Raw genomic sequence first — 72,089 nt, 5'->3', positions numbered from 1 at the left:
ATTTTTAATAATTCATGAAAACCCAGACCCATAAATATGAATAGGAATTAGAATCCTGAAAAGTTAAAGTGCAATTGGGAAATCAAACTCATAATTATTTCATTAACTGATCTGTTTCTTTCCTATTCAGGTAACTGAAGATGAGTCCCTTCCAAAATCAATGAATGAGACAAATCATTCTCGGGTGACAGAATTTGTGTTGCTGGGACTCTCTAGTTCAAAGGAGTTCCAACCTTTCTTATTTCTTATATTTTCACTACTTTATCTAGCAATTCTACTGGGAAACTTTCTCATCATTCTCACTGTAATCTCAGATTCCCGCCTTCATACCCCCATGTACTTTCTACTTGCAAACCTCTTGTTTATAGATGTATGTGTTGCCTCTTTTGCTACCCCCAAAATGATTGCAGACTTTCTGATTGGACACAAGACTATTTCTTTTGATGCCTGCCTGGCCCAGATTTTCTTTGTTCACCTCTTCACTGGCAGTGAAATGGTGCTCCCAGTATCTATGGCCTATGACCGTTACGTTGCTATCTGCAGACCTCCCCACTACATGACCATCATGAGCCGTCGTGTATGTGTTGTTCTCGTTCTCATCTCTTGGTGTGTGGGCTTCATCCATACTACTAGCCAGTTGGCATTTACTGTTAACCTGCCTTTCTGTGGTCCAAATCAGGTAGATAGTTTTTTCTGTGACCTTCTCTAGTGACCAAGTTAGCCTGTATAGACACTTACATTGTGAGCCTACTAATAGTTGCAGACAGTGGTTTTCTCTCTATGAGTTCTTTCCTTCTCTTGGTTATCTCCTACACTGTAATACTTATTACAGTTAGAAATAGGTCCTCTGCTAGCATGGCAAAGGCTCGCTCCACATTAACTGCTCACATTACTGTGGTCACAATATTTTTTGGACCATGTATTTTCATCTGTGTGGCCCTTCAGCAGTTATTCAATTGACAAAGTCCTTGCTGTGTTCTATACCATCTTCACTCCCATTTTAAACCCAGTTATCTACACACTAAGGAACAAAGAAGTGAAGGCAGTTATGTCAAAACTGAGGAGTCGGTATCTGAAGCCTGGCCAGGTTTCTGCAGCCATATGAAATGTTCTTTTCCCGGAAACAAAGTAAATGCATGAGAGTTACCACTCTAGCTCTGTCTCTAGACACTGATGAATGGATTAACTGTAATATCAAGACAAATTATTTTGATCAGCAGGAAAAGCTGATTGAGCAATGAATTAAACAGTAAGGATTATAATAAAAACTCATAAAATAAACCTTAGTGATTTTAATATTCTCTTTCTAATTTTTTTTCTATTTATATATCTTATGTTGTAGTCTTTATTTTAAAATTTTGATGACCTTGGGTAAATAACACTTACTCATACATAGTAAATAAACTATATCTTTCCAACTGAAAACAGCACTGCTCAGATGCTAATTTTGGAGTAAAAATAGGTGTATATCTCTATGCCACAGAGATAGTTCTATTAACACGTATAAATATGATATGTAATATGCCATATATGATATACCTAGATTAGAATGCATGTTATACTGTATTAATAGCTGATTGCACATGAAGATACTTCTATAATTGGTATTAATAATACAGCAAAATGTCATGGCTATTCTAATAGAAGACATTTGCATTCAACACTTTTAAAAATACTTCTTCAAAGTAGTTGCTTAATATAGATATTATTCATGGAAAACAACACTCTCAACAAACTTATTCACTACTCTGTTTTGTATTTGGCTATGTTAATTTCTGTTTAATACTGATAATATTATCTGGGAAATCAGAAATGAGTTATAATTCCCTACCACTTACCTTTATGATAACAGGAGTCTGAATCTTAATATAAAATATTTTCTCTCTCTAGGCTTTCATGATCTATCTTTTCAAATAAAGTATTTTTAAACATCAATGGTTGTTATATAGATTTGTAATTCAGTTCACATTTAATTTTTCTTTCTTCTTTAAAAATTGTGAAATTTTAATTTTTGTAGAGATGGAGTCACACTATGTTGCCCTGGCTGGTCTTGAACTCCTGGGCTCAAGTGATCCTCCTTCTTCAGCCTTCCAAAGTACTGGGATTACAGGCACAAGCCACTGCACCTGGCCAACAATTTATTTTTCGAACATCTAATGCAAGCTCAGAAAGTTACAGACAGTGGCTATTTCAAAGCCTTAGGGACAATCATAAACTTACTCTTCTATGATCACTTATAAGACCAAGATATTATGGGATTCCCTACTACAAGTTACTTTAGGCTTTTCTTCTTTTATTGCATTCAAAGCTATTCCTATATCTTTATACTGGATTCTGGTTTCACAATCTGGTGTAATGTTAACAGACTGATTTCTAAACTCCAATTTTTGCAGTCTCCTAAAGCGATTTTGTAGTTCTTGTTAGTGAAAGAAAAAAGTTATTGAGCCAAAGTGTTCCAGGTTATTCAAGATAACAAGATGGAAATAAAAACGAATGTGCATGTACATCTCTCTGTGTACTCAAACTTTTTACAATAATATAACACTTCCAAAATTTTACATTATTTTTACACACTGTTCTAATTTTATGCATAAAACAAATGATCTATTGTGGTACTACTACTTACTACAACTGAATTAACATTGTACAACAGGAAATATAAGAATTTTACAACAGTTTTAAGATTTAAAATATCTCTATGAGATCTACTCTGCTCATTTTATACATGGCAAAATAAGCTTAAGAAGGGTTAAGGAGATTATGTAAGTTTACACAGCAGAATAGATTTCCTATTCAGGTTTTCGTTGTGTTTTGGTTTTTGGTTTTTTTGTTGACCCACGTGGCATACACCTCAAGTTTCTTGCAAATTTACTTACATAGTAGTAATTGATAATTACACCATCACCCTGTGCATCAATTATTACACTGATGACACTTATATAGCACCAAATATGTATCAGGCACTGTTCTACCTTCTGTTCTGTTAATCTTCTAGATATGAAGTAGTTTGATTAACTTCACTTTTGCAAAGAAGTAGATTAAAGCACATAAAGATGGGACAGGTTGCCAAAGGTCACACAGATAATGGTGGCAGGGGTAGAATTTGAACTCAGGCAGTCTGGTTACAATAATGTTCTCTTCACCACATTCATCTCTGCCTCTATATTTGGTAGTTTGAGTCTGAAAATGTAAGAAACTATTTTGGTACAGTCCTAACACTCTCCTTCATGAAAATAACTTTTATCAGGAGAAGACCACTGGGAACATGACAATAAGTTTTATTTTTTCTACCTTGATAAGAGTTTGTTTTTTTCCTAGAAAGAGATAAATCTGAACTTGTGTGCTCATCAACATATACCTTTTGTATTTTCAAGCAATACAATCTTGGAGTAAAGTTTCTCTTGTACCTCACTCTCAATCATTACACTCATGTACACACAAAGACATAAAGATATACAAACAAACGTTTAAACAATTTCATGTCATGGGGTACAATTTGATGTTTTGATACATATTTATGGTATATGATAATCCAATCAGTGTACTCAGCATATCCATCACCTTATCTATTAATCATTTCTTGGTGGTGAGACCACTCAAAAATCTCTCTTCTAGCTCTTTTGTAATATACAGGCTGCTATATACATTTTATATATATAAATATATTTCTATATTCTATATAAATAGATTAGATTATAATTGAATAAATTATAATTGATCATATAGAGTAAGGATTGGCAAACTTTTTCTGTAACAGGCCAGATATTAAATATTTCAACTTTATGAGGAGCATATAGTCTCTATTGCATATTCTTCCTTATGTTTTGTTTTGCAATTTTTACATGCCTTTAAACATATAAAAACCCTTCCTTAGCTTGTGAGTCACACACAGACAGACTTATGAATGAGATTTGCCCATGAGACCATAGTTTGTCAACCCCTGACATAGATCATAAATTCTATTGGGAGACACAGAAAGCAAGTAAATAAACAACACATAAATGTTACGCTAACAAGAAAGCATAACTACCTATAACATAAATCACCCTCAAGAGATTCCTTGTAATGCTATGATGTGTCTCCTTTCCCTCCCCTACCCAGGCAACCACTGATCTACTTTTGGTCACTTTAGACTACTTTGAATTTTGTAGAGTTTTATGTAAATGGAATAATAAGCAATTATTATCTTTTGTATATGTCCCATGTCTAATTTTCTCAATTTATATATGTTGCTACATCTATCAATACTTTATTCTTTTTATTGCTGAGTGGAATTCTATTGTGAGTTAATTTTATCTTGCTGCCGTAATAAAATTACCATAACCTTTACTTAAATAATGTACATTTATTATCTTTCAAGTCTGTAAGAAGTTCAATGTAGATTTTACCAGCAAAAGTCAAGGTAACGAAAAGGCTGTTTTTTTTTTTTTTCTGAGACTTTCCAAGAGAATCTGTTTCCTTACTTTTTTCAGATTTTAGATGCCACCTGCATTTGTTGACTCATGACTCAGTTCTCCATCTTTGAAGACAGCAACAGCATATCTCTGCTGTTTCCTCAGTCAGCACACTACTCTCTTTTACTGCATATTGGAAAGGTTTTATATTTATAAAAATATCTATGATTAGATTGGGTCCACCAGGATAAATTCCCCACTTCAAGTTCTATATTCTTTGTTTTTAATAATTTTTACTTTATTTTTAATTAACACATAATAATTGCACCTATTTACGAGGTACAATGTTATATTTTGTTACATGTATACATTGTATAATGATAAAAATCAGAACAATTAGCAAATAAATCACCTCAAATACTTATTATTTCTTTGTGGTGGGAACACTCAGAACAAGTTCTGTATTCTTATTCACAACTGCAAAATTCCTTTTGCCATTAACTAAACATATTCACAGATTTTGGAATTAGAATGTGTCTTTTGCACTGGAAGATAGGTCACTAACTGCCTATCATGTATTGATGATTATGTCTGTATCACAATTTGTTTATCTACACACCTATTGATAGTCATTTGTTTTGTTTCCAATTTTTGTCTACTGCATATAGATCTTCTATCAACATTTGTGTACAAGTTTGTATAAATATACTTTCATTTATCTTGGAAAAATATTTAGAAGTAGAATATATAGATCACACAGTATTTGTTTAACTTATGGAGAAATTGGCACACTGTTTTACAAAGTATTTGAACTAATTTACATTTCCATCAACTACATCCCCAACACTGGTGGGGTCACACTTTTGAATTTGAATCATTTTGGGAGGTGTATAGTATATAGTTATAATTTGCATTTCCTTAATGACTAATGATGTTGAGGATTTTTTATATGCTTATTTACATATTTATATATCTTCGGTGAAGTAACTCTTCAAGTCTCTTGCTAATTTTTTAATTGATTGATTTTTTTCCTAATGATTGAGGTTTGTGAGTTTTTTATTTATTTTGTTTCAAGTTCTTTATTACATATATGTTTTAAAATTATTGTCTGCCAGTTTTTGACCTATTTTTCATTGTCTTGGCTGTGATCATTTAAGATTAGAAGTTTTTTAAAGTTTTGAGTTTAATTTATGATCTTTTTTTAAGATACATGGTTGAGGACATGTGTCATATGTAAGAAAACATTGCCTAATCCAAGTAAACAAAGATTCTGTCCGTTTTCTTCTAAAAGTTTTATAGTTTTAGATTTTACAAATAGGTCTGTGATCCATTTAGAGTTAACTTTTTTACTGTGTGAGGTATGGGTCAAAGTTTTGGATCTTTTTGTTTGTTTCATTTCTATCATTGCTTTCTATTATTGTTCTAACACCATTTGTTGGAAAGACTACTCTTTCTCTATTAACTTGTCTTTCTGCATTGGTAAAGACTAAACTGACTATATTTATTTGGTTCTACTTCTAGACTCTATTCTGTTTTGTGGATCTATGGAATTTGTTTATACTTACACTAATACCCCATTATTTTGATTACTGAATATTTATAATAAATTTTAAAATCAGATAGCTTTTGTCTATACATTTTGTACTTTTTAAAAAGTTATTTTCTTCTAATTCCTTTATATGTGGACATGAATTTTAGAATCAAATTGCCAATTTTTAAAATAAAATAGGATGAGATTTTGATTGGTGTTATACTGAGTCTATAGATCTATATGGGGAAGAAATCTTAACAATATTGAACATTCAAATCCAGGAAAAAGACATAGCTCTCCATTTATTTGGAACTTCTTGCATCTCTAAATATTTTCATTATATTTATATATATTCATACATATTTCATCCCAATATTATTTTGTACTTTTAATGCATAGGCCTTTCAAAACTTTTGTCAGATTTCTCTTCAAATATTTAGCATTATTAAAGAGTATTATTAGAAATCTCAAAATTTTATTGCTAGTATATTGACATTATTGTTGCTAGTATTTAACATATATAATTATTTTGTGTTTAATGATCTTGTAACTGGTCACCTTGCTAAACTCAGTTATCATTTCTAGTAACTCTTTTGCAAATTTCTTCAGATTTTCTATATAGACAAGCAAGTTATCTACAAATAGAGTTTTATGATTTCTTTTCCTATCTGGATGCCTTTTATTTCTTTTTCTTATGTAATTGAACTGCCAGAATCTCCAGTACAATATTGAATACAAGTGTCAGAATAGACTCCCTTCTCTTGTTTCTGGTCTTTGGGGTTAAATATTCAGTCTTTCCCCATTAAGTATAATGGTATAGGTGTTTTTGTAATTTCTCTTTATTAGAGTGAGGAAGTCCCTTTCAATTCCTAAATTACTGAGTTTTTATCAGGAGTGAAAGTTGGATTTTGTAAGATGCCTTGTCTGCTTAGAGGGGGTATTGAAATATCTGATTATAATGGTGAGTTGGTTTATTTACCCTTGCAGTTCTAGAACTTTCTGCCTTCTGTGTTTCAAAACTCTGCTTTTAGGTGTGTAAATGTTAAGAATTCTTATGTTCTCTTGATGATTTTATGTTTTCATTCAAATCCTTGTGCATTTTGGCAATCTTTTTTTGAAGACTGTCTGCCAATTCCATAATCTCTATCTTTTCTCTGTCTACTTCATTGACTCATTTTCCCTTTGTTTGTAAGTCTCATTTTCCTACTTGCCCACATGTCTAGAAATCTTTGTTAGATGCTGCATATTGTGATTACATGTGGATTATCTCTAAATAGTAATCTTGCTATGAATAGTGTTTAGGTATTTATATGTTTTCTCTGCTCTTATAATTTTTTCATTCAAATGGCTAAGATGCAGTGATATTATTTCAGAAAAGTCTGCAAAATAGTTAAACAAATTCTCAATATCTTCTATTTTTATCTATTCTTAATGCTATTCATTTTGTTGTCTTTCACAGTTAGCTAACAAACAGAGTTAGACTATTGAGTCTTACACAAACGAATAATATTCCCTACTATAAACTTTTACTAAATAAGGTATAAACTATGGGTGATTAAGGGGTTCAGGAGAAACGGTTTGGGGGACATTAAATTGTTTTCCATGTACCTTTGTGAGAAACAAACTCTTCTGACCCAAACTTAGATAACTTTCTCTGGTCCCAAGCAAATTAGGTTTCTTTCTATTATTATTATTATTATTATTATATTTTAACAATCTGGGGTACAATTCAGTGTTACATATATAAATGTTCAGTATGCAGGTACCCTTGTTGATGAGGTGTACCTCCCCATCCCCCAGCAAATTCCCGCTACTGACAATTCCGCCATATCTCCGGCAGTTTCCCACTACTGCCAGTTCTTTTCTTACAGTATTATGATAATTGATCAAGGTCTGCTTATGCATGAAAACATGTGATAATCAGTTCTTTATTTCTGTGATAGATCACTCAATATTATAGTCTCTGAATCCATCCAAGTTGCTGTGACATTCACAATTTTGTCCTTCTTTATGGCTGTGTAATATTCCATTGTGTATATGTACCACATTTTAAAAATCCCATCTTCTTTTGAAAGACAGCACAGTTGGTTCCATGTTTTTGCTGTTGTGAACAATGCTGCAATAAGCATGTGTGTGCAGGTATTTTTTTCATAGAGCTATTTGAGTTCTTCAGATATAATCCCAGTAGGGGAATTGTGAGGTTGTATGGGAGGCTGAATTTTAGATCTTTTAGGAATTGCCACACTGTTTTCCACAGAGGCTATACTAGTTTACACTCCCATCAACAGTGTAGAAGTTTTTCCTTTACCCCGCATCCTCTCCAGCATCTGTTGTTTTTTGAGTTATTGATGATGGCCATCCTGACTGGAGTTAGGTGGTATCTCTGTGTGGTTTTAATTTGCATTTCTTTGATGACTAGTGAGACTGAGATATTTTTCATATATCTGTTGGTTGCTTTTATGTCTTCTTTTGAGAAGGGTTTATTCTTTTCTTTTGTCCACTTTTTAATGGGCCTTTTTGTTTTTTTCTATTTGGCATGTTTGAGTTCCTTATGGATCCTAGATGTTAGGCTGTTGGCAGATATACCGTTGGCAAATATTTTTTCCTAGTCTGTGGGCTGTTTCCCTGCTCTCTCAATGGTTACTTTGGCTTTGTAGAAACTCGACTGTTTGATGAGGTCCCACTTGTCTGTTTTATCTCTCATGGCATGTGCACTTGGGGTTTTGATCAGGGATTGGTTGCCAGTTACAATTTCTGTAATGGTGTCTCCTTTATTTTCTAAGGTTTTATGAGATTTGAGGTTTTATATTTAGGCCTTTGATCCACTTAGAGTTGGTTTTTATGCATAGTGATAGGTAGGGGTCTTGTTTTAATCTTCTGCATGTGTTCAGCCAGTTTTCCCAGCACCATTTACTGAACAGGGTCTCCTCTCCCCAGTGGTTGATGCAGGAGGCTTTGTCAAAGATGAGTTGGTTGGAAACTGATGTTTTGATTTTGAAATCTCTATCCTGTTCCATTGGTCTATATGTCTGTTCTTGTACCAATACCCAGCTGTTTTAATTATTGTAGCTTTATAATAAAGCTTAAAGTCTGGGAGCGTGATGCCTCCAGCTTTGGGTTTTTTTTAATGTTTGTTTTTTGTTTTTTGCTTAGGATTGTTTTAGTGATTCATGTTCGTTTATGTTTCTATCAGAATTCCTGTATTGTCGCTTCCAAGTCTGAGAAGAATGTTGCTGTAATTTAATGGGTATTGTGTTAAAACTGTAGATTGCCTTGGGTAGGATGGACATCTTAACAATATTGAATCTTCCAATCCATGAGCATAGTATATTTTTCCATTTGTTTGTGTCATCTTTGATTTCTTTGAGCAGTGTTTTGTAGTTTTTGTTGTAAAGCTCTTTGACTTCTCTGGTAAGGCAGATGCCAAGATATTTCATTTTTTTGGTGGCTATTGTGAATGGGATTGTGCTTTTTATTTGGGTTTCTGTTTGTTTTTTGTTGGTGTATAGGAATGCAAACGACTTTTGAACATTTATTTTATATTCTGAGACTTTTTATAAAGTCCTTTATCCACACAAGGAGGTTTTTGACAATTTTTCTTGGGTTTCCGTGGTATGAAATCTTGTCATCTGCAAAGATAGATAACTTGATTTCCTCTTTTCTTATTCGGATACCACTGATTTTCTTCTCTTGTCTGATTGCTTTAGCTAGGACTCCAATACTGTGTTGAACAGGAGGGGTGAGAGTGGGCAGCCTTGTCTTATTCCAGTTTTCAGGGGAAATGCTTCCATTTTCTGTCCATTTAGCAATATGTTATTTATTGGTTTATCGTGGATACTATTTTGAGGTATGTTCCTTTTATACCTAGTGTTTGAGGGTTTTTATCAGGAAGAGATGCTGGATTTTATCAAAAGCTTTTTCCACATCTTATGATATAATCATTTGTTTTTTGTGTTTACACCTGTTGATGCATTTATTTACATTTATGGCCTTGTGGATGTTGAGTCAGCCCTGCATCCTGGGGATGAACCCCACTTTAGTCATTGTGGATAATTTTTGAGATGTGTTATTGGATCCAGATTGCTACAATCTTGTTGGTAATTTTTGCATCTGTGTTCATTAAGGATACTGGCCTGTAGTTCACTTTTTTTGTTGAATCTTTACCTGGTTTGGATATCAATATGATGTTAGCTTCATAAAATGATTTGGAGAGAGTTCCATCTTTCTCAATTACCTGGAATACTTTCAATAGGATTGGTATCAGTTCCTACTTGTATGTTTTGTAGAATTCTGCTGAAAAGCCATCTGGTCCAGGACTTTTTTTTGTAGGTAGTTTTCTTATGACATAGTTGATCTCCTGGGTTGTTAGAGGTTTATTTAGAGTCTTGATTTCTTCTTGTGTCAAACTGGGGAGGTTGTGTGATGTCAGAAAATCCTCCATGTCATTTGAATTTTCGAGTTTGTTTCCATACAAGTGTACATAGTAATCTCTGAAAATGTTTTGTATTTCTTCAGGTTCAGTTGTGACTTGATCTTTTGCATTTCTGGTTGTGTTTATTTGGGCTTTTTCTCTTTTTTTCTTGGTCGGTCTTGCTAGGGATCCATCTTTTTTATGCTTTCAGAAAAACCAGGTTTTGTTTTCACTGGGTTTTTTTTGTGTCATATTTTTGTCTTCTATGTCCTCTATTTGGACTTTTATTTTGATGATCTAATTCTTCTGCTGAAGTTAGAGTTTTGATGGTCTTTCTTTTCAAGCTTCCTTAGGCAATTTGTTAGGCTGTTAAATATGATCTTTCCATTTTCTTCATGTGTGTTCATAGACATAGGAATTCTCCTCTTAGAATTGCTTTCATGGCATCCCAGAGATTTTGGTAAGATGTTTCTTTATTTTCATTTGTTTCCAGGTATCTTTTATTCTCTCTTTTGATTTCCATATTGACCCAGGAGTTGTTTAGCATCGTGTAGTTGAGTGTCCAAGTCTTTGTGGGTTTGGGGGGAACTTTGTTTGTGTTGATATTTATTTTATTCCACTGTGGTCTGAGAAGGTGTATGGCAGAATTTCAATCTTATGGAATTTATTTATGCTTGATTTATGGTCAAGGATGTGGTCAATATTAGAGTATGTTCCATGTGGTGATGAGTAGAAAGTATATTCTATGGTTGTTGGGGGGAGTGTTCCATAGGTATCAATTAAGTTCATTTGGTCAAGTTTCACATTGAGGTTCTGGACCTCCTTGTTGACTTTTTGTCTTGATGATCTGTCTAGGTGTGTTAATAGTGTGTTTAACTCCCCAACTATGATAGTGTCAGAGTCAATTTTTTTTTTAGTGTTCCTAGAAGCTGCTTTATGAAATTTGTTGCTCCTATGTTGGGTACATATATGTTTAGGATGGATGTATCTTGTTGATGGATTGAACCTTTTATCATTTTCTAGTGACCTTCTGTATCTTTTTAAATTTTTAATTGCTTAAAGAGTATTTTGTCTAATATTAAGGTTATGACTCCTGCTTTCTTTTGTGTTCTGTTTGCTTGAAACTTTGTTTTCCATCCACTTACTTTGAGTCTGTGTTTGTCCTTTCTGGTGAGATGAATCTCTTGGAGACAATATATTATAGCCTCATGATATTTTATGCAATTTTCCATTTTATGTCTTTTCAGTGGTACATTTAGTCCATTCACCTTCAGGCTAACCATTGAGATGTGAGAGTTTATCCCTGTATTAGGTTCTTATAGAGTTTGTTGTTGTTGCTGCAATCTATTTGTTTGTTGAATTTCTTTTGATTTTGGGTTTTATTCATGTGTATTTTCAATCTTTTTCCTGCATTCTTGGGTAGGGTATTGTCATTCTTTTTTTACTTTCTTCTGTGTTTAATATTTTCTTAGGAGCTGGTCTGCAGGCTGCATAAACTCTTAGGGATTGGATGTCTGGGAAGGATTTTAATTCTTTGTCACTGATGAAACAACTTAGCTGGGTAGGTAAATCTTGGCTGAAATTGCTTATCTTTGAGATCTCTGATGCTTGAACTCCAAGCTCTCCTAAACTGAAGTGTTTCTATAGATAAGCCTGCTGCTCTTCTAATTGATCTTCCCCAGTAGGTAGTCTAATATTTCTCTCTTGCTGCCTTTAGAATTTTTATTTTATACCTACTTTGTGTAGGCAAATTACTGTGTGGCTAGGAGTTGATCTTCTCATTTGTTGTCTTGCAGAGGTTCTTGATTCTACTCAGAGAACCCCTGTAAGATAGAGGTTTGAATGGTTGTATCACTGATGGTATGAGGGATGTTTTCTTGGATAATTTCATGGAATGTTTGTTTCAGGGTGTTTTCTGTCTCCCTATCCTCCTCAGGGATTCCAAATAATCTTAGGTTTGGCCTCTTGAAATAATCTGTCATCTCTTGAAGGTTTTGTTCTGTCTTTTAAAGCTTCTTTTCTATGTTTGTTTGTTTTTTTTAAGTGAGAAAGCAGGATTCATTGAGAGGACAGAAAAGCTCCCACAGTGGGAGGGGACCCAAGGGGTTGCCCCTTTTCTATGTTTTTAACTGTTTGGGTTAGTTCCATATTTTGGTCCTCAAACTCTGAGATTCTTTCTTCTACTTGGGTAATTCTACTTTCCATGACTAACAGTTTGTTGTTTATTTTTTATTCACTGTATTCTTTATTATTGTTACCTCAATTATCAACTCCTTTATTCTTTCCTCTTGTTTCTCCTCATTTCTATTTATTCTATTAATATTTTGATATCTGTGTTTCTGGTTTTACACCAGTCATTCTTGAGGCACTTCATTGTTTGAGTTCTGGAGTCTGTATTCTCAGTGGCTGACCTTCCAGGGGTCTGTATGAGACTCATATTCTTCCTTTGGTTTTTCTTCATTTGTGTAGGTTTTCCTCCCCCCCCCCTTTTTAAACTCTTCTTCAATTCTGTTTTTCAGTGATAGGAGGGATAGCTTTTATTTCTGTTTGCTCAATCTCCTATTCTTCCTTATGTAGACCCTCTGGTTTTGTTCAATTCTGAGACTGGACTAGGGGTGGGGGCCTGTGATTTTTTGCAGTTTTGAGATTTTATTAAGAAGGGAGCTGTGATTCAGAAGCTATCTGCAGATTTGAGTATCTGCTAACAGGTGTGTGGGCCCCCAGAACCCACTTTCCTCTGCCTTACAATCTGTCCATGCTGTGGGTGTGTCCATTTGCCCCTGAAAGCAGAGTGAGCTAAGAAAAGGGAAAAGAATGGAAAAAGGAAAAATGAAGATTAAAGGGAGGTGGAGAGAGAGTAGAAGAGAGAAAACAGACAGGTGTACTAATTAATGAATAGACAGAGAGACAAAGACAGAAAAAACAAAAAAGGCAAAACCATACAGACAATCATATAAACAATCCCCATTTGTATACTCTCCCTCAAAAATACTCATACATAAACAGAATTTTTTTAAAAAAAATTAAAATAACAGAAACAGAGGAAGTACAAAAATGTAAACAAAAACTGAAAGAAAGAGAAAAAACAAAGAAAAATAAAAACAAAAAATTTTGCTCTCTGGCCATTTCTGTGACTCCAGTCTCCTTTCAGACTTCCATCTTAGGGAGTGGCTCTAGTCTCCAACCCCTGTCCTCCACTCTCAGCACAGGTTGGTTGGGTTGCTCTCAGTATGGGTCAAATGCCTCACAGACTACTGTGGGAGGGAGATGGATCAGATCCGAACTCACCCTACTTGCTGCTGCTGCTGTCAAGTCTCCCACTCAGATCTGATGTGCCTGTACCTGTTTCAGCATGGGGGAAGAGTGTCTGTCTTTCTGAATCTGATGAGAAGATAGCCTCTGGGTCCCAAGTTGAGGACCAGGTGGAGCTGGGTGGGGAAATGCAAGTCTCTCCCTAGTCCTGGACTGAGAAAATGGCACCTGTTGGCATCTCATCACCAGTGTTGGAACCTCATTCTATATTTCCACAACCTGCCTTCTCCACAGATACTTCTGCTTAAGCCTGGTCTGCTACTGCAGGAGATGGCATGGGCCAGGTGCCAGGTGGTGAAAGGTGGCTGTTCTCTGCTGCCTCCTCTGAAGAGAGCCCCAAGAATGCAGATAATACTGTGTGCCTGGATGTCCAATCTCAGGGGGACATTGGGTTGCAGTTACTTCCAGAGGAGAGTCCTGGGTGTATGAACCCAAATCTCCCCCTCAGACAGACTTTCACTCACCTACAGGCACACACTCACTCATGCAGAGAGTCTTTTTTTTTTTTTTTTGAGTTGGAGTCTCACTCTGTCGCCCAGACTGGATTGCAGTGGACACTCCCAGCCACCGCAGCCTCGACCTGCTGGGCTCTGGCAATCCTTCCTCCTCAGGCTTTCAAGTAGCCAGAATTACAGGCATGCGTTACCGTGCCTAGCTGGTCTTTTGATTTATTGTAGAGCAGAGAGTCTTTATGGACACTCACTTTTGTAGAGACTCACAATCCAACCTATTCCATAGCCATCTTATAAATTGGGTTTCTAATTGATTTTCTTAAAATTTCTCAAAAAATTAGAAGCATTTAAGTTGGTAAAACATTTCCATTGTATATATTCAGGAGTGGTATAACTTACATAAAAATTTCCAGGGAGCCAAACCTCATAGATTTTGGATTCTACTTACTATGGGTAATTATTAGCCAACAGATTCTGCTAAATAACTTTAAAATATAAGGTATCTTTCTTTCTTTTTTTTAATCAATATTTTTTATTATGATATTGTGGGGTACAGTTAAGGGTTAGGTATAAAAATATGCTTCATTCAGGCACCCTTGTTGACAAGGGATGTCTTCCTATCCCCAGACAGATATTTACTACCATTAATCCCATCTCCCTTCCACTCCCCCCATAGATTCCAACCACTGTCAGTCATTTTCTTATAATATTACATTGGATGTTCAAGGTCCACTATATGAGTGAGAACATGTGATACTCAGATCTTTGTTTCTGTGAGAGATCACTCAGGATTATAGACTCTAGTTCCATCAAGGTTGCTGCAAAATTCATGATTTTTTTTATGGCTGCGTAGTATTCCATCATGTATATGTGCCACATTTCTTTAATCCAATCCTCTTTTGATGGACAGCATGGTTGCTTCCAGGTTCTTGCTATTGTGAACAATGCTGCGATAAACATACATGTGCAGATAACTTTTCTATAGAGTGATTTGAGTTCTTCAGGGTATATGCCCAGTAGGGGGATTGTGGGGTCATATGGGAGGTCAATATTTAGAGCTTTTAGGAATCGCCAAACTGTTTTCCACAGAGGTTGCACTAGTTTGCATTCCCACCAAAAGTGTAGAAGTGTTCCCTTTTCACCACACCCTTCACAGCAACTGTTATTTTTTGAGTTATAGACAATTGCCATTCTGACTGGAGTTAGGTGGTATCTCAGTGTGGTTTTGATTTGCATCTCCCTGATGATTAGTGAAGTTGAACATTTCTTCATGTGTCTGTTGGCTGCTCGGATGTCTTCCTTTGAGAAGTATCTGTTCATATCTTTTGCCCATTTTATAATGGGGTTGTTTGTTTTTTCTTTTTCAGCACGCTTCAGTTCCTTGTAGATCCAAAATGTTAAGCCTTTGTCAGACCTGGAGTGGGAAAATACTTTTTCCCAGTCTGTAGGCTGTCTCCCTGCTCTCTTGATGGTTTCTTTGGCTTGCAGAAGCTGTCAGTTTAATGAGGTCCCACTTGTCTATCTATCTCTTATGGCCTGTGGGTTTCGGGTTTTGTTCAGGAATTGGATGCCAATTCCAATTTCCATGAGAGTATGTCCTTCATTTTCTAAGGTTCTTATGGTTTGAGGTTTTACATTTAGGTCTCTGATCTATTTAGAGTTAAGTTTTGTGTATGGGGATAGATACACAATTTTTTCAATCTTCTGCATGTGGTCAACCAGTTTTCCCAGCACCATTTACTGAATAGGTTCTCCTCTCCCCAGTGGTAGGTGGTGGAGGCTTTGTCAAACATGAGTTGGTTGAGAAATTGAGGTTTTGCTTCTGGAATCTCAATTGTATTCCATTGGTCTATATGCCTGTCCCTGTACCAATACCAAGTTGTTTTGATTATTGTAGCTTTATAGTAAAGTTTGAAGTCTGGTAATGTGATAACACCTGCTTTGTTTTTTTTGTTGAGGATTGTTCTGGCTATTCTTGGTCGTTTGTGTTTCCATATGAATTCCTGTGTTGCTTTTCTAGGTCTGAGAAGAATGTTGCTGGTAATTTGATGGGTATTGCATTAAATCTGTAGATTGCCCTAGGAAGGATAGACATTTTCACAATATTGATTCTTCCAATCCATGAGCATGGGATATTTTTCCACTTGTTTGTGTCATCTTTGATTTCTTTGGGCAGTGTTTTGTAGTTTTCATTGTAAAGGTCTTTCACATTTCTGGTTAGGAAGATGCCAAGGTATTTCATTTTTTTGTGGCTATTGTGAATGGAATTTTGCTTTTTACTTGGGTTACTGTTTGTTTATTATTGGTGTAAAGAAATGCGATTGTCTTTTGCACATCTATTTTATATCCTGAGACTTTGCCAAAGGCCTTTATCAGTGTAAGGAGGTTTTTGACAGATTCTCTTGGGTTTTCAAGGTACACGATAATGTCATCTGGAAAGAGCGATAGTTTGACTTCCTCTTTTCCTCTTTGAATACCCCGATAGCCTTCTCTTCTCTGATTGCTCTAGCCAGGACTTCCAATACTATATTAAACAGGAGGGGTGAGAGTGGGCATCCTTGTCTTGTTCCATTTTTCAGGAAAAATGGTTCCAGTTTTTGTCTCTTTAGGAGTATACTGGCTGTGGGTTTCTTGTAGATGGGTTTTACTATTTTGAGGTATGTTGCCCGTATGCCTAGATGTTCGAGGGTTTTTATCAAGAAGGGGTGCTGGATTTTATCTAAAGCTTTTTCTGTATCTAATGATATAATCATATGGTTTTTGTTTTGACATCTGTTGATGTATTTAATTAGATTTATGGTTTTACGAATGTTGAACCAGTCTTGTATCCCAGGGATGAAGCCTACTTGGTCATGATGGATGATTTTTGAGATGTGTTGCTGAATCTGGTTTGCTAGGATCTTGTTGAGGATTTTAGCATCTATGTTCATCAAAAATATTGGCCTGTAGTTCTCTTTCTTTGTTGGGTCTTTACCTGGCTTGGGTATCAATGTGATGTTAGCATCATAAAATGATTTGGGGAGAGTTCCATCTTTCTCAATCGCCTGGAATACCCTCAGTAGGATTGATATAAGCTCCTCCTTAAATGTCTTGTAGAATTCTGCTGGAAAACCATCTGGTCCAGGGCTTTTTGTTGTAGGTAGTTTTCTTATTATGTAGTCAATTTCCTTGATTGTTATTGGTCTATTTAGGGTCTCAATTTCTTCTTGGTTCAACCTAGGCAGGTTGTGTGATGACAGAAAGTCCTCCATTTCCAAATGGTTTTCAAGTTTGTTTCCATACAAGTGTACATAGTAGTCTCTAATGATCTTTTGTATTTCTTCAGGATCAGATGTGACTTCATCTTTTGTGTTTCTGATTGTGTTTATTCGGGCTTTTTCTCTCTTTTTCTTGGTCAGTCTAGCTAGGGGACCATCGATCTTGTTTATCCTTTCAAAGAACCAGCTTTTTGTTTCACTGATTTTTTGTATTATATTTTTGTCCACTATGTCCTGGATTTGGGCTTTTATTTTGGCGATCTGGATTCTTCTGCTGAAATTAGGGTTTTTGTGGTTTTGCCTTCCAGCTTTTTTAGGTGGCTTGTTACGCTGCTAATTTGTGATCCGTCCATTTTCTTCATGTGCATTTCTAGGGATATAAATTCCCCTCTTACTACTGCTTCTATGGCATCTCAGAGATTTTGGTAGGATGTTTCTTCATTTTCATTTGTTTCCAGGTATGTTTTAATCTCTGTTGTGATTTCATCCTTGACCCAGGAGTTGTTTAGCATCATGCTGTTCAGTGTCCATGTCTTTGTGGGTTTTGAGGGGACCTTGTTGGTGTTAATGTTTATTTTCATTCCACTGTGGTTCGAGAAGGTACATGGTAAAATTCCAGTCCTTTTAACTTTGTTTATGCTTGATTTGTGGCCAAGTATGTGGTCGATCTTAGAGAATGTTCCATGTGGGGATGAGTAAAATGTGTATTCTGTGGTCTTTGGATGGAGGGTTCTGAAAGTATCAATTAAGTCCATTTGATCAAGAGTCACATTGAGGTTTCAGATCTCATTGCTGATTTTTTTCCTGATGATCTGTCTAGGTTTGTGAGTGGGGTATTAAAGTCCCCAGCTATGATGGTATTAGAGTCGATATCTTTTTTTAGTTTACCTAGGAGCTGCTTTATGAAAGTTGGTGCTCCTATGTTCAATGCATATATGTTTAGGATGGATATTTCTTGTTGATGGATTGAACCTTATATCATTATGTAGTAGCCTTCTGTATCTTTTTTATTTTTGAGAGCTTAAATGGTATTTTGCCCCCAACCTACAGTCTAGCTTCAGAATTGAACAAAGCAAGAGGATTAACACAAGGAAGAATAGGAGATTGAGCAAACAGAAGTGAAAGCAACCTGGCAACCCAGGAATGACAGAGCAAAAGAAGATGGAGAATAAAGAAAAAAGTGGAGAGGAAAATCTACACAAATGAAGAAAAACAAAAAGAAGACTATAAGTCTCACACAGACCTTGTGAGGTCAGACACTGAGAAAATAGACTTTGGAATGCAAACAATGAAGAGCCCCCAGAATGACTGGTCACATACTATAAACCCAGACATCAAGACATTAATAGAGAAAATAAAAAGAATCGAGGAGAGAAAAGGGAAAAATGGGAAGGAGTTGATAACTGAGATGATGGCAGTAAAGAATACAATGACTGAAATAAATAACAAACCAATAAGCATGGAAAGCAAAATTAGCCAGGCAGAAGAAAGACTCTCAGAGTCTGAAGACCAAAATATAGAACTAAATGAAACTGTCAAAAACATAGAAAAGAAGCTTAAAAAGACAGAACCAAATGTTCAAGAGATGAACAATTACTTCAAGAGACCAAACCTAAGAGTAATTGGACTTCCTGAAGCAGAAAGAGAGAGAGACAGACCACCCTGGAACAAACATTCCATGAAATTATTCAAGAAAACTTCCCTCAGCTCATCAGTGATGTGAAAATTCAAACACAAGAGATTCAGAAAACTCCTGTAAGACAATAAATGAGAAGTCCAACTCCCAGACACATAATACACCTGAAAAAAGTGGGTATAAAGAAAAATTCCTAAAAACAGTAAGAGAAAAAGATCAGACTACCTACCAGGGAAGACCAATTAGAATAGCAGCAGATTTATCTATAGAAACACTTCAGGCTAGGAGTGCTTGGAGCACAATAGTCAAAATTCTCAAAGATAAATAATTTCAACCAAGAATAACCTACCCAGTCAAGCTAAGCTTCATCAGTGAGGGAGAATTAAAATCTTTCCCAGACATCCAATCCCTAAAAACTTATGCTGCCTTCAGACCACCTCTACAAGATACAGTTAAGAAAGTATTAAACACAGAAGAGAAGGAAAAAAAGAATTACAATGTTCTTCACAAGAATACAGGAAAAAGATTGAAAACAGACATGAAACAACCCACCCCAAAAAAACAAAAACAAAAGAAAGACAATGAACAAACGAGTACAACAACAACTCTATAAGAACCTCATGACAGGGATAAACCCTCACATTTCAATAATTAGCCTGAATATGAATGGGCTAAATGTACCACCGAAAAGACATAGAATGGTAAAATGGATAAAATATCATGAGGCAACCATATATTGTCTCCAAGAGGCTCATCTCACCAGAAAGGACACTCACAGACTCAAAGTAAGAGGATGGGAAGTAAACTTTCAGAAGAATGGAACACAAAAGAAAGCTGGAGTTGCAATCTGACTCTCAGACAAAATAACCTTTAAGCTATCAAAAATTTAAAAGATGAAGAATATAACAATAAAAGTTTTAATCTATCAATAAGAAATATCCATCCTAAACATTTATGAATCCAACATAGGAGCACCAATGTTTGTAAGGCAGCTTCTAGACAAACTTAAAAAAGAAATTGACTCTAACACTATCATAGCTGGGGGCTAAAATATCCCACTCACTACTTTGGAAGATCATCAAGACAAAAAACCAGCAAGGAGATCCAGAACCTCAGTAAGACTCTTGAACAAATGGACCTAATTGACTACAGAATATATATTCTGCTTATCACCACATGGAACATACTCCAAGATTGACCACATCATTGGTCATAAATCAAACATAAACAAATTTCATAAGATTGAAATTTTGTCTTGTATCTTCTTGGGACACAGTGGAATAAAAATAAATATCAACATAGCTCCCCCAAAACCAACAATGACATGGACACTTAATAGTATGATGCTAAGCAACTGCTGGGTCTATGATGAAATCAAAACAGAGATTAAAAGGTACCTGGAAACAAATGAAAATGAAGAAACAACTTACCAAAACCTCTGGGATGCCATGAAAACAGTAGTAAGAGGGAAATTAATATCTTTGCAAACACAAGTGAACAAAATGGAAAGATCACAAATTAACAGCCTAACAAGTCACCTAAGGAAGCTGGAAAAGCAAGACCACCAAAACCTTAACTTCAGAAGAAGAATCCAGATCACCAAAATGAAAGCCCAAATCCAGGATATTGAAGACAAAAAGATAATACAAAAAATCAATGAAACAAAAGGCTGGTTCTTTGAAAGGATAAATAAGATAGATGGTCCTTTAGCTGGATTGATCAAGAAAAACAGAAAAAGCCCAAATAAACTCAATTGGAAACACAAAAGATGAAGTCACAACTGACACTGAAGAAATACAAAAGATTATCAGAGACTATTATGTACACTTGTATGGAAACAAACTTGAAAATCTAAAGGAAATGGAGGAGTTTCTGACATCACACAACCTGACTAGGTTGAAACAAGAAGAATTTGAGACCCTAAATAGACCAATAACAATCCAGGAAATTGACCATGTCATAAGAAACTACCTACAAAAAGAGTCCAGGACCAGATGACTTTCCAGCAGAATTCTACAAAACATACAAGGAAGAACTAATACCAATCCTATTGAAAGTATTATAAGCGATTGAAAGATGGAACTCTTTCCAAATCATTTTATGAAGCTAGCATTACACTGCTACCCAACAAAGAAAGAGAGCTACAGGCCAATATCTTTTGATGAACATAGATGCTAATATTCAACAAGATCCTAGGAAACTGGATACAACACACATCTCAAAAGTCATCCATCATGATCAAGTAAGCTTCATCTTCAAGTTGAAAGGCTGGTCCAACATTCATAAGACCATAAAGTTAATTAAATACATCAACAGACATAAAAACAAAAACTACATGATTATATCATTAGATGCAGAAAAAGCTTTCAATAAAATCTAGCACCCCTTCTTGATAAAAATCCTCGAACATCTAGGCATAGGTGGAGCATACCTCAAAATAATAAAAGCTATCTGCGAGAAACTCACAGTCTGCATACTCCTAAACAGAAAAAATTGGAACCATTTCCCCTGAAACCTGAGCAAGACAAGGATGTCTACTCTCACCCCTCCTGTTCAACATAGTTTTGGAAGTTCTGGCTAGAGCAATCAGAGAAAAGAAGGTGATCAGGGGTATCCAGATAGAAAAAGAGGAAATCAAGTTATCTCCTTGCAGATGACATGATTGTATTCCTTGAAAACCCAAGAGAATCTACCAAAAACCTCCTGGCACTGATAAAGGACTTTGGCAAAGTCTCAGAGTATAAAATAAATGTACAAAATACAATCGTATTTCTATACCCCAGTAATAAATAAACAGAAACTCAAATAAAAAGCACAATTCTATTTACAATAGCCACAAAAACATGAAATAGCTTGGCATTTTCCTAACCAGAGATATAAAAGATCTTTAAAATGAAAACTACAAAACGCTGCTCAAAGAAATCAAAGATGACACTAACAAGTGGAAAAATATTCCATGCTCATGGATTGGAAGAATCAACATTGTTAAAATGTCCATTTTACCTAAGGCAACCTACAGATTTAATGCAATACCCATCGAATTACGAGCAACATTCTTCTCAGACTTAGAAAAAACAATACAGGAATTCATATGGAAACATAAGCAACCAAGAATAACCAAAACATTCTCAAGAAAAAAAAAAGAACAAAGCAGGAGATATCATACTCCCAGACTTTAAATATACTATAAAGCTACAATAATCAAATCATCCTGGTATTGGTACAAGAACAGGCTTATAGACCAATGGAATAGAACTGAGATTCCAGAAGCAAAACCTCAATTTCTCAACCAACTCATCTTCAAAAGCCTCCACCACCCACTACTGGGGAGAGGAGAACCTACTGAGTAAATGGTGCTGGGAAAACTGACTGACCACATGCAGAAGATTGAAACAGGACCCCTACCTATCCCCATACACAAAAATTAACTCTAAATGGGTCACAGACCTAAATGTAAAACCTCAAACTGTAAGAACCTTAAAAAATGCAGGAGACTCTCTTATGGAAGTTGGAACTGACAACCAATTCCTGATCAAAACTCAAAGTGCTTAGGCCATAAGAAATAAGATAGACAAGTGGGACCTCATCAAACTGACAAGTTTCTGCAAAGCCAAAGAAACCATCAAGAGAGCAGGAAGACAGCCCACAGACTCTGAAAAAATATTTGCCAACTCCATGTCTGACAAAGGCCTAACATCAAGGATCTATGAGAAACTTAAACTTGCTGAAAAGGAAAAAACAAACAGCCCCATTACAAAGTGGGCAAAAGATATGAATAGACACTTCTCAAAGAAGACATACGAGTAGCCAACTACGATATATGAAAAAATGTTTAGCCTCACTAGTCATCAAGGAGATGCAAATTAAAACTACATTGAGATACCACCTAACTCCAGTCAGAATGGCCATCATCAATAAAATAACAGATGCTCTAGAGGATGTGGTGAAAAGGGAACATTTCTACACTGTGGGTGGGAGTATAAACTAGTAAAACCTCTGTGGAAATCAGTGTGGCGATTCCTAAAAGTTCTAAAAATTGACCCTCCGTATGATCCTTCAATCCTCCTACTGGGAATATACCTGGAAGCACTCAGGTCACTCTATAAAAAAGATACCTGCACATGTTTGTTTATCGCAGCATTGTTCACAATAGCAAGAACATGGAACCAACCGTGCTGCCCATCAAAAGAGGACTGGATAAAAAAATGTAGTACATATACATAATGGAATATTATGGAGTCATAAAGAAGAATAAAATCATGAACTTTACAGCAACCTGGGATGGAATTAGAGCTTATAATACTGAGTGATCTCTCACAGAAACAAAGAGCTGAGTGTCACATGTTCTCAGTCATAAGTGGACCTTGAACAACTACCATATTCCTATAGGAAAGGGATGAAAGTAGTGGGAAACTGTGGGGTGGGGAGCAGGGAGTGTGGAACTGGAATTGACAATAGTCAATATCTGCCTGGGAAAGGGAGGACCCACCTCATCAGTAAGGGTACCTGCATAATGAACATTTGTATAACTAACCCTGAATTGTATCCCGCAATTTCAAAATAAAAATTAAAAGAGAGAGAAAAAAGAAAAGCAATAAGTTCATTTTTGATAAAAATAAGCTATAGATTCTACTTATACAAATAAAATTATAATTGATTAAGCATTTTTGAAGCACTTGCAGGTTTTATAAGTTGAACAGCAAATAAAATCCCAAATATTTGCCTTAATCAAAAAAATAAAAAAGAAAATGCTATATGTCAATATTTTAAAATAAGTTCTCTGCTTTGTAGTACTTGAGATCCTGCATAGAAAGTTAAAGTGATCTTGATCTATGAATTTGTATCATTCAAGATAGCACAGGAACATAAATTATATCTCTTATTCGTAGTGCTATAGGAGGAAATGCTACCATTTTCACTTCAGGTCTAATGGTAAGTATTGTCTAACAGTATTTTGTCTAAATTGGCTCTCTATCATTGTAATTCAAATTATTTGAAATAATAGTGCAAAACTTTCATCATTAATAAGTCCTTTAAATAAATCAGTACAAGTATTTGAATAGTTAATTTAGTAAAGTTCATAATACATGATTAGTATAGAGTAAGTCTTCAACTCTCATTAGTATTTTTGTGAAATGATCAAGTATTTAAAGCTAATATTCTATAACAGTGGTTCCCAAAGTGTGGTTCAGGGACTTCTGTTAGTCTTTGATGATTGTTCAGGGTGTTGAAGTCAAATCATTTTCATAATAATATTAAGATACCATATCTTTTTACAATCTTACTTTACTTGATTTTTAGGCAAAGTTCTCCAGGCTACATGAGGTGTGATATAAAAACCAAGTGATTGAAAAAGTGGATGCAAAAATCCAACAGTCTTCTATTAAGGCAAACATTAAGGAGAATTGTAAAACAATGCAAACAATTCAATTATTTTCACTAATTTTTGCTGTTTGTACTAAAATAGTTATTCCTTATAAACAAGGTGTTTATGTTAAAATAATTTATGATAATTTTATGATTGTTACATTAAATGAATCTATACATAAACATTGTTTTCCCTGTTTTAATTTATACAAAATAAATATAAATAACTTTTTAAAAATGATAATACTATAAGAAAGGGACTGAAAGTTGTGAGAAACTGCCCGGGGGGGGGCGGGGTGGATTGGCAGTTGAGGAAAACTCCTAGGGGAGGAAGGAGCACACCTTATCAACAAGGGTACCTGCATAATCAACATTTATATACCTAACCCTGAATTGTACCCTACATCTTTAAAATAATATATATAAATAGCTATAATCACATAAACAAAAGGTCTTTGAATTTCTTGATACATTTTTAAGATTATAAAGGAACACTGAAATCAGTAAGTTTGAAAGCCACTGTTCTAGACAGATTTTGCTTTCTGTACAAAAGTTATGTCCATTTCCTAGCCATTCAGGCAAAACTGTAGCTTAGAAAAAAGGTTTATTTAGTATCTAACTTTTTTCCATTTCTTCAATTGGTATATTGTATTGTTGATACTTTCTCTAAACATTGTTATTATAAGACTCCACATATGAAAACAGAAGTTTGATTTTGGAAAAAAAATAACCCTTAGGAAAAACTACACTTGCCAATTTTAGTTTCAAGCATATAGACATTATAATATGATGATGTCTTGGCTTGAAAAATCAATCGACCTTCCATATGTCCCACAATGCCCCTAGTGGGAATATCCTGGAAGAACTCAAATTATGCTATCAAAAAGATACCTGCACATGTATGTTTATGGCAGCATTGTTCACAGTAGCAAGAACATGGAACCAACTGTGCTGCCCATCAAAAGTGGACTCGATTAAAAAATGTGGTACATATACACAATGGAATATTATGTTGCCATGAAGAAGAACAAAATCATGAACTTCACTTGGATGAACTTAGAGTCTATAATATTGAGCGATCTATCACAGAAACAAAGAACTGAGTATCACATGTCCTCATTCATAAGTGGACCTTGAACAATTATCATAACACTATAAGAAATGGATTGGCAGAAGCGGAAAACTGCTGGGAGGCGAGTGGGGAAACGGGATTGGCAGTAGTGGGAATCTGCCTAAGGTAGGTGGGGGCACAGCTCATCAACTAGGGTACCTGCATGATGAACATTTGTATACCTAACCCTGAATTATACCCCACATCTTTAAAATAAAAAAAGAAACAAAAGAAATGCTGCACCAAAATAAAAATTAAATTTATAGTTTGAAATAGAAAATAAAAAATCATATAGTAGAATATTAATATTTCCACTTACAAAATAAATTTAAACAGAAAATAAAAAAACAAACAAATCTAAAATATATTTCAAAATTTTAGAAAGCATTTCTGAAAACCACACTGAGCAAAACAAAATAATGGAAAAAGAAATGCTGTAAATTATTCCAAATAAAGAAATAGCATTCCGAATATCCAAAGAAGCACCACAAGTCAATATGTAAAAGACATAGACCATATTAGAAAGATAGGTTACATTAATGTCTCTGAATATAAAAAGAGTGACTGATCACCTGATATATTTTCTTAAGAAACTTAAAGAGGCCCGGTTTGGTGACTCAGCCTGTAATCCCATCACTTTGGGAGGCCGAGGCAAGTGGACTGCCTGAATCCACGGGTTCAAGACCAGCCTAGGCAACTTGGCAGGACCTCATCCCTACAATAAATAAAAAATTAGCCAGGCATGGTAGCACAAGCCTGTTGTTCAGGCTACTTGGAAGGGTGAGGTGGAAGGATCGCTGGAGCCCAGCAGGTCGATGTTGGGGTGGCTGTGAGTGTGCCACTGCACTCCAGCCTGGGCAACAGAGTGAGACTCCAACTCAAAACAAAAACAAAGAAACAAAGAAACTTAAAGAACTAAACTCTATAATAATATTGTCTTTCATACAACTGATAAACTACATATGTTACTCTTCATTAATAGTATAGCTGTCATAAAATAATTTAATAGAAATTAAAGTCAAATATGTATCATTTATAAAAAATTATGGCTATGTTCGTTATGCTCACAAAGGCTTTTCTCAAATTTTGCAGTCGAAGTATGAATACAATGTCCTTGCTTCTTTCTACTTAAAATTAACAGAAAATGACAGGAAATATGCACTATATCATTTGCAATTTGTTGAAAGAACACATTTTTAAAAAATTATTTTATTTTTGAAATGTGGAGTACAAATGAGAGGTAGGTACACACGTGGTCATCATACAGGTAAAGTGTGAGTACCCTTATGATGTGCCCCCCCCAGCAGTGTCCCACTATCTCACTACAGTCAATCCTTTTCGTTGGCATTATGATAAATGTTCAAGGTCCACTTATGAGTGAGTACATATGGCACTCAGATCTTTGTTTCTGTGATAGATCACTGAGTATTATAGACTCTAATTCCATCCAGGTTGCTGCAAAGTTCATAATTTTGTTTTTCTTTGTGGCTGCATAATATTCCATCATGTAAATGTACCACCTTTTTTTGATCTAGTCCACTTTTGATGAGCAGCACAGTTGGTTCCATGTTTTTGCTATTGTGAATAATGCTGCAATAAACATGCGTGTGCAAGTATCATAGAAATCTGCATGGTTGAATGTCATCTTTTATATAAGAATGCAAACTCCAGTCTCAGATCTCAGATGAATCAAATATAATAGTGCTCCATTGTTTTCATGGGAACTTGTACAAACCGCTGAGGAGGCTTTCATGGACAATGTTTGGGTTCACCTCCTGTATTTCTCTTGCTTCAGATTCATATGAATTTTCTTTTCTGAATCAATGATTTATCATTTGGAATACTGAGAAGAAACAGAATCAAGTGAAATGATTTAGCTAGGCATAAGTTTGCAGTTTTAACTATGATTGAAAGTAATCTGTTCTCTAAAGATAAAGGGGAAGTTCTGATTTTGGTAAGGAAACTTGGTTTTAAGCTTGGAGAAAAGTCTCTGGAATATAGGTAACATGGAATATTGTTGCCAGTATACTTAACCTTCATGAAGACTCATCTCTAGGTGTTTGAGAGTAATTTACAATTTTAACTCTACCTTGTGTTTCCCACCCTAAGCTCACAACCACCATAGCAAGAAAGACATTTGTAAAAATTTCTTGGGCATGTAATCATTTTAACAACATATTTTAATGGCTTTATACTCTAGAATTAGCATTATTTGGATATATAATAATTTATGTTACAATTTCCTAATTGTTAAGCTCTTAGGTATAATAGCCAGAACTACTAAGATGCTAAATATATGAACTCACACTCTATAATAGAATATTTCCAAATAACAGATTATGATCAGAGTTTTTTTTTTAATTTGAGCTGCCCATTATGTAATTTATTAATAAAATATATGAATATAATTTATCATATTCAATAACTAATAACCAAGAGTCTAAGGATGTCAATATACAGATAAATAACACTTGGTAAATTTAAATACTGATTCTTGATAAAACTCATAATAAATCAGAAGGAAATGTCTTAATTTCTTAAAAAAAACCTCCTTACCAGAAATAAGTGGCAAAATTATATTTGCATATTATATATACATAATTTTAAAAAATACTTCTGAAAATTATTATAAAATTATTATAAAATAAAGAAAAAAGAAGCACAAAAAAGGCATTTCAATTAAAATCAAGAACAAACAAGACTAGCTACTGTGGTAAACAGTATTTTTGTTGCAAGTAATTTATTATCCTTCTTATAAAATGCTCTATTTTTATGCCAAACAGACTTTAGACTAGGCAATGTGACTTGGTTTGCCTCCAAAAACTAAGACAAATTTAAATATGCCACTTATAAAGAAATCTTTAAAGACTCTTTTGAAGACACACTATAGTTTTTTCCTTTGAAATAAAAAAGATAGTTATATTTTTGCCCTGGAGGTAAGAATGATAAATACAGAGGTAACCCAGAGCCAACAAGCAATACGTAAAACAAAATTTCTATAAAGACTATATTGTTGTAAATCACTTATATTTACAGGTAATTTTTATGTCAACATAATTTGGAAAAACTAAGTAATACAGTCATCAATATTTGTATCCACACCATTGAAATAAGATAAAAATTACAGTTTATGGGTACAGATATTAGAAAGATACAGGAAAATTTTTATTACTGTCTAATGAAATCATTATCTATTAAGAACAAGAGAATCTCGGCATAAGTCCTAAATGTAACTAAACCACTACTTGGAGAGAAATTTAGTTTTAAATTCATATGCTAGAAAAAGTAAGGTTGAAAATAAATCATATAAAATTAAAGTCAGTATGCTAAAAATGAATAGCAAATTAAATCCTAAGAAAATAAAGGATGGAAATTAAATAAGAGTGTGTGTATGTATATATATATACAAATATATATATGCATATACACACACAAATTAGAAAAGAGATATGTAATATGGTTTTTTAAAAATTATCAAATAATTAAATAGTTAATTTAAATTTATAAATCCTAATAAGACTAAAAAGAAAAAAAGGAAAATATTATTAATAATTGTAAAAATTTTAAGAGTACCACTAAAAATCTTGAACATTAAGTAGAATATTATGACCTAGTTTATGCCAGTAAACTTTAAATTTTAGATAAAATACTTGAAATACAAAGGTCATCAAATTGCAACCATTAAATATAAACATTTTACTAGTGTCATATCTATTAATACAATTGAATCCGTAATTTAAAAATCAGGCCAAGTGCAATGGCTCATGTCTCTAAACCTAGCATTTAGGAGGCTGAGGAGTGCATGAAGCCAGGAGCTGAAGGCCAACATGGGCAACATAGCAAGATTTCATCTCAACAAAATAAAAAATAAAAAAAATCATGCCACAGTAATTCCTGACTCAAGTGGATTCATTGTTGAATGTTTTCAATATACAAAATAATCAAGAAAAAACATCAATCTTACCTATAGAGATGAGAAAATACTTTCTTACTTGCTGTATGAAATCCACACAGTCATGATTACAAACCTGACCAAGATATTACTAAGAAAGAAAATCGTAGGTCAATATCTCCCAAATATAATGTAAAAGAAAAAGTTGTATTCAGTACTTGCTAAAACGTCAAGACAGATTTTATTTGAGCTAATGTAGTAAGTGAAAAAGACTTCAGAACAGAACTGAGATCAATTTCAATCACAATAAATAACTAGGGACTTATACAGCAAGGCGATAATAAAGTCAGTGGATAAAAAATTATTAAGACAATATCAGCAGTAAGGGGATTGTAACCTGACTTACCAGGATTCTTGCTAATGGCAGGCCATGGAACTAGATATTAAGGATTGGTAATAAAAAACCTGATTCAGTTTTGTTTTTGTTTTTGTTTTTGAGTTGGAGTCTCACTGTCGCCCAGACCGGAGTGAAGTGGCCGCTCCTGGCCATTGCAGCCTCGACCTGCTGGGCTCCGGCGATCCTTCCGCCTCAGCCTTCCGAGTAGCCGGAATTACAGGCATGCGCTACCACGCCCGGCTGATTTTTGATTTGTAGTAGAGATGAGGTCTCGCTGCCCAGGCGGGTCTCGAACCCGCGGGCTCAAGCAATTCTCTCACCTCAGCCTCCCAAAGGCGCGGGATTACAGGCTGAGCCACGGAGCCCGGCTCTGATTCAGTTTTAAGGGTGAGGGGATTTTCACCAAACAACTTAACAGGATTTTTTTTGCTAAAACTAAACTGGGTCAGTCAAGGGTAAGATAGCAACAAGGTTGTGACCTAGTAAAGAAAAGTTCAGTGTAGCCTGAGTAAAGTTTGGATTTTAAAAAAAAGAAAGAGCCTTTATCAATATTAACAAGTGTAATCCAGCCATGTATATAAAAGGTTTTAGCTCTGTTTGGAAATGTAGAAAGCTGGGTGGTCAATGCCATTCTTAAAGAAAAATACAGGGCCAGGTGTGGTGGTTCAAGTCTATAATCCCAGCACTTTGGGAGGCCAAGGCAAGAGGATTGTCTGAGCACACAGGTTCAAGACCAGCCTGGGCAACATGGTGAGACCTCATCTCTACAATAAATCATAAAATTAGTCTGGCGTGATAGTTTGTGTCTATAGTTCCAGCTACTTGGAAAGCTGAGGCGGAAAAATCGCTGGAGCCCAGCAGGTTGACACTGGGGTGGCTGTGAGTGTGCCACTGCATTCCAGCCTGGGCTACAGAGCGAGACTCCAACTAAAAAAAAAAAAAAAAAGTAAAATGCAAATACAAAATAACTTTCAATTTATGATTTTTTAAAAGAAAATATGAGAGCTGAAGTCACAGAGAAATCATCTGATATAGTTTGAAGTGAGAGAGTTTCTGAAGTGACACAGCATTTACTTACCTGAGTTAGATACAACCAAACATGGATAAGAAAATAGTTGAAAAACTAGTGAAATCTGAGTGTAAATTGATGGAACAGTTTGAAACTTTTGGAAGCTATAGAAGTTGAGGGACTCCATACCCTCTGCAGGCTGGTTAAGAAGCAGAGTTTTTGTTTCTTGCTAGGTTTTAAAATTTTTATTATTTTTAATCAACAGAAATTGTATACATGGGATGCCAAAAATATATACACATTTAAAGTGATGCTATCTATCTATTACTTTTTGAAGTTAGCAGCACAGTCAAAGAAAATGGCAGAAGCACAGTTGTTGTTTGACAAGCGCAAGACCATTTTGAAGTGGTATTTGAAATTCGAGAACGTTGTGAAAGTACGACAATGGAGGCATGAGTATGCAACAGAACCTTTAACATGCCTAACAGTAGAACGCATTCTTGATAAGTTTGATACCCATGGTATTGTGTATAATGTGCATAAGGAAAGATCTGGGAGATCTCGCACAACTACAAGTCCTGCAGTAGTTTGCCAAAATCAGAAGTGTCTGCACACTGATGGTAACCACATTGAGCACCTCTTGTAATTGCAGAAGTCAAATGTGACTTGTATTTATCTTTTGTTACTGGCATATGCTGAGTATTACAATTTTAAAGCAGATTTTTCCTTCCTTAAAATGTGTATACCTTTTTTGGTACATTTTGTATATTTATGTTGCACAACATTATATTTTTGATATATGTATACATTGTGGAATGGCTAAATCAAGCTAATTAGCATATGTGTTACCTTACATATTTATCATTTTGTGTGTGTGTGTGTAGTGAGAACACTTAAAATATGCTCTCAGTAATTTTCAAGTGTATAATAAATTGTTATTAATGGTTGTTATTGCACTGTACAATAGCCATCTTAAACCTATTAAACTATCTAACTCAAATTTTGTATTCTTTGAAAAAAATCTCCCAACTCCTGATTCAGCCTCTGAGAATCATTATTCTACTCTCTGAGGAGCAGAGTTTTGTAAGTTATTAAAGCTAAACCAATACAAATTTAAATCAGTGTTATAACTTTGGGATGCTAAACATAAGCCCTATGGAAACCACAAAGAAAATATAAATGAGAAAGATATTTAAACACTTCAATACAAAAAATAATGAAACACAAAGTAAAATAGTAATGTAGAAACGGTGACAAAAAAACTACAAGACATATAAAAAACAAATAGAAAAATGACAGAGGCATGTGTCTCCATATCGTAATTATTTTAAATATAAATGGATTAAATTCGACAATCAAAAGACAGATTGGTAGAACATATTTTAACAAAAACATGATACAACTCTATGCTGTCTACAAAAGACTCATTTTAGACCCAAAGACACAAATAGATTTAAAGTGAAAGGACAGTAAAAGATATATCACACAAAAAATAACTAACAGAACAAGGGTGGCTATTCTAATACAGACAAATTAGACTCTAAATCAAAAAAATTTGCAAGAGACATAGAAGAACAACATACATTAATAAAAGATTAAATACAGCAAGAAGACATAATAATCATAAACATTAAAAAACCCAATAAGCAAAAACTGACATGATTGAAGGAAGAGGTATAGACAATTCTACAATAATAGTTAGGTACTTGTTATTCTACTCTCAGTTAGATACAACAAGAAGATTGAAGATAAGTAAGAAAAATAGAGGACTTCAACAACAAAATTAACCAACTCTAAAATATACAGAATACATCCTTAACATGTATGTAATAGCATACATATTTTTTCAAGTGCATATGAGACATTTTCTAAGCCAGATCATGTGCTAGATCACAATTTAAGTCTCAATAGATTTAAAAGACAGATACCACACAAAATTCCTTCTCAAACTAGAATAGAATGAAGTTATAAATCAATAATAGAAGTAAAAGTTAAAATTAGCAAAATTGTGGAAATTAAATAACACACAATCTTAAAAATTAATGGATTAAAAAAAAAAAAACAAAGAAAATTGGAAAATATTTAGAGGCTAATGAAAATGATCACACAACACACCAAAACATATGGAAACAATAACAGTGCTAAGTAGGAAATTTAACTCCAAATGTTTACATGCAGAAAAAGAAAGCTTTCAAATCAACAATGTAACTTTACAATTTAAAGAACTTGGAAAAAAATACCTAAAACCAAAGCTAGTGGAAAGAAGAAAATAATAAAAATTAGAGAAGATAATCACACACAGAAGACTGAAACTGGATCCCTACCTATCACCATGTACAAAAATTAACTCAAAATGGACCAAGGACTTAAATGTGATACCCCAAACTAAAAGAATCTTAGAAGAAAATATAGAGAACACTCTCCTGAACACTGGAGTAGGCGAGGAATTCATGGTCAATCTTCAAAACAAATGCAGCAAAATCTAAAATTGACAGGTGGACTTTGTCAAACTAAAAAGATTTTGCGCCGTAAAAGAAAACATCAAAAGAGTAAAGAGACAGCCCACAGAATGTGAAAATTTTTTTCCAAGCTATGCATCTGACAAAGGCCTAACATTCAGTATCACCAAGGAACTCAAACAGATAGATAGAAAACAAACAACTCCATTAAAAAATAGGCAAAGGATATGAACAAACAATTCTCAAACGAAGACATTCAAGTAACCAACAAATACGTGAAAAAATATTCAGCCTCACTAATCATCAGATAACTGTGAATTAAAACTACAATGAGATAGCAGCTAACACCAGTAAGATCGGCTATCATTAAAAAAATAAAAAAGCAACAGGTGCTGTCATGGCTGCTGAGAAAAGGGAATGCTTCTATACTGTTGGTGGGGTTGTAAGTTAGTTTGGCCAAATAGCAGTACAAGCAAAATTGTACTCGTAGAAGAAGTGCAGGGCACCTGCAGCTAAATTTTTCTTTCTTATTTTTTTGACTCTATGAAACAATTTAATTTACATTTAAAGGTGAACTAACCTGGAAGACAATTTTTTAAAAAGATGTGGGGTACAAATCAGGATTAGGTGTACAAGTGGATATCATACAGGTAAAATTTGGGTCTACTTTTGGTCTTCACTTTGCCTGGTTTGAGATCATGTACCCTTATTGATGTTATGTCTCCTACATCACCAACCCGGGCAGTATCCTGCTACTGCCAATCCCTTTCTTATAGTATTATAATTGTTCAAGGTCCACTTATGAGTGAGAACATATGGTACTCAGTTCTTTGTTTCTGTGATAGATCACTGATTATGATCGACTCCAAATCCATCCAAGTTGCTGCGAAGTTCATATGTTTGTCTTTCTTTATGGCAATTTCTAAAAGAACTATAAATTGACGTCATATGGCCCAGCAATCTCCCTACTGGGAATATATCCAGAGGAACTCAAATCATTCTATAGAAAAGATACCTGCACATGCAGGTTTATTGCAGCTCTATTCACAATAGCAATAACGTGTAACCAGCCATGCTGCCCATCAAAACTGGGCAGTTTTTTGATGGCTGCCCATCAAAACTTGTCTTCCAGGTTAGTCCATAGAGGCTGAACTAGTTTGCATTCACACTGACAGTGTGGAAGCATTCCCTTTTCTCTGCATCCTTGCCAGCACCTGTTGTTGTTTTATTTTATTCTTTTATTGATATATATATATTTTTTATTATAAAGATGTGGGATACAATTCACATCTTAGGTTGATTATGCAGGTACCCTTGTTGATGAGGTATGCCCCTCCCCCCCCAGCAGTTTCCCTCTACTGCCAATCCCACCCCCTCCCCTGACAGTTTCCCACTACCACCAATCCCTTTCTTATAGTATTATAATTGTTCAAGGTCCACTTATGAGTGAGAACATATGGTACTCTGTTCTTTGTTTCTGTGATAGATCACTGAGTATGATTGACTCCAAATCCATCCAAGTTGATGATGGTCATTCTTATTGGAGTTAGGTGATATCTCAATGTGGTTTTGACTTGCATTTCTCTGAAGCTTAGTGAGACTGAGCACTTTTTCATGTGTCTGTTGGCTGCCCATAAATCTTCTTTTGAGAATTTTCTTTTCATTTCTTTTGCCCACTTTTCAAAGGGGCCGTTTGTTTTTTTTCCTTTCAGCACGTTCCACTATCCTCATCATCCTCAGTACTGTGGACCAGAGGAAACTTACCTCTCAATTAAATCTGACAATATTACAACTGTCCTATCTTTTTTTTCCTATTCATTACTTTTTTCTCTCAATCCCACACACCATCGTGTGCATATTTTTGTGTTCCATAATTTTTGGCAAAAGTTTGTAATTAAGCATTTTTAATGATTTCCTTTGTGGTTTGACTGCAAGTACCTGTGGCCCTAAATCCCTAAACATCAAAATTTCCTAATGGTGTCCATGTAACCTGGGGTTTACATCCTAATTTACAGATATTTAATACTGTAATTTATCTTCTTGGTTCTATAACATCTAGCATAGTTCTATAGTGTGTCAGAGATCTGTGACTGCAGGACCTAAGAATTTACTCTCTGCCAATAGAAAGTATGTAATTTGATGTAAAACCTGCTACATATACTGAAAGTCTTTCTTCATGCACCTGTCATAAGTATCCAGGATTAGTATAAAAAATTAATTGTGGTCTTTTTCAGTAGCATATCGATATTTCTGCATTATTATATTAGTTATGTATATCAAATAATGCATTTAAAAAATATTTCAAGAACATATGACTAGTTAAATTAACAGCGTTTGCCATTTGGTGCTGGGAATTGTTGTTTTTTTATGTTTCTAAAATTTGCCAATTAAGCATTAATAATTTTGGTAATCAGAAAAAATTAGATATGAAACATTACTTAGTAAGATATTTATTGAAAACAAATTTATTGTTAAAAACTTGTTTTTTAATAAATTCTGAAATTATTTGATGTTATAGCTAGACAGCAATCATTACTCTAAAACAAGTTGCCTGAGTTGTAATTAAGTGAAATTGTTACAGTTTATTTTAGGTAAACTGTTAAGTAATAATTAATTTGCAGAGACAGAAATACAGATTTTCAAATTTTTCATGTAAAAATAATGTCATAAATATCTTAATATGTATAATCATATAAATTCATTAAAAATTTATTTTATTAATATAATTAAGTTAATTGTAGAAAATTAGAAACTCAATAAGGAAAAACAAAATTTTAATTGTCAGTCAGTTTTTGTAAACATTTTGATATCTTTACACGTAGTTTAATTTTTTATATAGTTTCATTTTCTGTGTAAATAGATTGTATCATATTTTAAATATAGTTTATATTTTTCTTTTATTATGAAACCATTTTCTCAGATTAGTAAGTCTTTTTTTAAACATCATGTTAACAAAATGATATTTAAATTTGAGAGTTTTACTTTGTATAGTTTCTTGATATTTTAAATAGTTAGGGAACATATTTAGTATAATACTTATTTACATAATTGCTTTAATTAAGAAGTATGTAAATTTTGTTTGTAAACATAATCTAATTTTTATTTAGTTCAAAATTAATTTTCTTTTATAATACTTTTATTCTCGCTAATTTGTCTAATGAAAGTACAAAGTTCATAAATTTAGAGGTGCATAAACCTATCATAAGATTAAGAAAATTTAATGTCTCACCTTTCAATTACTATATCTTATTATTATGTTTTAATTTTTCAAAATGTTCAATGTATGGCAGAACTGGACTCTGGAATTTAAGTTAACAGAGCTATCATGAGTTCCTACATTTCTCAGTGGACTATCACCCATTTCATGCCATGTAGTAGTACCTTCTCAGCCATTGCTCACATGAATGGGTATAATACACACACCCCGATCTGTGATTTTTTTTCAACCCAGAGAGTTTATTTTTACCAAATTTGATAGAAATAGTTATTTGAATATGTAAGTTCAATAATTCTATTTAAATCATTATCAAAATGATGTGTGCCCATATGCTCATAGGTATAATTTAAGATGAGAAAAATATTGCAGACAATAATAAACTGGACAGAAATGTATTATAGAATACAAGAAGCTGAAAAGGCATTCAGGAAACACAGACAGATCAATGAACTAGCAATAAGCCCAAAGTGGAATGTGATCTTTCTTCCAGATATTTGCACAGGTTAGATTCCTACAATAGTAGTCTTGAAGTCAAAAGGCAGAGGCATTTCCTTTGCCAAATGTAGATTCTACAGACCTAATGTTCATTCACTGGAATCTTTAAATTCTATCATTAAGTTTTATTTTTTCCAAAATATTTTTACTAAAAATTAATATCTCAGAGAAATATAACATATTTCTTGATACTGAATGTGGAAAAGAAGAGAGAAGTATTTTACTGATAGATGAGAAATCAATCTCATTGACTTTAAAGGCCCAGGGCCAGGTGACTTCATGTTCTAATAAATCTTGGCCACTTCATCATTGTCTCAAGCTTCCAGGTGGTGAAAGAGTATCTATTTATGTCAAGCAAAGAGAATTTTTTTTCCAGCTAATCAAACAGTGTATTTCAGAGTTTTATATTTGATATAAAATATCTCATTCTTTTTTTTTTTTTTTTTGAGTTGGAGTCTCACTCTGTCACCCAGACTGGAGTGCAGTGGTCGCTCCCGGCCACCGCAGCCTCGACCTGCTGGGCTCTGGCGATCCTTCTGCCTCCAAGTAGCCGGAATTACAGGCACGTGCTACCACACCCGGCTGATTTTTTGATTTATTGTAGAGATGAGGTCTCGCTGCCCAGGCGGGTCTCAAACCCGCGGGCTCAGGCAGTCCACTCACCTCAGCCTCCCAAAGGCATGGGATTACAGGCTGAGCCACCGAGCCCCGCTCATTCATTTTTAATGTTATTAATGCAACATTGTTTAATTTCTTTTATTTAGGTAGTACCAGATCAAATGGATAAAAACCAAACAGAAGTGGTGAGAGAATTTGTCCTGGCAGGCTTCTCACAGACCTCATCTATTGAGGCAGGGCTATTTGTATTATTTCTTTTCTTCTATGTGTCCACTTGGGTAGGTAATGTCCTCATCATGGTCACTGTAGCCTCTGACAACCACCTGAATTCATCACCCATGTATTTTCTTCTTGGAAACCTCTCATTTCTAGACCTATGTTATTCAACAGTAACTACCCCTAAACTTCTGGCCAACTTCCTTGATAATGAAAATCTCATTTCCTATGACCAATGCATTGTGCAGCTTTTCTTCCTGCATTTTGTAGGGGCAGCTGAAATGTTCCTGCTCACAGTGATGGCCTATGATCGGTATGTTGCAATCTGTCGGCCCCTGCACTACACCACTGTCATGAGTCGAGGATTATGCTGTGTGTTGGTCGCTGCCTCCTGGATGGGAGGATTTGTGCACTCCACTGTTCAGACTATTCTCACTATCCGTCTGCCCTTTTGTGGGCCAAATCAGGTGGACAACTTCTTTTGTGATGTACCCCCTGTCATCAAACTTGCCTGTGCAGACACTTTTGTCATCGAATTGCTTATGGTATCGAACAGCGGGTTGATCTCCACCAGCTCCTTTGTGGTGCTGATTTCTTCCTACACCACTATCCTGCTCAAGATTCGCTCCAAGAAGGGAAGGCAAAAGGCGCTCTCCACATGTGCCTCTCACCTTATGGTAGTAACACTCTTTTTTGGACCCTGTATTTTCATCTATGCTCGTCCCTTCTCTACTTTTTCTGTGGACAAGATGGTCTCCGTACTTTACAATGTTATTACCCCCATGCTCAACCCCCTCATCTACACACTGCGGAACAAAGAAGTCAAGTCAGCCATACAGAAGCTTTGGGACAGAACTGGACTTACATAAAAAAGCGGGAGACATGAGACAGTGAAGCAAGAGCAGAGAATTTGAGGTTAAAATAATTCTTGTTGAATAATAAATGAGGAGGTCGTGGCCTAGATATTTTGTTTATTTCATTGAATCATAGTAACCCTATTACTGTATTTATCATTAAATTTTGTACCATAACAGAAAATTTATTTTATATTCAATTGTTCTATCATCTGCTTTCTTATTGATTCAAATCTCTCTGTTTTTGTGTTATGATTGTGTTCTTCCATTTTATCTATTCATCCGATGAAATTTTATTCTAGCCACTATTTCCATTCAGCTTGTCATTAAAAGCTGGAACAAACTGCTCTTTCAAAGCTCTCAGCACCTTCTTCTCCACTTTGCTGCAGGTTTTATTTTCTTTTAAATTGTAAATTATTCTAACTGCAGATGGTCCCTGACTTATGATGTTCAATTCATGAAATTTTTTTTTTTACTTTAAGATGGTACACAAACTATATTTGATTATCTATATAACCATTCTGCTTTTTGCTTGCTGTTCATTAAATTATTTGAGATATTCAACCCTTTATTTTGAAATATACTTGTTAGATGATTTTGCCCAACTGTATGCTAATGTAAGTGTTCTAAGCACATTTAAGGGAGACTAGGCTAAGCTATAATACTAAATAGCTAAGATGTATTAAATGCATTGACTTACAATATTTCCAACTTACAATGGATTTATCCAGACATAACCCCATTGTATACTGAGGAGTATCTGTAGATGTTTGCAGTCAATTCAATACAAAATTTATATATTTTTTCTTTTTATAAATACAAAAAAGAATATAAATTAGATGTATCAGAATGACATATTTATATGAAGGTATGGCAATAAACTAGTAAGATATATGTCAGCTTCATCACATCATCTTGTCACTACCATCTAGTAGTATAATTAAGAGAACAATTGCCTAATAGTGTGGATTAAAATATCCCTTTCTGAAAGCAAGCCATGTGAATCTGAACACATTTTTTAAAGTATCTGAGCCCTAATTTTCCTGTCTATAACATGCAAAAAATGATGTCTACCTCTCAGGGCTGACTGAAGATGAAAGAAGACTATAGATATAAATGTGTCCACTTTGGTGCTTGCTTCATAACATAGTTCAAAAAGCATTTTCTCATTAAAGTTATTTTTTTTAATGACATAAAGGTATAAATGGTGAAATTTTAAGCTGGCTGATTTACCTTAATGCAACAAGAGTTTCATCTCTTATCACCAGTTCGTAGAGGATATTAGAAAGTGTACAGAAATGAGTTCAAGACATTCTCACCTTTGTCAATTATTGGAAAATTTATTTTATTTTACTGTCATCATCATAATCAAATAATCTCTCATGGACACTTGTTGTATCCTTAGAGTTATATTAAGACCAATACATAAGCCTGTCTGTTTTTTGAATCTTTATAAAATACGTTTAAAAATTGACATTCAAGTTTAGAAAAACTAGATATAAAACATAATTCTAAAATAAAAATGAACTGTGAAATATTTTTATTTTTTCAACTTTTCAGTCAGTGGATTATAGCAACAATTTCAGTAACAAATCTAAGTAACAGAGACAGAAGCCAAAAACGTTTGGTAAATTTATTGAAGACTGAGGTTTTGTCTTTATAATCTCTATATCCTTGAAACTTATTAAAATACCTAGAATAAAATAAATTAGGAACTCAAAAGTGTGTTGAATAAATACAGGAAGCTTCCACATCTTCTCTGATCAATGTGGCATTGGCTATGGAAGAAATATTTTAGACCTATTTTCTTTTTCCATATTTGGTAGGATAACATGTATATTTTTCATTGAGACATGAAAAATATTTTAGAGATGTTACAGAAGCAAGAATTGATAAACTCTTAAAAAACTCAAACTCAATAACAGATACAAGGCACTTATGGATATTGCACCACTAGTGTCAGATAAGTCAGATAGATCTCTTAATATCGAACATATAATTAAATAGTCTAATTCATAATAGAAGTAACAATAAATAGTGTGACTGCACTTGTAGAAAGGACTATAGAATCAGAAGTTTATATTTGAATTCAGTTAGTAATTTAATTACTGTACTACCATCAGAGAGGTAATTGATCCTCAATTACCTCTCTGATGGTAGTACAGTAATTAAAACAATCATAAAGACATAATCCAGTTGATTCATAATACAGTTGAAACAATCAATCATAAAGACATAATCCAGCTGATTTTCACTAAAGATTACTATAGCAAAGCTGTCTATTGCTGCTAGCCATTTCTCACTAATCAGATATATGGAAAAAGTGATATTTAAGAATTAAAGAACTATTCAGCATTTTGGAGTAGGATGGGATAAAAAGTAAAGATAAAAATCATGATTAGGAAATACATAGTATACATTATTTATATCTTGATTATTAGCAAATATAAAATATAATGTGTAAAGAAACAAGCATAACTATAAATACAGGATGTGTTAGAATAGGTGTCTAAATATAAATATAAATAAAGTACTCTGAAAATTCTCAAGAAAATAAATTTTTTAAAAAGATTGCATCTTTGTATATTAAAAAACTCAGAAATTATTCATTATACAACAATTTAAGTTACTTTAAAAATCCTTTTTGAAGACTACTTTTATTTAAAATGTAAGATTAAATGCTATTTTAAAAAAGAGGCAGTTTATATTAACAATACTGAGGCACAAAGTTAAGGAATTTATCTATAGCAACACATCTAATGATTGCTAAACCTAAATCTAAAATCAAATATATAAACTTCCTGTTCAAATAAGGCATAAAGGCTCAGTTTTTTAGACTTACAATTTTTGACAGTATTAGCCAGTTTATAATGAAATCCTAAATTAGTCCTAAAATTGCATTAACTTAACAAATATTTATTTTCTGTTTATACTACAATACTAATGTGGGGTATATGCCACCAGTTCATCTCTACTTTTTGTAGTCACTAACAAATTCATGCTGAAGATGACTTGACCTCAGTAGGAGATTCTATTATTGTTGGAGTCGGGAAAAAGATATGTGGTGAATCTCACTCTGATTTTTGAACTTCTTATATATTGAACTGACCAAACAAATTATAGCAATAAGTTAATTATCTTAAAAAAAGAAAAACTTCTTTGAAAAATATAATTACTCAAGGCAGTCAGCAGAAGGTTTTAAAAATCTGTGTTGGCTGGGAATTATTAAATAGGTTAAATTTATTCTTAAGATCCTTCCTTAAAGAAAATTTACATTAGTTAATTCTTGAAATATATAAGAAAAATAGCACCAGTTTTGTACAAACTCTTCCTATGAGTAAAAAATGGCAAATAATTTTTATTTCTTTTTGCCCCCATCATGCTGTTAATTTCAAAATCTCACAAAGATGTCATAAGAATGGAAAAATAATTATAGATTAATTTTACCTATGAGCAAAAATGTAGTAATCCTTAAAAAATTAGGAAATGGGACCTATTGATATATAAAAAGACAATACAACTTGAATAACTTGTATTATTCCAGGCTTGTAAGGTCAGTTGAAATTCAAAAATCAACCAATGTAGTTAACTATGCTTACATATTGATAGATGCAGGCAAACATTTGATAAAATTTAATATCAATCTATTTAAGAATATATCAGCTTTGAAAACCACCAGTACCAAGGAATCTTATACTAGGGAATACTTAACCTGATAAAAAGTATCTATAAAAAAATCTTAAGGTGAAGGTAGTGCCTTTGCCCTTTCTAATGCCAGAAAAACCTCAAACTCAATCTGCTTCTCAAGGGCCACGGTCTCTGGCCTTACATAGGCCTGCTGTGCCTTACTCTGTTAGGCCTGGTTCTACTTAGTTTAACCTCTTGTAATCAATCAATCCCGACCAACTCCTACTAACAAATATTTGATTGGTCCACCCAGACCAGCTCAGCCTATTTCAACCAATGCAACCTGACCAAGTTTCAAAGATTTTGCCCAGTCTACTAACCCTTGGTCTGCTGCTTTTAGACCTGCACCCTACAAAACATCATCTTACAGTTCTCTCCACAATAAGCCTGTTTCCCCTGTGAGACCAGGCTCCAGTCACCACTGAAGCCTCAAAACCAATATCCACTCCAAGACTTCAGCCATCAACCAATTCCATGGAGGAAAACCAATGTTCCTGAACCAGTAATGTCAACATCCATTACAGAAGAGCAGAGGCCAGAGTGTGAGGCCATGAAGGAGCAGGCTCAAGAAGAGTATGAGAATGCTGCTAAATATACCTCTTTGGGGAAAGTGCAGTTTTCATTGAGAGGGAAAGGAACTAGAAATTGCTCAGTACTATGGCTATACAATATTAGAACTGCCAAGATTGTTGGTATCACCTTGGGTACCAGTTGGTTTCCACATATACAATGACAGATACAAGTTTCTCTATTTATTTGGATATACTATAAAACTAAATAAAGAATGTAATATAATTGGTCAACAAAAAAATCAAAAATCTTAAACAAGTATTATGCTCACTGTTGGAATATTAAAAACTTTCACCTTGAGACCAAGAAACAAACAAGACTGTCTGATATTACCATTGTAATTCAACATTGTTTTGAATGCTCAAATAGTATGAGACAAGAAAAAATATGTAATGGTATAAGGATTGGAAAGAAATTAATGAAATACTCATTATTCACAAATGACACAATGTGTATATATGGATAATTTAAATGAATGTACAAAAGGTCATTAACAAATGAATTTAGCATTATGACTGTACAAAAAGTCAATATTCTAAAAATCAATTGTAGATAATCAGTTCTGAGACAAGATAGAATAGATGTACTTTCTGCATTCCTGCTCCTATGTCAGCTAAAAACCCTGGACATTATATATAATGCAAACATTAAAAAAAAAGACTTCTGAAAAATAGAAAGAAGCAGACCAGTTAGAGACTTCTAGAACCAAGGAATGGCATGATGGTAATTTTCCTTTTTTGCCTTTTATATTTATTTTCTTTTTATCTCAAATATGTCCAATTGGATGTTGGCACAGACAGTAACCCAGAAACATCAACAGGTACAGTCAGAAATAGCTTCCAGAAAAGCCAGCTCTCTTTAGCCAAAGAAAAATAAAAGGAGAAACCAGGCAAGATAGAAAACTTGTAAATAGTAACTGTCTTCCATCAACAAAGCACCACAAATAAACTGCAACTTGCAGTTAACATTTCAAGTAATAATAACCCTCTCCCTATGGTGTCATTAAAAATCATGTAAAAAGCCTGTAACTCCACTAAATCCAAATGAAATATGTTTCTTCCTCCTTACCAAGGTGGTGTCAAAGATGCCTGAGTTGGTAGCCAGGCCTTCAACATCTTTCAGCAGTAAGAATTCTCCTTTGCCATAGTGTCAGTAAGGGTTATGTAGGGAGCAATAAGGAGATGACCTTCTGCTACAGTGAAATCAGCGGAGACTTAATGAGGAGCTTGGACTCCCACCCCTAACCAGCTGTAATGAAAGCACCCAGATGAACCTTCTCTAAAGAATCAAAAGAGGCCAACAGGAGAATCTGTATATCTACCACCATCTGGCAGATGATACAGTATCAGATGAGACCTGTTGAAACAAATGATTTAAATAACATCAGAGTCTCAAAACATTACATTGAAATGTCTAGGATCCAATTTAAAAAAACTCTCCGCATGCCTGTAATTCCGGCTACTCGGAAGGCTGAGGTGGAAGGATCACCGAAGCCCAGCAGGTCGAGGCTGCAGTGGCCAGGAGTGGTCACTGCACTCCAGTCTGGGCGACAGAGTGAGACTCCAACTCAAAAAAAAAAAAAAACAACTCTCATCATACAAAGAACAAGAAAAATCTGAACTTGAGTGGAAAACCAGTGAACAGATGCCAATTATAAGAAGAAGCATATTAAAATTATCTGACAAGGATTTTAAAGCAGTTATTGTAAACATGCTTCAATGAGAAGTTATAAGCATGCTTGAAAACATGTGAAATGGAAAGTCTCAGCAAAGAAATAGAAGACATAAAAAAGAAACAATTGAAAGTGGAAGTTTAGAATTAAAGAATACCACTTCTGAAAAAAAGAAAGGGGAGAGAGAGAGAGAGAGAGAGAAAGGAAACTTAATGGGTGAAATCAAAAGCATACTGAAGAGGACAGACAGAAAAATCAGTATACTTAATGATAAAACAATAACCATTTTAAAAAAAAGGAAGAATCTTGGAATATTAGGCAGAAAGGAATAACAATAGAAAGAATAAAACTGTATGCATACAATTTACTTTTTCTCTTGAATTATCTAAATTGCTTTTGACAATTAAAGCAAACATTCAGTATGGTGTGGGCAGGTGTGCTGTCATGGTAGAAAAACCAGTCACCTGTTTGCCACACTCAAGGCATTTATTCCGCAAATCGTCTCTCACAACAACACTAACTGGTACACTGATGCAGATAGGTTCCTAGAACACTTGCCTTGTGGGGGAAACCTGTATAAGAAGATCCCCTGCCAAGAGTGTCCCCCCCCATATTTTAAAATAAAAAGCTTTTAAAGGTAAACTATATCTCCGTATTTGGGGAAATGAAAATTGAAATGCAATGAAAGAAAAGCACTAAAACCATGAGACATGGAGTTAGCATAAAAAGAATAAATCAAAACTATATAAACGCAGTTATTTTTTCAATTCAATAAATGCAAAATATTTATCGGATGAAATTTATCATCGGATAAAATGATACAGCACTCTAGCAAACCAAGAATAGACAGAAATTTTCTGATTTTATAAAAGGTAGCAACAAAGATCTATTGCAAGCATCATACTTCATGTGAGTTTTTAAGAACTTTTCCCATGAGATGAGACTGAGCCAAGAATTCTACTGTTGTCATTTCTATTCAATTCAACATTTTGCTAGATTTCCTATCCAAGCAACAAGGCAAAAAAATAAAAATAAAAGAAGAGGAGGAAGAGGAGGAGAAGGAAGAAGGAAGAGGAGGAGGAGAAGGAGGAGGAGGAGGAAGAAGAAGAAGAAGAAGAAGAGAAAGAGGAAGAAAGAAAGAAAGAGGAAGAAAGAAAGAAAGAAAAGAAAGAAAAGAAAGAAAGAAAGAAAGAAAGAAAGAAAGAAAGAAAGAAAGAAAGAAAGAAAGAAAGAAAGAAAGAAAGAAAGAAAAAGAGAAAAAGAAAACAAGCTAAATAAAAGATAAATGCTATAAATGCTGGAAACAAAGAGACAAAATTGTCATGTACGGATGGTTATGGCACAAAAACACATACACATTTCATTTAAATATGTTCAAAAAAAGAAAGAATAATGTATGCATTAAAAGTCATGATAGTGGTTACCCTTAGGGGGCAGATATTAAAGGGGGAGTGAAGGAACTTCTGATATACTGGTAATGTATCTCAATCTGAATGCTAGTTGTAAGGGTGTGTTTACTTTGTAAAATTGTATTGAGTTAGGTAATTAATTGTGTACTTCAAACATATGTGATTCTTCAGTTAAAATTTTTACATGTAAATGGTAGAAATAATAAAATATTATGTATTTGAATAATAAGCTTTGGCAAGGTTGAAAAAAAAATAAGGCAAGACAAATTTTATTTTTGTAGCAATACTTTCTCTCACTTAATCTCTGCCAAAATCTACCAGGTTTTTTTTGTTGTTGTTGTTGTTTTTGAGTTGGAGTTTCACTCCGTCGCCCAGACTGGAGTGCGGCAACGAGACCTCATCTCTACAATAAATCAAAAATCAGCCAGGCGCGGTAGTGCGCGCCTGTACTCAGAAGATTGAGGCGGAAGGATCCACCAGGTTTTAAAAGTTTGTAAACAGCCGGGCTAGGTGGCTCAGCCTGTAATCCCGCGCTTTGGGAGGCTGAGGTGAGTGGATTGCCTGAGTCCGGGGGTTCGAGACCCACCTGGGCAACTGGTGAGACCTTATCACTACAATAAATAAAAAAAAATCAGCCGGGTGTGGCGGCGCATGCCTGTAATTCCGGCTACTCAGAAGGCTGAGGCGGAAGGATCGCCGGAGCCCAGCAGGTCGAGGCTAAGGTGGCCGGGAGCGGCCACTGCACTCCGTTCTGGGCGACAGAGTGAGATTACAACTCAAAAAATAAAAATAAAAAATAAAAGTTTGTAAGCAATCATGCCAAATTTTCTGAAAATAAATTTCTTCCCCTATATAAAAGTGTGACAGAATAAAAGAAAAAAGAGTCTTAAATTTATTATATAGAGCTAAGAAAGCTTTATATCAAAAGATAACCAGAATAATATAATAAAATGATAAGACAATCTCACTAATGAAGATACAAAAGTAATATTTTTTACAAAATCAAGCCAATATTATATTAAAATATTTCTTGACCAAATGAAATTGATTTTAGAATGATTTATCAGAGGAAGGCTTAATTTCAGAAAATACCATGTTAATAAATTTAAAAAAATACATTATCATCTTAATGCATGCAGAAAAAATCATTTATAAGATGTAGAGTGATTATTATTCTGCTTACATGTCTTGGGATTTAGCAGTGAAACTATTCTTTACTGCCCAGAGTCAATGATTTCAACTTGTCATTCAGCAAAATTGTGAAATTCATTAGGCTAACTTTGAATTTTCATGTTCTTCTTTCAACCCTTTTATGATGAATCTTTTATTTTCACTCAAACCTCTACTAGCATCACTATAATCTTGTTTCTTCATATCAAAACTTACACTCAGAAAAGAAAATGTTATATCCATCACACAGACCATAACTTCTTCTGCCTAAAATGGAATAAGAGACACTGAACCTACTCTTTCATGTGAAATGACATAAAAACCACAGCATCAGGCAATGTAGGACAACAATTATTCTGAGAGGTAGGAAATGAAGTGAGCCTAACAACTGGCCAGTCTTTTGTTTTGAGAGTTTCCAGGCTATAGCACAGAGAAGGGAATTTCAGGCAGAAGCTTATGAACTCCCAAAATTTAGAAAATGGAGCTAAGAATCTGGTGAGACCAAGGCTGCGCCTTGACAGGACAGCACATATGAGCGGGAAAAACTGCATGAAGAACTGTTTTAAAATCTTTAATTTTCAAAATGTCTTGATCTGAAAAGTCTCGATGTGACTTCAGAGATAAGGAGGGAAATTTAAGATTCCTTAGACTTCACAGAAACTTCTAACTGACCTGGTCTTCTAACCACAAACAATGTATTCTAGGAGGTTGCAATTTTTAAATTAGTAGGGCCAAGTAACATATTTCCTAGATTAATCCTGGCCCATTAATAAAGACTTCTTCCATGAGAAAACACTCCCAACCATTTCTTAATAGCAGTTACTCCTGCAGAGAGATAAAATCAGCAATTAATCAGTGGTTCTCAGTAATAATAGTGAATAAGAATAATCTGAGAAAACTTCCAGTAAAAATAAATTTTCTGGGATTGGTTTCTAAAATTCAAATATAGCAGCTTAATTATTGAACCATATTATTTGCATTCTTAAGGCATTAACTGTTTTATGTATTTAACTTACCCCATTGAAAATCAGTTTTATAAATGTTTCCTTAAAATTCAAGGAGGTGCCTCTGATGTGGAATACGTGGTTTTCTATGAACTGACGGTGAAAAGTTCTCTGTAAAATCACATCGTTGCTGGTGGCTTATCTCATCAAAACAGTCCTCAAACAACCATGTTTATATTGAGTCCAGACAATTAATTTAACCCCAAGAATTTCTGCACCTGGACTGTCTATCTACAAGGATCTGACCAAAGATAGACTGAGCAGATATTAGGAATGGAGCATGAGCCAATGCATAGTACTAAATCAGAAACACCTTATATATTCTGGCATATATATGGGCATTTATTATATGACTGGTCTTATGCTACACACACACTGTGTGTGTATATACATATATTATATGTACATATAATATATATACCATATATTCTATATAGATGTGTGTATTGTGTAAAACATAATACTATATCATATAACATATAATTTAATATGTAACTACAGCTTATTTAGTGAGACAATTATTTATGAGAACAGTGGAAAGAATAAGGAAAGTCTTTTTTTAACAATCAGGCCTAAGTTAGAGTTTCCTTTCATGTGTTCTCAGAGAATGACATATACTGTTTATTCTTTTCATAGTTCTCACTTTGCATCATATTTTTTATTTTACTAAACTGGAAGACCTGTAAGCCTCAAAATATGTGTTTTTAAATACTCTATCTTCACTGCTAGATTAGTGCCTGGAATTGGAAATGTAGTGGGTACTTAAAAAGCATTTATTAATGGACTAAATAAATATAAAGGTAGTATTTTTCATGATCTTGATTAAAAATGGCTCTATGGAAGGTCTATAACAAGTTAATAACCAATATTACATCAGTGACAACAAAGAAAATCACTCCTAAGGCAGATGTTGATTTCCCTTTAAGTTATTTTAATGTACAAATATATGATGTAATTGATTATAAAATTGACTGCATTCAAAGTCTATAAAGTAAAATAAAAACAGTATTATCACAATAGCAGGCAAGGGGATTTTATCTTAAGGTACAAGTGATTTTCTTCTATGTTATTTTATCTTTATGAAAATATATATAGGATTGTGATCATAGAGTAAGTCAGAAGTATGCTTCCCCTGATTGAAGAAGACAATATCCAAAATTATTGGAAGTTTCATTCATTTATTTAAGTAACACAATCGTTATCCAATCCTTTCCTTTGGTTTGATGTTTCAGAGTCAGCCTAGAAGAAAATTGCTTGAATTTTCTGAACACAAATCTAGTAAACTTCAAATTTAGTTCTTGTTTAAGATCCAGGGACATTTAAAAACTCAGCCTAAGATCTGAATTTGTGCTATTCAAACACACATTTCCTAATAAATGACTCCCAAAGAGACAGAATCAATTCAGAAAGAATTGTGCTTAAAAAGAATGTATGTTCTTATTAAGTAGATATTCTGCTTATGTTAGATTGAGTTGGTTTATTGTGTTGTTAAAGTCCTCCATTTTTCTCACTTGTCAGTATGCTTGCTGTATCTATGTTAAAGTAGAATACTGAGACTCCAACTGTGAGAGCAGGATTGTCTATCTCTTCTTTCAATTATGTTAGTTTTCCTTATTAAATGCTTTAATGTTTATCATTGTTATATCTTCTTGCTGCAGTTAATCTTTTATTTTATTATATTAACTTTGAGTGAATATTTATTAATTTAATTATTCAACACATTAAATGTAACACTATGTTATATATGAAATAGTCATAAAATATGAATTTCCTCATGTTAAAAAGAACCTCAGTTTTGTAATCATTTTTAAGTAGAGGGTTTTCCACTCACAAGGAAAAACATAATTACAAATTAATAATATGTTAAATTGATGCTTTATTTTTTTTCCTCTTTAGCTTCTGGGGATTAGGCTAAATATTCACAGGGTATTATTTAATCCTAGGCTGTCCTTCCTGAGACAAATATCTCATATTTGAAGTGTTGAACTACGATTAGAAAACGAACATTTATTTTTATACCAAATTTTTAGGCAAAATAAACTAGTAAAATAAATCTTGTTTAAAAAAAGAAAAAATTCCAGAGTCCATTTTGTACACATATGAGAAAATGATATAGATTGCATATAATACATATTGTTGCAAATATAAAATAAAATTATATATATAATTTTTGTTGAAATCAGCCACTTTTTTGTAATACAACACATTACAAATACAATGCCTGAAGGAAATCTTTGGGCAGAATCACATTGAACAAATAATATTCTCAGAATGATGGGAACATGTAGCACTATAGAAAGCTGGAATTCAGTGAAAAGTCACTTGCCGTTTTCGTAGTTTCTTCATAGATGCTTTCATCTCCTTATTTCTCAAAGTGTAGATAAGGGGGTTCAAGAGTGGAGTAAAAATGGTATAAAACACAGACAGGAGCTTGTCCACAGAGAATCTACTGAAGGGCCACACATAAATGAAAATGCAAGGCCCGAAGAACAGTGTGACTACCATGATATGTGCTGAGCATGTAGAGAGTGCTTTGGATGCTCCACCAGCAGCATGCCGCTGTCGTACAGTGAGGAGGATAACAATGTAGGAGATCATGAGGAGCAGAAAACAGCTCATGGAAAGCAGCCCACTGTCTGAGATCATAAGTATACCTAAGATGTAGGTGTCCATGCAGGCAAGTTTGATCACCAGAGGGAGGTCACAGAAGAAGCTGTCTACTTCATTGGGGCCACAGTAAGGTAAATTCACAGTAAAAGCCACTTGACTAATTGAGTGCACAAATCCAATAACCCACGAAACCAACACCAGCTTGATACAAGTCTGCCGACTCATCATAGTCATGTAATGCAAAGGTTTGCATATGGCCACATACCTGTCATAGGCCATGGAAACCAGCAGCACCATCTCAGCCCCACCAGTAAAGTGCAAAAAGAATATCTGAGCCATACATCCTCCAAATGAGATGAGTTTTTGATCCCTAAGGAAATCCCTGATCATCTTGGGGGTGGCGAATGAGGCCAGCCACATGTCCAGGAATGATAGGTTTCCCAGCAGGAAGTACATAGGGGAGGAAAGCAAGTGGGGGTCAGAAATTACAGTGACCACAACAAGGAGGTTGCCCAGCATACTGGCCACATAGATCCCAGAGAAAAATATAAAGAAAAAGTTTTGGAGTTGTTGTGAAGTGCAGAGGCCGTGCAACACAAATTCTGACACCAAGGAATAATTCTGCAGGTCCATTGTTTCAGGTTTCAGATTTTGTTCTGAATCTTAATAAGGAAAATAAAGTCTTGTCATTTGCAACAACATGGATAAACCAGAAGGACATCATGTTAAGTGGAATAAGCCAGACACAAAAATACAGATATTGAATGATCTCACTTACACGTGCAACCAAAAAAAGTCAAACTTTTAGAGGAAAATGGTGATTACCAGAGGCTGGGGACTGAGAGTATCGGGGAGAAGTTAGTCAAAGAACAAAGTTTCAGTTAGACAGGAGAAGCAAATTCAAGAGATGCATTGTATTTCATGGTGGTTATAGCTAATAATAATACATTGCATACTTGAAAACTGGTATGAGACTAGATTTTGTGCTTTCACCACAAAAATGATAAGTACATGAGGTAATGAATGTGTTAAATAGCTTGATTTAGTCATTTCACAATGTATACATATATCAAAATATCATGTAGTATACTATAAATGTATATTATTTTTGTCAGTTAGAAAGAAAGAAAGAGGGGGAGGGAGGAAGGAATGAAAGGAAGGAAAAGAAGAAAGGAGAAAAGGAAAGAAGGAAGGAAGGAAGGAAGGAGGAAGGGAGGGAGAGAAGGGCAGAGGGAGGGAGGCAAGGAAGGAAGAAAGAAAGAAAGGAGGGAGGAAGGGAGGGAGGGAGGAAGGAAGGAAGGAGGTAAGGAAGGAAGGAAGGAAAAAAGGAAGGAAGGAAGGAGGTAGAGAAGAGTGACTGTCAATGGTCAGGTATGTGGAAGTGATCAGCTGTTGTCTCAGTTAAATTTTTAACTTGTAAAAGACCATCTAAAGGATACAAGATTATATACAAGTCTATACCAACATGTATACTCACCTTTTTCAGACTTCAGTGTTTCCTTAGAGGCAGTTGGACTTTCTGGAGGACTTCAGCACAGGTTAAAGTTGTCAAAATATTTTTTCTCCTTTCTATGGCCTTTGTCCATGTAAAAACATGAAATCAATCAAGTGCAAAATGTGAACCAAAAATCCTTAGGAGGATTGAGAATGTGAAGATATTTTGAGGAGTGTTCTCCCCATCTGTGTCAATATCATTGTCCGTTAATTTATTTTCAAGCATCGGACCTAAAAATGTCAATTAAAGCTTCATTTAAAAGACAATGTCACCATATAAAACACAGAAAACTGCATATACATTATCAAATTTCTCCTCCTCCTCCTCTCTTTTCATTTACCCACAAAAGCATAAAATGAAATCTAGCAAAGTCATATTTGAGAGTGGCTGTATCTATGTATATAAACACCAACCAACATATCTCTCTCCTGAAGCCAGGATCTGAAGCAAATTTTGTTTCTTAATGACAAAACTTAAAGGAGAAAGATTGTTTTCAGTTAAAAGAAGCAAGATCTAGATATGAAGACCTATTGGGTACATGTGTAAATACAGGATGACTTCCAAATCATGTACCCAAGATGTATATGTTGCATAGTCATTTTATGAGAGTCGCATTATTGTGTTATATGTGATTGTGTTATATGTTCCCCAAATTATTTTCTGTTAATGTAGGCTTTTGCTAATGGGTTCATGCCAATGACAAATATCTAGGAACATTTGGTTCAATAATCATCACATTTACTACTATTCACATGACTTTCACTTCCATATTAGATATGGATAGATATTAGCACAATCAAATTTGAAATTAAACCACCAAGACAGCATCTGAGTGTGGTATCCTTCATGTGAGCTTTTTTTATGCTTCCCCTTTATAAAATTGAGGACTATAATATTAAAAAATAGCTTTATAAGGCTTCTACTGGGAAATAAAGTAACATATTTCAGAGATGAGATTCTCTAATAATGTGAACTTGATATAGTGATAGAATTTCAAAATCTAGATAAATCAATGGTCATTATATCTGTTTTAGTCCACTCAAATAGCATACATGTCAACCAAGCTTTTGTGAAGATAATGAGAACTCAAAATTCCTTTTGTTCCTCTTGAAGCTTTATAAAAGCATTATATTAAAATATTTAATTGCAATACTTTTTGGCAATTAGATGCCACCCACCTTTAGACTAAGATTTTAAATTTGAAGCATAAAGCCCTGGTGGTCACAATAGACATATCACAAATCAATAACTCTATAAGTTTAGATTACCCTGACACCCATTCTACCATTCATATAACAGGTCATAGAGCTGTACTTTTATTGGCATTATTTTTATTGATGTGTACATCAAAAATTTCACTTGAAAATCTAAAATATGATTGCATTTAATTTAATATTTTGTAAAGATTAAGTGAATGGAAATTTGCAATAATTGGAAAACTCAGAAAACAAATATAAAGGAACTCTTTACTTGCTATTGAGTCATAGTTGTTATAAAGTTAGATACTGGTGATGGTTGCACAACTCTACATATATACTAAAAACCATTGAATTGTATACTTAAAGTAAGTGAACTTTATGGTATGTAAAGTATGCTCTTTTAAAAATAGATATTAAGGCCGGGCTTGGTGACTCAGCCTGTAATCCCGCGTCTTGGGAGGCTGAGGTGAACGAATTGCCTGAGCCTGCGGGTTTGAGACCTGCCCAGGCAATTTGGCGAGATCTCGTCTCTACAATAAATAAAAAATTAGCCAGGCGTGGAAGCGTGCACCTGTAGTTCCGGCTACTTGGAAGGCTGAGGTGGAAGGATCATCGAGGCTGTGGTGGCCGGGAACATGCCACTGCACTCTAGTCTGGGCGATGATATGAGACTCCAACTCAAAAAAAAAAAAAAATTTTAAAAGAAATGTAATAAAAATAGACTCAAAAAAGTTCTATTTTCAGAGGACTCTTTATGATTTTCATAGTATTTTGGAAATTGTTAAATTCCTGTTAAATTTATAATCAGAAAAAATGAGATTGGTTTGTATACAAACTAATGCTTTTTTTAAAAACAAAATATAAGTACAACCAACAATGACAAAACAATTTTAACTGAAAAGTTATTATGATGAACTCCAATGATTTAATGTACAAGATAATAGAAGACATTGGTCTCTGTTCTATTTATATTTTAAGGTACATGTTCATATATATATATCAAAGGCTCATTACTAACCTGGAGTTAAGATGCTCGTGCTGACACTGCAGATCACCTAATTAATATTTCACATCTACTACATTTGATGGAACTTTTGAAAACACACAAATCTATTCCAGAGATGATTAATTATCATTTTACTGCCTCTCTAAAAATAATTCAGGAAAAGCATTATTTTAAGAGCTTAGAGTACTTTAGATTTGAGCCTTCCTTGGAGTTAAGATATGAATACCTATATCCTGTCTCCCATCGAGAATTAGAAATCCCTTAATGATGGTCCATTCATGAACAACTATCACAATGGAGGCTGGGGAATAAACCATCTGATGGTATAAATTTGCAATAATGAATCATGTTTATGTATCCAGGTGACAAAAATGAAAAAATGTAAAGATCTGCCAGATTATATAAACATAGCTGCTGCAATTATTTTAATAATTCAAGCAGAATAATATATACCATTATTCAGTTAATAGAGTATAAAATGTGTTTTTCTTATAATCAAATTAACAAATTGCATTCTAAAATATATTGAAAATTTGTCAACTATGCACATTATTTTATGTAATTTTTTCAAGCATAGCACTTTGGAGAAGACTTATACCTACTAGAGAGGCATCGAATGTATGTGACAAAATGTTGACCTTCTCTATAGTTGTATAGTCAGGGATGTTGAAATCTCCTGGTGTCTAAGTTACTTTGTACATCATTTATCATAGATAGCCTCCCTACTGCCCCAATTCATTACAAGTTAATGCAGGCTTCTGCTAATGGTTTCATGACAAATATCTCAGAACACTATGATAAATAATCACCACATTTGCCACTATTCACATGGCATTCACTTCCATATTAGATGTACAATTGCAACCAAATTTGGAATTTCATCACCATGACAGCATTTGAGTGTAGTAAAAAGTGTCAGGTTCTGTGCTGGCATCAGACAATTATGTTTCACTTAGAATGAGTCACAAAGTCTAAATTCTATTTCTTTATTTAAAACACAGATAATAATTACTAAAATAGTTTGCAGAAGGAGGCTACCAAGTTAAGTGGTATTTGTTTCTGAGATGCAGTTTTATGTGAATACAGATGCAATCATTAGGTGAATATATAAAATAAAGAATTATAAGGAAGTTTTTGATAATTAACTGAAGTAAATACTTAATTTGGAGGCAGGGAGAGATTTACTAAATGTGACAGTTAATTTTATGTGTCAACATGGATAATATTTGGGATCCCATCAACAATTAAAATGGTGAATCTTGAGTCATGTGAACTGCTCTCCATAATATGGGTGGACAATATCCCATTAGTTGAAGGCATACATAAAACAAAAGGACCGGTTTTCTCAAGCAAAAAGGAAATATCTTCAGCAGATTGCCCTCACACCATATGCCATCAGTTCAGACTACCAGGTTTTCCTAGGATCCTTTCACCCAGTAAAGCTACTTTTACTGCATATTCTATTAACTAGTATACTTAATACTAGATGAGGACCTGTGGAAGAGGCGCTCAAAATGGAATTTTGAAATTGAATCACTCACAGGTCCAATAAAACAGGCCCTATTGCTGGTAATAAGTGAGATCATGATAGTCTCTGGAATACTGTAATATCACAATTACCAAGAATCTCATCTGTGATTATGTAAGTTGAACTAAAGATCTGGAATTTGAGATATGTGAAACCATGGTTCTTTATAAGGATAGGGAGTTGGCTAGTTATTTTTAACTGACATCAAAGTGCCCTGTGACAGTGTATGAAGAGATCTCACATGTCATATGGTAAGACTGTGCCGAAAATCAGGACAAATACCAATTGTAAGAGTAGTGTAGTTACAGGTAAGTTCAAACTCACAACTCTGGAGATTCTTTTATGCTTAAGCAAGGGCTCTAGTAAGAAAAAAAGTTCAGATCTGATATCTGATGTGAGAATATCTTACTTTGAAACTTTTGGGCCAGCAGAATTGGCTTCCTCTTTCTTGCTGGAATATAGCACCCTCACCCACACAAAGGCCTCTAGTGAAATGAATGCCTTGCAAAATAATACATGTTCATCTTAAGATCTGTCCCATCTCTTCTTATGAATTCTAGACAGATAATGAGAGTGTAGTCACAATGTTAGAGTGGAGTCACAATGTTAGAGTGGGGAAATATTGAATCTACTCTAAGATAAAAGGGAAACATCATCAAATTAGCTTCATGAACTGGCTAATATATATGGATAGAAATTAAGAAAATGTGCTTAGGAATGAATGTTGAAGTTCTGAACAATGCATGGGGCAGGATACAAGGATAGATAAGGGAGAGTTTGTTGATATAAAAGCACTTTCCAGTGAATTGAAATTTTATACTCTTGAAACCTAGAAAATGACATCCCAGAGTAAATGAGATATAAATGCTGGAACTGCTTTAGCAGATTTTAAATGAAGGGCTCAAAAGTCTAAGAAATCTAGGTACAATAAAAGGGATTTAGTTTATAAAACCCATGAACCTTCCAACTAACAATGCTACGAGGGAAGGTCCAGGGGCTATTTCTTTCACTAAAGCTTTTTAAAATGACTAATTATTAATCACAACAATAGGAGTCTGTAATATAAAAAGCTGGGTGACTGTGTTTAACCATCAGGGTCAACCTTCATAATTTTGACAGTGTGCAACAAGACTGTAGCAACAAACAGAGACCTTGACTTGCAGAGAGGGGAGAAAGGGAAGGAAGGAGTGCAGGAGGGAAAGAAGGGGAAATGAAGGAAGGGAGGGAAGGAAAGGATGGAGGGAGGGAGGGAAGAGAGAAAGAAAAAGAAAAATTATGACAAAATTCAGTGGAGTAAGGTAAACATAGCCAACTGGTAGTTCCAGTTGCAGCAACTGAGCTGAATATGGTAACTTTACTAGGATTCACTGATATAGACTCTGATAATTACATAGTCATTAATCTGACAAATGTGTTTTTCTCAATTCTTATCAAGAAAATCTGAAGTAGTTGGCAGTTACTTGAAAATGACAGCAATTTACACCATGGTTTTATCCAATATTGATTCTCTTGTCTTAATAGTATCTGACGAGATTTTGATCATCTGGATATCTCACCAAATAGCAAACTTGTATACTGTATTGATGACCTATTGCTAGTACCTGGGGAATAGTAAGTTGTTAGTTACCACTGATTATTAGAACTAGTGCTTTCTGATAAGACACCTAAAGCATGCAGTGTTCTTAGGCATCCATCTGTCTGACTTTTCCAAGACATCCTGTACTAGGGGTAAAGGACAAGTTATTGTACTTTGAAACTTCTGCTACGAAGAAAGTATAAAAGAGTTCATATATCTTCCTGATTTGTTGCTAGAGCACATATCAGACTTGGGAATTCTCATCAACATTTTTCCTTTACCCATCTCTCCCCTTCCCCAGCCTCTGGCAACCACCTTTTTACTCTCCATTTCTATATGAACAACTTTTTTATATTTCACATATAAATAAGATTATATAGTATCTGTATTTCTGTGGTTGGTTTATTTCACTTGTCATATTGTCCTTCAGTTCCATGCATGTTGGTGCAAAGGATAGAATTTTCTTCTTTTTAAAGGTATTTCATTGTGTCTATGTACTACATTTTCTTTTCTGTTTGTTTCATTTTGGAACATGTTTATACTTTTAAAAATATTTTATAGACATAGTTGTATATATTTTTCAGGTACATATAATATATTGATACATGTATAAAATGTATAATGATCAAATCAAGATATTTGGGATATCTCACCTCAAACATTTATCTTTTCTTTGTGTTGGGAATATTACAATTCTCTTCTAACTATTTTGAAACATACAATAAATTGTGGCATTAGAACTTTGATAGGAATTGGTTTGAAAATGTAAATAGCTTTGGGCATTAGAGACATTTTAACAATACTAACTTTTGCAACTCGTGAACATGAGATATCTTTCCATTTATTCAAGTCTTCTTTAGTTTCTTTCATCAGTGTTTTATAGTTTTTAGCGTACAGATCTATCACCTTCTTAGTTAAATTTTCTCCTAGGCTGTTTTTTTAGAGATGTTATTGCATGTGAGATTGCTTTCTTAATTTCTTTTTCAGATAGTTTATTGTTAGTGTATAGAAATAAGACATTTTTGCATGTCAATTTTGTAACTTGCAACTTGCAATTGGTTTTGGTGCAATATTTAGGGCTTTCTGTATATAAACTGACAACATCAGCAAATGGAAACAATTTTACTTCTTTCTATGTGACTGGCTATTTTTTTTTTCTTGCCTAATTTATTTGACTAGAACTTATGGTACAGTAGTACATTGAATAGAAGTGACAAAAGTGGACATGATTCACTTGTAACTGATCTTAGAGGTAATGCTTTCAACTTTCCACCATTGACGATCATTTAAACTATGAGCTTGTCATGTATAGTTTATTGTGTTGAAGTTCATTCCTTCTATGTCTATATTTTTAGAGTTTTCATCATGAACATAAGTTAAAGTTCAAGAAATTCTTCTTTATCTATTGAGATAATCATCTGGTTTTTGTTCCTCATTTTGTTAATATGGTGTAAGACATTTATTGATTTACATGTGTTGACATATTCTTGCATACCTGGATGAAGCCTATGTGATGTGGTTAATTTGGTCTGCTAGTATTTCACTGAGGATTTTTGCATCATCAGGGATATTGGCATGTAATTTTCATTTTTTGTAGTGTTCTTGTATGGCTGTAATGTCAAGTAATGTAGAATTGGTAAATCAATTTGGAAGTGTTCCCTGCTTTTCACTTGTTTGGAAGAGTTTGAAAATTATTGATATTAGTTCTTGAAATGTTTAATAGAATTCAGCAGTAAAGCCTCTAGTTTCTGAAATTTTCTTTGATGGGAAACTTTATTAATGATTTACTTTCTTTACTCATTATTCATCTGTTCAAATTTTCTATTTATTCCTGATGCAGTCTTGGATTCAGTCTTCCATCTCATATTTTTAGAAATTCATACATTTTTCTCTAGGCCACCCAATTTTTTGATGTATAGAAGTTTATAGTAGCATTTATGATTGTATTTTTGTGATATCAGTCATAATATTTCTACTTTTATTCTCATTTCTTATTGTCTTCTCTATTGTTTTCTTTGTTAGTTTAACTAAAGACTTGTCAATTTTATCTTTCCAAAAAAATCATCATTTAGTTTTGTTTACTTTTTTCTATAATTCTTCCACTCTTTTTAAATTCTTTTTTTGCCCTTGATCTTTGTTATTTTCTTCCATCTTCTAAGTTTGGGATTAGTTTGTTCTTCATTTCCTAGTTCCTTGAGGTATAATATTAGGTTGTTTATTTGAGAGCTCTTTTAAATATGTGTATATTGTTATAAACTTTCCTCTCTGGACTGCTTTTACTACACCCACACGTTTTAGTATGTTGGATTTTCATTTTCATTTCTTTCAAATATTTTTTTTGTTTTAAATATTTAAAAATTTTCCTTCCAATTTATTTTTGGCCCCTTTTTGGCCCATTTGCTGTTCAGGGGCATGTTATTTATAAGTTTTCCAAGACTACTTCTGTTATTGGTTTCTAATCTCATGACACTGTGGTCAGAAAAGATACTCAATATGATGCCAATCTTCTTAATTTTGTTAAGATGTGTTTTGTTACCTAATATGTAATCTGTCCTGGAGCATGTTTTGTGTGTACTTGAAAAGAACATGTATTTTGTTGCTGTTCTGTGAATATCTGTTAGGTCCATCTGGTCTAAAGATATGTTCAAGTTACATTTCTTCTTATTTATTTTTATTTTTTGGAGATGATCTGTTCAATGTTGAAAGTGGGAAAGTGGGGTATCAATGTCTTTTATTATTGTACTGCAGTTTATCTCACCTTTCAGATCTTAAATAATCCAAAATTAATATTTACATTATATATTTAGATGTTTTGATGTAGGGTACCCATACAAAAGGTGCCAAATATATATATATGTACATTTTCAGAAAGAAAAAATTATTAAAATTATAATACTCAATAAGATGAACACAAGTCACAATTGACTTCTGCAATTGCAAGATGCGTTCAAAGTGGTTACCAACAGTGTCCAGACACTTCTGATAGTGGCAAACATCTCTTAACATGTCTTTAAAAGTGTATACTTTTGTTGGCATCCCTAGGATATTTACAGTTATTACAATTTCTTGATGAATTGACATTTTTATCATTATATAATGACCTTTTTTGTCTTTTACATTTTTTGACTTAAAGTCTATGTTGTCTAATACAACTACCCCTACTTTTTTTTGGTTTTCATGTACATGGAATATCTTTTTTCATCCCTTCGTCTTTAATCTCTGTGAGTCTGTATAAGTGAAGAATGTCTTGTAGACAGTATATAGTTGAGTCTTGTTTTCTATCCACTCAGCCACTTGATGTCTTTTTATTGAAGATTTTAATCCATTTTCATTCAAAGTAACTATTGATAGGTAAAGATTTACTATTTACATTTTGTTAATTGTTTTCTGGTTGTCCTTTGTTAGTTTCTATTTTTCTTTAGCTGCCTTCATATATGGTTTAATGATTTTCTGTAGTTATATGCCTCAAATTCTGTATTTTAAAAAATCTTTTGTGTATGTACTAGAGTTTTTCGCTGTGTGGTTACCATGAGGCCACATAAAACATCTTATACTATTAACAAGCTAGTTAAGCTGATAGTGACCTAACTTTGATCACTTGCACAAACTCTACACTTTTATTCCCCCTCCCACATTTTGTTTTTGATGACACATTTTGTTTCTTTTATAGTTAGTATCCCTTAACAAATTATTGTAGTTATACTTATTTTTAATAATTCTGTCTTTTAACCCAGTGGTCCCCAATGGTCTATGGCTTATTAGGAACCAGACTGCACAACAGGAGGTGAGAGGTGGGCTAGCAAGCAGAGCTTCATCTGGGTTTACAGTCACTCCCATTCCTCACATTACCATCTGAACTCTTTTGCCTCCTGTCAGATCAGCAGAGCATTAGATTCTCACAGGAGCACAAACCCTATTGTGAGGGATCACTTGTGAGGGATCTAGGTTATGCACTCCTTGTGAGACTTTAATGCCTGATCATCTGAGGTGGAGCTGAGGTGGAGATGATACCACTGGGGAGCTGCTGCAAATACAGATTAATATTAGCAGTGGGGTTGACTGCACGTCCCCCACAACCTCCCCCATGGAAAAATTATCTTCCACTACTCCTGTCCCTGATGCCAAAAAAGTTGGGAACCACTGTTTTAACCTTTCTACTGGAGATATAACTGATTTTCACACCACCATTACAGTATGAGTATACTTGCTTTTTTCAAAAAGTTTTATATTTTCATATAGCTTCATATAGTTACTTAGGGGCCAAACTTCGGCTTGAAGAACTCCTTTTAGCAATTTTTTTTGTAAAAAAGCTCTAGTGGTGATAAATTCCCTATGTTTTGTGTGTGTGTGTGTGTGTGTGTGTGTGTGTGTGTTTGAGTGTTTGAGAAAGTTCCTATCTCCCCCCTCCTTTTATTTGAGTTGGGGTCTCATTCTGTCTCCCAAGCTGGAGTGAAGTGGCATGATTATGGTTCACCACAGCTTTGACTTCCTGGGCTAGGGAGCTCCTTCTGCCTCAGCCTCCTGAGTAGCTGGTACTACAGATGTGTGCCACCATGCTTGGCCAAAATTTTTTTTAATTTTTTTATTTTTTGTAAAGATGAAGTCTCACTATATTGCCTAGGCTGGTCTTGAACTCCTGGGCTTTAGCAATTCTCCTGACTAGGCACAAAAATGCTGGGATTATAGGTATGAGCCACCGCACCTGGCCTCCTCTTAATTTTTGTGCTAATACAGAGGTTCCCAGAAAATAACTTGTTAGAGCCAAATCACAGGGAGCTTCTGTAAAAGGATGTGACCAAATCCTTTTCAGTAGAATTTGGAAGCTGGGCTAATTTGGGGACTGCCGGGATTTCTTGTGTGTTTCAAAATCTTCCTTTATTTGTTGTGCTTTAGATAAATCCTTGATGCACTGTCCCTGCAGTTCTTCAAGCATAGCAGTTTAAAAACCAAGCCCTTTGGATGGGACTACAAAAGTTTGGCACTATATGTGTAGTACACATCTTTCAGTCCTCAGGAAGAAACAGATAGTTGGCGGCTCCTTCCTGATTATAAGGTACTGTGCTCAGGGTGGGGTTAGTACATGAGTGTGCCTCAGAATTTTCTCCCTGTTTTGATGGGAATATTTTCTCAGTCATCCAGATTGTAAACGTCTTTCAACTGGATTCTGACTATCTTTTGGGAAATGTTGATCCAATGTGCCTCTGGGAAGATGGATAGTCAGGAGCCTTCTATTCTAGCATGTTGTAGATGTCTGATGTCTGTTCATATCCTTTGCTTATTTTTTGTTAGGGTTGTTTACATTCAAGTTACTGACATTTAAAAATGCTTCATAAATTCAGATATACGGGCAGCCAACAGACACATGAAAAAGTGCTCAGCCTCGCTCATCATCAGAGAAATGCAAATCAAAACCACATTGAGATACCACCTAACCCTGTAAGAATGGACATCATTAATAAAACAACAAAAAATACTGGCAAGGATGTGGAGAAAAAGGAGTGCTTCTACACTGCTGGTGGGAATGCAGACTAGTACAACCTCTTTGGAAGACAGTGTGGCAATTTCTGAAAGAACTAGAACTTGACCTTCCATATAACCCAGCAATTCCCCTATTGGGAATATACCCGGAGGAACTCAAATTTTACTACGAAAAAGATACCTACACACGTATGTTTGTTGCAGCTCTATTCACAATAGCAAAAACATGGAATCGACCGTGTTACCTATCAAAGCTGAACTGGATAAAAAAATGTGGTACATATACACAATGGAATATGATGCAGCCATAAAAAAGGACAAATATCTGGACTTTGCAGCAACGTGGATGGATTTGGAGTCAATCATACTCAGTGATTTATTACAGAAACAAAGAACTGAGTTCCATATGTTCTCACTCATAAGCTGATCTTGAACAATTATAATGCTATGAGAAAGCGATTGGCAGTAGTGGAAAACTGTCAGGGGAGGAGCGTAGAACTGGTGGTTGAGGGAGAGTGCTGGGGGAGAGAGGGGCATACCTCATCAACAAGGGTACCTGCATGATCAGTGTCTATATACTTAACCCTGAATTGTACCCCACATCTTTAATTAAAAAAATAAAAAATAAATCTTTATAAATTCTAAATGCAAGTCTTTTATCAGAAATATGCTTGTGTATTTTCCCCAAGTATGTTGCTCATTTGTTTTTGTTTGTTTGTTTTCCATTTTCTTAATAGTATGATTTGAAGTCCCAAAATTATGAATTTTGATAAAGTCTAATTTATTATTTTTATGGATTATGTGTTTTGTGTCAAATCTAAGAAACATGGCCTAAACCAAAGTCTCTAAGATTTTCTGGAGTATTCTTCTAAAGGTTTTATTGTTTTTACTCTTACATTTAAGTCTATGATCCATTTTTGATAAATTTTGGCATTTGATGTACTCATTGTTTTACATTTGAATATCTAGTTTTCTCAACACTATTTGTTGAGCAGACTATTTGTCTTCCAATGAATTAACTTAGCATCTTTATTAGACATCAATTGATTATAAGTCTAAGTATATATATCTGGATTCTCTATTATTTTTCACTTTTACATATTTCTATATTTTTTAATACCACATTATTTTGATAAATATAGCTTTGCAATAAGTTTTGGAGTCAGAATGAGAAAATTCTCTAACTTTTCTTTTTCAAAATATTGTTTACTATTTGCATTTCCACACTTGTCAATTTCTATGATTGATTGGAATGCTTATTCCATTTAAATTAATATAAGTATTAATAAGGTAGGATTCTTGTTGGCTAGTTTGCTATTTGTTTTTTATACCTCTTATGTGGCAAGAATAGAAATCCCTGTTTTGTTCCTGATCTTAGAAGGAAAACTTTAATTTTTTTCACTACTAAGTGTGGTGTTTGAGGTAGGTTTTTGTTAGCTTCCCTTTGTCAGGTTGTACAAGTTGTTTTCTATTCCTGTTTTGCTGAGTGTTTATGTGATGAAAGTACATTGGAAATTAACTGTTTTTTTTCTGTAGATAATTATGTAGAATTTTTCTCCTTTCATACTAGTAATACAATGTGTTATATTTATTAATTTTCTTATGTTGAGCCACTCTTGAATTCCTGGGTTATTTCCTACTTGATCATTTGTATAATTCTTTTAACATGCTGTTGAATTTGATTTGCTAATATTTATTGAAGTACTTGCATACATGTTGTCTTAGTCTGTTTTGTGTTATGGTAACAGAATACCACTGAATGGGTAATTTATTTTTAAAAATAAATGCATTTCTAACAGTTCTGGTGGCTGAAAAGTCCAAAGTCAAGGTGCCAGTATCTAGGAAAGATTGTCTTGCTGCATTATTTCATGGCATCAAGCAGAAGGGCAAGAAAGCACAAGTGAGAAGGTGAAAGGCCTGAACACACTCTTATAACAATCCATTCTTGCATCAATGAACTTTCAAGATAATAGCATTATTCTATCCTTTAGGGCAGAACCCTCATAATCTAATCACCTCTTAAGAGTCACACCTCTAAATTGCATAACAATGCCAATTAAATTTCAACATGAGTTTTTGAGAACACATTCAAACCATAGCATATATTTATAAGAGATATTGGCCTTTGGTTTTCTCAGGGTGATTTTTTTCTTGTTTTGGTATCAGTAAAATATTGATCTCATAAAATAAGTTAGGGAGTCTGTTCCTTCCTCTTCTAGTTCTTAAATGAGTTTGAAATCAACTGATGTTAATTATTTTTTTAAAATTTTGCAGTGAAGATTGCTAGTCTTAGGTTTTCTGTTTTTTGTTTGTAAGGGAGGGGAGATTAACTACTGATTCAATCTTTATACTTAACATAGTTATATTTAGATTTTCTATTTCTTTTTGTCTCAGTTTTATTGATTTGTATGTCTATCAGAAGTTTTTCATTTTATCTAGGTTTTCTAAGTTGTTGGCACACAATTAGTAATAGTATTCTCTTATAATTAATTTTATTTCTTTAAGGTGGAGCGTAAATGTTCCCAATTTCATTTGTGATTTAATTACTTATGTCATTTTCCCTCTTAACCTAGTTAAGGTTTGTTCAGTCATTCATCTTTTCAAAGAACTAACTTTTGATTTTGATTTTTTGTATTATGTTTCTATTCTTTATTTCGTTTATCAATAATCTAACATTTATTAGTTCCTTCATTCTGCTAGTTTGGATTTAGGTTTTATTCTAGTTCATTACAGTATAAAGTTAGGTTATTGACTTGAGATCTTTCATCTTTTCTAATGTAAGCATTTTTTACTGTAAATTTTCTCTGAGCACTGATTTTGTTGCATCCCATAAATATTGATTTCTTTTTCATTTGTGTCTAAAAATTTTCTAATCTCCCTTGTCATTTTTCTTTGATCCATTGATGTCTAAGAGTATGTTGTTTAATTACTGCATATTTGTTAATTTTCCAGTTTTTCTTTTTTTATTTATTTCTAGTTTCATTATCGATTCTTGCTTTTGTTCTAACATGTGATATCTCTTGGAAAATGTTGCTTGTATACTTGAGAAGAATGCACATTACGCTATTGTGAAGTAGAGTATTCTACACATGTTTGTTAGTTCTAGTTGGTTTTAATTCCCTTATTTTCTTATCTTCTGTATAGATGTTCTATTTATTGTTGAAAATGGAGTATGAATGGCTTTAGTTATTACTGTTGTGCTGCCTGTATCTTCCTTCAATTCTCTCAATGATTGCTTTATATATATTTTTACTCTATTATTTGGTATGCATATATTTGCAATTAATATACCTTCTTAATAAATTAACCCTTTTATCAATATATAAGGTTTTTCTTTGTTTCTTGTAACAGCTTTTGATTAATGCTATTTTGTCTGTTATTAGCGCAGCAACGTATTAGTTTGCGACTGCTTCCATGGCAAATTACCACAAACACTGTGACTTAAAACAACAGAAAATTTTTCTCCCAGTTTTATAGGATAGAAATCTGAAATCAAGGTTTCAGCAGGGCCATGCTCCCTCTGCAAGCTTTAAGAAACAATTCTTTCCTTCTTTCTGCAGCATTTGGAAGTCCCAGGTGTCCCTTTGTTTGTGGCAGCATAATTCCAATCTGCCTACCTGCATATTCACATAATTGTTTCCTCTGTGTGTCTTTCTTTCTGTCTCTTACAAGTGCTGTCATTGTATTTAGGGCTCATCCCAATCTAGTATGATTTCAGTTTAACCCTTACCTAAATAATTTCTGCAAATGCCCTACTTCTAAATCAGGTCACATTCTGAGTAGGTGGATGGGAATTTTGAGAGACATTATTCTACCCACTACATTTCTATTTAGACTTTCTCTGGGTATTAATTATACATAATGAACCGTTTTGTGTCTGCTTTTTAAATCGACACTATTTATAAATTTTATCACATTGTTGCCTGTAGTCATTTTCCAAACCTCACTAGATGTGAACGGGTAAATTCTACAGTTAAAGGAATCTACGTTCCTTTTCTTTTCCTTGAGTGTGTAAGAACAATACATTAGCCTTTGCATATTTGCCCAGAGACTCTTCTACACAACCTTAGGTTATATTTTAAACTGTTTCTAGATCTTGGGAAGGAAGTAATTTACAAATGTGGTGACAAGAATTTAGATAATACTATTACAGGTAGTATAGTGTTGCGAAAGAAGTTCATAGCTCCTGAAAACAAACTGAGTTTGAATTTCAATTATTTTACTTGCTAGCTGCGGAGACTTGGGTAAATTATAAGTCCCTCTTTGCCTCAGTTTCATTATACATAAAATGGGATTAAAAACAGTTTCAGATCATAAGAATATGATACTCAAAGATTTTTTTTTTTTTTTGAGTTGGAGTGTCACTCTGTCACTCAGACTGGAGTGCATCCTTGACCTGCTGGGCTCTGGTGATCCTTCCGCCTCAGCCTTCCAAGTAGCTGGAACTACAAGCGCGCTACCATGCCCGGGTAGCTTTTGATTTATTGTAGAGACGACGTCTCGCCAAGTTGCCCGGGCGGGTCTCGAACCCGCGGGCTCAGGCAATCCACTCACTTTATGTCAATGTAATATATTTTGTGGGAATGACTCTGAACAAAAGGTTACACTCTTGAAAATTAAAATGAAAAGTGATATGCATTTTTAGTTCCTCCTGAAATTTGAGAGGATCATTTACACTTTTAGTGAAGTTAAAAACTTAGATTTTTGAATGTATAGTAGACCACAGATTTAAAACCATGAACAATGATTGTGATATTCAGATCAGTTCCTATTACTATGTGCCTTAACTTTTTCAGAAAAATTTAATTATAAAGAATGACTAAATAAGTTGTGATACCCATTAGAATTCTGAATTTAGCTGAAGGGTACCGATGTAATAAAATCTCTCAAAAAGTTGCTAACATTTGTTAGTGAAAAAGAATATTTCGGGTAATAGTGAGAAGGATATCAGTTTGACTACCTTTTTGGAAGGTATAGGATTTAGTTCTGCCAACAGTTTATCTATGGAGAAATTGTAAAGCCTCCAGCCAAGCCTTGGTTTCTGGCTAAAAGAAAGGAAGAAAAACATAGGGAAATTATAATCACTAGATGGCATCTAAGTTCCTTGTAAACTTTACTTGTTTCAATTTTAGCTGAGTTAGCCAGGCTCGGTGACTCAGCCTGTAATCCCACACTTTGGGAGGCTGAGGTGAGTGGATTGCCTGAGCCCGTGGGTTCAAGACCCGCCTGGGCAACTTGGCGAGACCTCATCTCTACAATAAAATTAAAAAATCAACCGGGTGTGGTAGTACGCGCCTGTAGTTCCAGCTACTTGGAAGGCTGAGGCGGCAGGATCGCCGGAGCCCAGCAGGTCAAGGCTGCCGTGGCCGGGAGCGGCCACTGCACTCCAGTCTGGGCGACAGAGTGAGACTCCAACTCAAAAAAAAAAAAAAAAAAAAAAATATAAATAAATAAATAAATAAATAAAATTAGTGACCCAAGTCCGGCTCGGTGGCTCAGCCTGTCATCCCATGCTTTGGGAGGCTGAGGTGAGTGGATTGCCTGAGCCCGCAGGTTGAGACCCACCTGGGCAACGTGGCGAGACCTCATCTCTACAATAAATCAAAAAATTAGCCGGGTGTGGTGGTACGCGCCTGTAGTTCCAGCTACTTGGAAGGCTGAGGCGGAAGGATCGCCGGAGCCCAGCAAGTCGAGGCAGCAGTGACCGGGAGTGGCCACTGCACACCAGTCTGGATGACAGAGTGAAACTCCAACTCAAAAGAAAAGAAAAAAAAAAATTTAGCTGAGTTATACTTTCCAATCACAGATTCCCTTTGTTAGACTTCTCATACAAATTAAAGATGTATGTCTACCTATTGGAAATGTTGATAATATCTCCACCAAAATTACCAAAACATGAAAATTTTTTCTGTCAGATAAGCCAGGTGCAAATTGATTTTTTATCGTTCCAAATGTATTCCATTTTTGTAAATAAACAGTAAAATTATCCATGCAGAAAGTAGATCTCAGAACTTTTATGACATATAGCTACTTTGTGCTTTACCTTTCAGAAACAAAAGTCAGAAAGAAAAAATATTACATCTTGGACATATTGTGAGCTAAAATATAAATAAAGATACTAAAAAATAATAGGAAAGCATTATTTACTATAGATGAGTCATTATATACTAAGTCCATGAAAATAAACCAAAATTTGAATTATTTAGCAGGTTTAGTATCGTGGCTAATTACAAATATGTGTGTTTGTATGTAAATTGTAGATTTTTTGCATTTCAAAAATAAAATAATAAGATTGAGAATTTAAATAAAATAATTCATGTTTTATGTTTCAGTATGTTATGAAAAAAATTATTAAACATTAGTAAAGGACACAAAAGAAGACCCAAAGAAGTTTAAAATTAAACCATATTCGACAAAAAAAGTCCTATGTGATCAATATTATATTTCTCCCTAAAACAATGTTTTTATTAATGCTATTATACTCACCTTGTGTTCATGTTACTTAGTAAAACCATTCTAGTTAGTATAAATACATAAGGAAATGAGACAAACCAAGAAAGTTTGAAGAACAGTAATGAGGGCCTTATTTAGGGAGATACATGAAAAAATGCTCAGCCTCACTAATCATCAAAGAAAAGCAAATCAAAACCACTTAGAGATACCACCAAACTTCAGTCAGGATGGCCATCACCAATAATTAAAAAAACAACAGATGCTGGAGAGGATGTAGAGAAAAGGGAATGCTTTTACACTGTTGGTGGGAGTGTAAACTAGTACAACTTGTGGAAAATAGTGTAGTGATTTCCAAAAGATCTAAAAATCAACTTTCCATACAACTCATCAATCCCCCCTCTGGGAATATACCTGGAGGAACTCAAATCATTCTACAAAAAAGACACCTGTGCACATGTTTGTTGCAGCAGTATTCATAACAGCAAAAACATGAAACCAAATGTGCTGCCCATCGAAAGTGGACTGGATAAAAAAATGTAGTACAATTGTTTAAGGTCATCTTATGATGCTATAAGAAAGCGATTGGCAGTAGCGGAAAACTGTCAGGGGAAGGGGGGTGGGACTGGCAGTTGAAGGAAACTGCTAGGGGAGGGGGGGCATAACTCATCAACAAGGGTACCTGCATGATCAACGTTTGTATACCTAACCCTGAATTGTACCCCACATCTTTATAATAAATAATTAAATTTTTAAAAAATGTAGTACATATACACAATGGAATATTATGCAGCTATAAAAGAAGGAAAGAATTATGGACTTTGCAGCAACTTGGATGAATTTAGAGTGTATCATACTCAGTGACCTATCATAGAAACAACAAACTGATTACCACATGTTCTCACTCATAAGTGGACCCTGAACATTTGTTATAATACTACATGAAAGAGACTGGCAGTAGCGGGACACTGCTAGGGAAGGGAGGAAAGGCACATAACGTCAATAAGGGTAACTGACCTCATACCAGGCAAAGTAAGGACCAGTGGCAGGTTAAACTTTACCTGTATGATAACCACTTATGTACTTAATTCTGACTTGTATCCTATATATTTAAAATAAAAGTAAATAAATACATAAGATGTTGGCTGTGGATTTTTTTATATATGACATTTTTTATTCCGAGATATGTTATTTTGATGTCTAGTTTGTTCGAGTTTCTTATAATGGAGGGACGTTGGTTTTTAACAAATATTTTCCTACACCTATTGAGATAATCATTTATGGTTTCTGTTTCTAATTCTGTTTATGTGATGAATCCCATTAATTGATTTGTAGATATAGAACCATCCTTGCCTCCTTGGAATACAGTCCTGTGATTTTTATGGATTCTTTTTGATGTGCTTTGAATTCAGTTTGCTAGTATTTTGTTGATAATTTTTGATAATAATCATCTATGTTTATTAGTTATATGACCTTTGGTTGTCTTCATTGTTGAGTCCTTGCCTGATTTTAGTATCAGTGTGATATTAATTTCATAGAATGAGTTAGGGTGGAGTCCCTCTTCCTCAAGTTTTTGAAATAGTTTCAACAAGACTGGTATCAGCTCTTCTTTGAATGCTTGATAATAAATAGCTGTAAATTCATCTTTCCCTAGGTTTTATATTTGTTGTTGTTGAGAATTTTTTTTATTAGTGGTTGAATTTCATTGCTCATTATTGATCTATTCATACTATCTATTGCTTCCTTGTCAGTCTTTTGAGATTGTATGTTTCCAGAAGCTCATCCATTTTTTCTGGGTTTTCTAGGTTGTTGCCATAGAGGTGTTCATAGTAGTCTCTGATGATTTTTAAAATTTTATTTCTGTAGTATTAGTTGTCATGCCACCTGTATTATTTCTGATTATACTTGAGTCTTCTCTCATATTGTTAGTCTAGCTAGCAATCTGTCAATTTTGTTTATCTTTTGAATAACCAACTTTTATCTTTAGATCTTGGCACCAATCTCATTCAGTTCTGCTCCAATCTTTGTTATTTCTTTTGCTAGCTTTGGGTTTTGATTGTTTTTATTTTTATAGTTTCTTGAGGTGCAACATTGAGCTTCTGATTTAAGATATTTCTTTTTTTGCTATAGACATTTAATGCTATAAACTTATCTTTCAGTACTGATTTTGCTGTATCCCAGAGGTTTTGATATGCTATTTCCCTATTTCTATTTGTTGACTTTTGCCTTAATTTTGTTGTTTACCTAAAAGTCATTCAATTGCAATTTCTTCAATTTTCATGTAGTAGTCTATGTTTGGGAGTTTCTCTTAATATTTGTTTTGAATTTTATTCCACTGCAGGCTAAGAAGATGCTTGGTATAATTTTGATTGTTTTTAGTTTATTGACTCTTACTTTATGACCAATCATATGGTCAGTCTTGGAGAATGTTTTAGCAGAAATGAGAGAATTTATATTCTGCAGTTATTGGATGAACTGTCCTGTAGATATCTATTAGGTCTATTTGGACTATAGTTCAGTTTAAGTCCAGGGTTTCCTTGTTGATTTTCTGTTTCAATTATCAACTGAGTTTCATCACTGGGGGTGTTAAAGTCCCCTACTATTAAT

At 34.2% G+C, this 72,089-nt stretch overlaps 2 protein-coding genes and 1 pseudogene across 2 annotated transcripts; 2 read left to right on the top strand and 1 right to left on the bottom strand.

Moving 5' to 3' along the window:
* The first annotated feature begins 96 nt into the window (after window positions 1-96).
* Window positions 97-1,132, top strand: LOC103269448 (annotated as a pseudogene).
* Window positions 1,133-37,657: 36,525 nt separating this feature from the next.
* LOC103269446 (olfactory receptor 4Q2) lies at window positions 37,658-38,730 on the top strand. The gene has a single exon (XM_008067027.2). It carries the CDS (start codon window positions 37,720-37,722, stop codon window positions 38,641-38,643), a length of 924 nt encoding a protein of 307 aa, XP_008065218.1. The 5' UTR covers window positions 37,658-37,719; the 3' UTR covers window positions 38,644-38,730.
* An 11,717-nt stretch (window positions 38,731-50,447) lies between these two features.
* On the bottom strand, window positions 50,448-51,383 carry LOC103269445 (olfactory receptor 4K14). The gene has a single exon (XM_008067026.2). The coding sequence runs from the start codon at window positions 51,381-51,383 to the stop codon at window positions 50,448-50,450; it is 936 nt and encodes a 311-aa protein (XP_008065217.1).
* Window positions 51,384-72,089: the final 20,706 nt, after the last annotated feature.

This window comes from Carlito syrichta, unplaced genomic scaffold (assembly GCF_000164805.1).
Source record: "Carlito syrichta isolate Samal-C Ts95f unplaced genomic scaffold, Tarsius_syrichta-2.0.1 Scaffold309265, whole genome shotgun sequence".
Classification (NCBI taxonomy): Eukaryota; Metazoa; Chordata; class Mammalia; order Primates; family Tarsiidae; genus Carlito; species Carlito syrichta.
Note: the sequence above shows the minus strand (reverse complement) of the source record. Positions and strands in the feature narration are given on the sequence as shown.

What these genes read in the sequence shown, in the direction of transcription:
- LOC103269446 (XM_008067027.2), top strand. Translation starts at nt 37,720, where the DNA reads ATGGATAAAAACCAAACAGAAGTGGTGAGAGAATTTGTCCTGGCAGGC.
- LOC103269445 (XM_008067026.2), bottom strand. Translation starts at nt 51,383, where the DNA reads ATGGACCTGCAGAATTATTCCTTGGTGTCAGAATTTGTGTTGCACGGC.